This window comes from Somniosus microcephalus, unplaced genomic scaffold, assembly GCF_052327205.1.
Source record: "Somniosus microcephalus isolate GS21.2 unplaced genomic scaffold, FLI_Smic_1.0 scaffold649, whole genome shotgun sequence".
Lineage (NCBI taxonomy): Eukaryota > Metazoa > Chordata > Chondrichthyes > Squaliformes > Somniosidae > Somniosus > Somniosus microcephalus.
The window spans coordinates 69,277-140,352 of record NW_028225836.1 but is presented as its reverse complement, the minus strand read 5'-3'; the positions used below and the strand labels follow the sequence as shown (position 1 = coordinate 140,352).

At 51.0% G+C, this 71,076-nt stretch overlaps 2 protein-coding genes across 3 annotated transcripts; both read right to left on the bottom strand.

Annotated features, from left to right (window-relative positions):
- Positions 1-4,385: 4,385 nt before the first annotated feature.
- Positions 4,386-14,351, bottom strand: LOC147081225 (pseudouridylate synthase RPUSD4, mitochondrial-like). Its single transcript, XM_085980880.1, has 5 exons — positions 14,098-14,351; positions 11,411-11,582; positions 5,673-5,874; positions 5,425-5,518; positions 4,386-4,655 (listed from the first exon to the last, which is right to left on the bottom strand). The coding sequence occupies exons 1-5, from the start codon at positions 14,314-14,316 to the stop codon at positions 4,386-4,388; spliced, it is 957 nt and encodes a 318-aa protein (XP_085837006.1). The 5' UTR covers positions 14,317-14,351.
- A 41,348-nt stretch (positions 14,352-55,699) lies between these two features.
- Positions 55,700-66,712, bottom strand: pus3 (pseudouridylate synthase 3). Of its 2 annotated transcripts, none has more exons than XM_085980875.1 (4): positions 66,585-66,712; positions 64,213-64,796; positions 59,940-60,130; positions 55,700-56,274 (listed from the first exon to the last, which is right to left on the bottom strand). In XM_085980875.1, exons 2-4 carry the CDS (start codon positions 64,731-64,733, stop codon positions 55,979-55,981), a joined length of 1,008 nt encoding a protein of 335 aa, XP_085837001.1. In that variant the 5' UTR covers positions 64,734-64,796; positions 66,585-66,712; the 3' UTR covers positions 55,700-55,978. The 2 variants fall into 2 exon arrangements, with proteins under 2 accessions (XP_085837001.1, XP_085837000.1); XM_085980874.1 differs by lacking the exon at positions 66,585-66,712 and adding an exon at positions 65,702-66,524.
- Between the last annotated feature and the right edge of the window lie 4,364 nt (positions 66,713-71,076).

Sequence of the window (71,076 nt, the reverse complement as noted above, 5' to 3'; positions counted from 1 at the left end):
TGAGGGACAGAGAGAGAGACGGAGGGTCACACAGCAGAAAGGCCCAGGCTCCATCCCTGGCCTGTGCTGTGTTAGCCGAACTACAATCAGAGACAGTGGAGGGGTCGAGAGAGGCGGTGGTGAGGTAGAGCTGGGCATCGTCAGCGTACATGTTCCCGATTAGCCTCGCAGCTCCCTGAAGCTCACTGTTAGATCAGGAGGGGAGTCTGAATGGACTCCTGGTGTGAGAATCCCTGATCTAACAGTGTGTGTGAGGGAGTCTGAATGGACTCCTGGTGTGAGAATCCCTGATCTAACAGTGTGTGTGAGGGAGTCTGAATGGACTCCTGGGTGTGAGAATCCCTGATCTAACAGTGTGTGTGAGGGAGTCTGAATGGACTCCTGGTGTGAGAATCCCTGATCTAACAGTGTGTGTGAGAGAGTCTGAATGGACTCCTGGTGTGAGAATCCCTGATCTAACAGTGTGTGAGAGAGAGTCTGAATGGACTCCTGGTGTGAGAATCCCTGATCTAACAGTGTGAGGGAGTCTGAATGGACTCCTGGTGTGAGAATCCCTGATCTAACAGTGTGTGTGAGGGAGTCTGAATGGACTCCTGGTGTGAGAATCCCTGATCTAACAGTGTGTGTGAGGGAGTCTGAATGGACTCCTGGTGTGAGAATCCCTGATCTAACAGTGTGTGAGAGAGAGTCTGAATGGACTCCTGGTGTGAGAATCCCTGATCTAACAGTGTGTGAGAGAGAGTCTGAATGGACTCCTGGTGTGAGAATCCCTGATCTAACAGTGTGAGGGAGTCTGAATGGACTCCTGGTGTGAGAATCCCTGATCTAACAGTGTGTGAGAGAGAGTCTGAATGGACTCCTGGTGTGAGAATCCCTGATCTAACAGTGTGTGTGAGAGAGTCTGAATGGACTCCTGGTGTGAGAATCCCTGATCTAACAGTGTGTGTGAGGGAGTCTGAATGGACTCCTGGTGTGAGAATCCCTGATCTAACAGTGTGTGTGAGAGAGTCTGAATGGACTCCTGGTGTGAGAATCCCTGATCTAACAGTGTGTGTGAGGGAGTCTGAATGGACTCCTGGTGTGAGAATCCCTGATCTAACAGTGTGTGTGAGGGAGTCTGAATGGACTCCTGGTGTGAGAATCCCTGATCTAACAGTGTGTGTGAGAGACTGAATGGACTCCTGGTGTGAGAATCCCTGATCTAACAGTCTGTGTGAGCGAGTCTGAATGGACTCCTGGTGTGAGAATCCCTGATCTAACAGTGTGTGTGAGAGAGTCTGAATGGACTCCTGGTGTGAGAATCCCTGATCTAACAGTGTGTGTGAGAGACTGAATGGACTCCTGGTGTGAGAATCCCTGATCTAACAGTCTGTGTGAGCGAGTCTGAATGGACTCCTGGTGTGAGAATCCCTGATCTAACAGTGTGTGTGAGAGAGTCTGAATGGACTCCTGGTGTGAGAATCCCTGATCTAACAGTGTGTGTGAGAGCAAAAAATATAAAAACAAATCGTAAGAGTTTTTATAGTTATATAATTCCACATCACGGAAGACCTCTCCTGGTCCCTCAATACCTCCTCTCTGGTGAAGAAGGCCCAGCAGCGCCTATATTTCCTAAGGAGGCTGAAGGGATGTACCCTGCCACCCCTGATCCTCTCTAACTTTTACCGCTGCACAATAGAGAGCATCCTGATGAATTGTATCACAGTATGGTATGGCAGCTGTAGCTACTATGACCGGAAAGCCCTGCAGCGGGTAGTCAAAACTGCCCAACGCATTACCGGCACCCGGCTACCGACCATAGAGAACATCTACCAGAAACGCTGTTTACGGAGGTCACGGTCCATCATCAAAGACCCTACCCACCCCAGCCACAGTTTGTTCGCCCCCCCTGCCATCTGGGAGACGCTACAGATGCATTCGCACCCGTACGACCAGATTTAGGAACAGCTTCTTTCCCAGGGCTGTCATCCTACTGAACTCCACAAATAAACTCTAAAGCCTGCACATCTGCCAATGCACTTTATTATGGTCATATTTATGTTAATATACTACAAGCCAAATGTATGTTGAATGTTTAAATGTCTTAATCTAAATGTACACTCTCGATAGCCACAAGCCTACATTTCATTGTACTGAACTTGTGCACAAACAATGACAATAAAAGTTGATTATTATTATTATATTATATTATTATAAAAAGAAAAAAAGGGTGGCTAAAGTAAATGTTGGTCCCTTAGAGGATGAGACCAGGAAATTAATGGTGGGAAATATGGAGATGGCAAAAACACTGAATGAATATTTTGTATCAGTCTTTACAGTAGAAGACACTAAGAATATCTCAACACTGGACAAGCAGGGGGCTATAGGGGGGGGGAGGGGGGAGCTAAACACGATCAAAATCACTAAGGAAGTGGTACTTGGTAAAATAATGGGACTCAAGGCGGATAAATCACCTGGACCTGATGGCTTACATCCTAGGGTCTTGAGGGAAGTGGCGGTAGGGATTGTGGATGCATTGGTATAATTTTCCAAAACTCCCTGGACTCAGCAAAGGTCCGGCAGACTGGAAAACTGCTAATGTAACACCCTTATTTAAAAAGGGCAGTAGACAGAAGGCTGGAAACTATAGACCGGTTAGCCTAACATCTGTGGTAGGTAAAATTTTGGAGTCCATTATTAAGGAGACAGGAACAGGACATTTGGATAATCATAATTTAATAGGACAAAGTCAGCATAGTTTTATGAAGGGGAAGTCATGTTTGACAAATTTGCTGGAGTTCTTTGAGGAAGTAACATATAGGGTGGATTTAGACTTCCAAAAGGCATTTGACAAGGTGCCACACAAAAGATTATTGCTTAAGATAAAAAAATCACAGGATTGGGGGTAATATTCTGGCATGGATAGAGGATTGGCTATCTAACAGAAGGCAGAGAGTTGGGATAAATGGTTCATTCTCAGACTGGCAATCAGTAACTAGTGGTGTTCCGCAGGGGTCAGTGCTGGGTCCCCAACTCTTTACAATCTATATTAACGATTTGGAGGAGGGGACTGAGTGTAACATATCAAAGTTTGCAGATGATACTAAGATGGGAGGGAAAGTAGTGAGTGAAGAGGACATAAAAAACCTGCAAGGGGACATAGACAGGCTAAGTAAGTGGGCAGAGATTTGGCAGATGGAATACAATACTGGAAAGTGTGAGGTTATGCACTTTGGCAGGAAAAATCGTAGAGCAAGTTATTATCTTAATGGCAAGAAACTGGAAAGTACTGAAGTACAAAGGGATCTGGGGGTCCTGGTGCACGAAACTCAAAAGGTTAGTATGCAGGTGCAGCAAGTGATTAAGAAGGCCAATGGAATGTTGGCTTTCATTGCTAGGGGGATAGAATATAAAAATAGGGAGGTATTGCTTCAGTTGTACAAGGTATTGGTGAGACCGCACCTGGAATACTGCATACAGTTTTGGTGTCCATACTTAAGAAAGGACATACTTGCTCTCGAGTCAGTACAAAGAAGGTTCACTTGGTTAATCCCGGGAATGAGGGGGTGGTCATATGAGGAGAGGTTGAGTAGATTGGGACTCTACTCATTGGCGTTCAGAAGAATGAGAGGCGATCTTATTGAAACATATAAGATTGTGAAAGGGTTGGATCGGGTGGATGCGGGGAGGATGTTCCCGATGATGGGTGAAACTAGAACTAGGGGGCATAGTCTTAGAATAAGGGGCTGCTCTTTCAAAACTGAAATGAGGAGGAACTACTTCACTCAGAGGGTGGTAGGTCCATGGAATATGCTGCCCCAAAAAGCTGTAGAAGCTACATCATTACATAAATTTAAAACAGAAATAGACAGTTTCCTAGAAGTAAAGGGAATTAAGGGTTATGGGGAGCGGGCAGGAATTTGGACATGAGTCTAGGTTCGGATCGGACATGGCCCGGTGGGTAGCGGAGCGGGCCCAGGGGCCGTGTAGCCTGATCCTGCTCCTATTTCGTGTGTCTAATTCTGTTAGATTCAGGAGATGGTTCTGTGATAGTAGATTGGCGGTTAGGATCAGATCAGCCATGATCTTATTGAATGGCGGAGCAGGCTCGAGGGGCCGATTGGCCTACTCCTGCTCCTATTTCTTATGTTCTTATGTTCTTATGAATGGACTCCTGGTGTGAGAATCCCTGATCTAACAGTGTGTGTGAGGGAGTCTGAATGGACTCCTGGTGTGAGAATCCCTGATCTAACGGTGTGTGTGAGGGAGTCTGAATGGACTCCTGGTGTGAGAATCCCTGATCTAACAGTGTGTGTGAGAATCTGAATGGACTCCTGGTGTGAGAATCCCTGATCTAACAGTCTGTGTGAGAATCTGAATGGACTCCTGGTGTGAGAATCCCTGATCTAACAGTCTGTGTGAGAGACTGAATGGACTCCTGGTGTGAGAATCCCTGATCTAACAGTGTGGGTGAGAGACTGAATGGACTCCTTCTCTCGGAATCCCTTACCTCGCACGTTCCTACCTGTGATTGGCTGTAGCTCCACCAACGCCATGGATCCGAAGTTTGCTAGAACTCTGTAGTTTGTCACGGCACTGTGAGCAGCGCGGTTCTGACGAACTCTCACCATCGATCCCTCGACATCTCCAACACGGAACAAAGGAGACAAGGCCATCTGCGAAAGAGAGAGGGAGCTTTACTCTGTATCTAACCCATGCTGTACCTGCCCCGGGAGTGTTTGATGGGACAGTGTAGAGGGAGCTTTACTCTGTATCTAACACGTGCTGTACCTGCCCTGGGAGTGTTTGATGGGGCAGTGTAGAGGGAGCTTTACTCTGTATCTAACCCGTACTGTACCTGCCCTGGGAGTGTTTGATGGGACAGTGTAGAGGGAGCTTTACTCTGTATCTAACCCCGTGCTGTACCTGCCCTGGGAGTGTTTGATGGGACAGTGTAGAGGGAGCTTTACTCTGTATCTAACCCGTGCTGTACCTGCCCTGCGAGTGTTTGATGGGACAGTGTAGAGGGAGCTTTACTCTGTATCTAACCCGTGCTGTACCTGCCCTGGGAGTGTTTGATGGGACAGTGTAGAGGGAGCTTTACTCTGTATCTAACCCCGTGCTGTACCTGCCCTGGGAGTGTTTGATGGGACAGTGTAGAGGGAGCTTTACTCTGTATCTAACACATTCTGTACCTGCCCTGGGAGTGTTTGATGGGACAGTGTAGAGGGAGCTTTACTCTGTATCTAACCCGTGCTGTACCTGCCCTGGGAGTGTTTGATGGGACAGTGTAGAGGGAGCTTTACTCTGTATCTAATCCGTGCTGTACCTGCCCTGGGAGTGTTTGACGGGACAGTGTAGAGGGAGCTTTACTCTGTATCTAACCCATGCTGTACCTGCCCTGTTTGATGGGACAGTGTAGAGGGAGGCGAGTCACTCACTGACCTTAAAATGTTTCCTCGGGCTGCTGACCTCCCTCTCGATGATGGGAATGTCGATGACGCCTTCGGATGGCACAGGAACACCAACAGTAATAGCCCTGTGAGAGAGAGAGACAGGGGATATTACCGTTATAACCCTCACACACGCACACGGACGCCTGCACGCAGGCAGACACTCACGCACACAGACACAGAGAGACGGGGGGGAGGGGGGAGGGGGTTATTTTCAGTTCTATACCTCGTTGCTCCTACCAGTATTTCTTGATGACCTGGTGTGATCTGAACCGATGGTGTAGGGCCTGTGCCGATTTTTCGTCCCGCGTCAGGATCATGGCGCCACTGGTGTCCTTGTCCAGCCGGTGGCAGATGTGCAGAGGCTCTGCCTTCATCCCGTAGAGCATCTTGGCCAGGATGGGCAGCACATCCCGCACACTGGTGCCCGTCCTGGGACCGGCTGCACAGAGAGATGGGGAAACAGACACAAACGTCATTCTGAGACTCACCCGCCACCCCACCACGATAGTTAAGACTCGCCACACACCCCCACGATACTTAGACTCGCCCACCGCCACCCCCGCGATATTTACTCGCCCACCACCCCCCCGTGATAGTTTGACTCGCCCGCCACCCCCCCGCAATAGTTAGAATCGCCCGCCACCCACCCCCGCGATAGTTAGACTCGTCCGCCACCGCCCCGCGATAGCTAGACTCGCCCGCCATCCCCCCCCACGATAACTAGACTCGCCCGGTACCGCCCCCCACCTCCCCAACCCCCCCGCCATAGTTAGACTCGCCCGCCACCCCCTCACCATAGTTAGACTCGCCCACCGCCCCCCACCCCGCAATAGTCAGACTCGCCCGCCACCCCCTCATCCCCCCTCCATAGTTAGACTTGCCCGGCAACTCCCCACCCCTGGCGATAGTTAGACTCGCCCGCCAACTCCTCACCCCACCCCCCACCATAGTTAGATTCGCCCGACCCCCCCCGCCAAGGTTAGACTCGCCCTCCATCCCCCCCGCCATAGTTAGACTCGCCCGCCACCCCCCCGCCAAAGTTAGACTCGCCCGCCAGCCCCCGCCAGTTAGACTCGCCCGCCAGCCCTCCGCCAAAGTTAGACTCGCCCGCCAAAGTTAGACTACCCCGCCAGTTAGACTCGCCCGCCAACACCCCGCCAGTTAGACTCGCCCGCCACCCCCTCAGCCCCGCCATAGTTAGACTCGCCCGCCACCCCCCCCGCCAAAGTTAGACTCACCTGCCGCCCCCTCACCCCCGCCATAGTTTTAGACTTGCCTGCCACCCCCTCACCCCCCCGCCATAGTTAGACTCGCCCGCCACCTCCCCCCCCCCCGCCATAGTTAGACTCGCCCGCCACCCCCTCACCCCCGCCATAGTTAGACTCGCCCGCCACCCCCCTCACCCCCGCCATAGTTAGACTCGTCTGCCACTCTCAGCTCCCTCTACACTGTCCCATGCGCCTGCCTTTTCTGCGGCCTGGAGGATTCTGTGTTCCACATATATAGAATGTGAGAGGTTGCAGCCCCTCTTCCATTTTTGGAAGGGGCTGCTCCTTGATGTTTGGCTGCACTTCAGTCCCCAGTCACCCAGTGCGGAGGGGAGCGTGCAGGTCAGGGGACCTCCTCATTGGGCTGTTCCTGGGCCTGGCCAAAGTGGACATTAACTGGTCCAAGCAGCGGGCGGTCGAGGGGTCGCTCGGCCCGATAGCCTGCCTCTCTTCCACGGCCATGTTCGCGCCCGGGTAGCCCTGGAGATGGAGGCCTTCCACGACCGGTGGGCGCCACGGGGACTGGAGTGCATCATCACCCCGGCCAATCAAATTTTAATTTAATTGAAGTTTTATTAGTTACAGTTGATTCGTTTAAACACCCAAACCAAAAGATTACACTTTCCCATAAAGTTTTATTAGTTACAGTTTATTTGTTTTAAGTGTCCATACAAAAGAGTACACTGACCCATCAAACAATCCCAGGGCAGGTACAGCACGGGTTAGATACAGAGTAAAGATCCCTCTACACTGTCCCATCAAACACTCCCAGGGCAGGTACAGCACGGGTTAGATACAGAGTAAAGCTCCCTCTACACTGTCCCATCAAACACTCCCAGGGCAGGTACAGCACGGGTTAGATAGAGTAAAGCTCCCTCTACACTGTCCCATCAAACACTCCCAGGGCAGGTACAGCACGGGTTAGATAGAGTAAAGCTCCCTCTACACTGTCCCATCAAACACTCCCAGGGCAGGTACAGCACGGGTTAGATACAGAGTAAAGCTCCCTCTACACTGTCCCATCAAACACTCCCAGGGCAGGTACAGCACGGGTTAGATAGAGTAAAGCTCCCTCTACACTGTCCCATCAAACACTCCCAGGGCAGGTACAGCATGGGTTAGATACAGAGTAAAGCTCCCTCTACACTAAGGAAGTGGTACTTGGTAAAATAATGGGACTTAAGCCAGATAAATCACCTGGACCTGATGGCTTACATCCTAGGGTCTTGAGGGAAGTGGCGGTAGGGATTGTGGATGCATTGGTAATAATTTTCCAAAACTCCCTGGACTCAGCAAAGGTCCCGACAGATTGGAAAACTGCTAATGTAACACCCTTATTTAAAAAGGGTAGTAGGCAGAAGGCTGGAAACTATAGACCTGTTAGCCTAACATCTGTGGTTGGTAAAATGTTAGAGTCTATTATTAAGGAGACAGTAACGGGACATTTGGATAAACATAATTTAATAGGACAAACTCAGCATGGTTTCATGAAGGGGAAGTCATGTTTGACAAATTTGCTTGAGTTCTTTGAGGAAGTAACATACAGGGTGGATAAAGGAGAACCAGTGGACGTAGTGTATTTAGACTTCCAAAAGGCATTTGACAAGGTGCCACACAAAAGATTATTGCTCAAGATAAAAGATCATGGGATTGGGGGCAATATTCTGGCGTGGGTGGAGAATTGGCTCTCTAACAGAAAGCAGAGAGTTGGGATAAATGGTTCATTCTCAGACTGGCAATCAGTAACTAGTGGTGTTCCGCAGGGGTCAGTGCTGGGTCCCCAACTCGTTACAATCTATATTAACGATTTGGAGGAGGGGACCGAGTGTAACATATCAAAGTTTGCAGATGATACAAAGATGGGAGGGAAAGTAGTGAGTGAGGAGGACATAAAAAACCTGCAAAGTGACATAGACAGGCTAAGTAAGTGGGCAGAGATTTGGCAGATGGAATACAATACTGGAAAGTGTGAGGTTATGCACTTTGGCAGGAAAAATCAGAGAGCAAGTTATTATCTTAATGGCAAGAAACTGGAAAGTACTGTTGTACAAAGGGATCTGGGGGTCCTGGTGCACGAAATTCAAAAAGTTAGTATGCAGGTGCAGCAAGTGATCAAGAAGGCCAATGGAATGTTGGCTTTTATTGCTAGGGGGATAGACTATAAAAACAGGGAGGTATTGCTGCAGTTATACAAGGTATTGGTTAGACCGCACCTGGAATACTGCATACAGTTTTGGTGTCCATACTTAAGAAAAGACATACTTGCTCTCGAGTCAGTACAAAGAAGGTTCACTCGGTTAATCCCGGGGATGAGGGGGTGGTCATATGAGGAGAGGTTGAGTAGATTGGGACTGTACTCATTGGAGTTCAGAAGAATGAGAGGCGATCTTATTGAAACATATAAGATTGTGAAGGGGCTTGATCGGGTGGATGCGGTGAGGATGTTCCCAATGATGGGTGAAACTAGAACTACGGGGCATAATCTTAAAATAAGGGGCTGCTCTTTCAAAACTGAGATGAGGAGAAACTTCTTCACTCAGAGGGTGGTAGGTTTGTGGAATTTGCTGCCCCAGAAAGCTGTGGAAGCTACATCATTAAATAAATTTAAAACAGAAATAGATAGTTTCCTAGAAGTAAAGGGAATTAAGGGTTACGGGGAGCAGGCAGGAAATTGGACATGAGTCTAGGTTCAGAATGGTCATGGCCCTGTGGGTAGTGGAGCGGGCCCAGGGGCCGTGTAGCCTGGTTCTGCTCCTACTTCTTGTGTTCTAATTCTGTGTTAGATTTCAGGAGATGGTTCTATTCCTGTTCCTGGCTGGGGTGGAGATCGCCTTTACAGAAGGTAAGTACTGTAGAAAATATAGGGACAGAGTGATCTCCTGGAAGAGTTTCGATCGCCTAGATGGGTCGGAGAGGAATTTCCCAGATTTTTTCTCCCAAATTGGCCATTGGGTTTTTTATCTGGTTTTTCGCCTCTCCCGGGAGATCACATGGGTTCAGGAGGGATGGAGAGTGATAGAAGATTTGAGGTTAGGATCAGATCAGCCATGATCTTATTGAATGGTGGAGCAGGCTCGAGGGGCCGATTGGCCTACTCCTGCTCCTATTTCTTATGTTCTTATGTCCCATCAAACACTCCCAGGGCAGGTACAGCACGGGTTAGATACAGAGTAAAGTTCCCTCTACACTGTCCCATCAAACACTCCCAGGGCAGGTACAGCACGGGTTAGATACAGAGTAAAGCTCCCTCTACACTGTCCACACAAACACTCCCAGGGCAGGTACAGCACGGGTTAGATACAGAGTAAAGCTCCCTCGACACTGTCCCATCAAACACTCCCAGGGCAGGGACAGCACGGGATAGATGCAGAGTAAAGCTCTCTCTACACTGTCCCATCAAACACTCCCAGGGCAGGTACAGCACGGGTTAGAAACAGAGTAAAGCTCTCTCTACACTGTCCCATCAAACACTCCCAGGGCAAGTACAGCACGGGTTAGATACAGAGTAAAGCTCCCTCTATATTGTCCCATCAAACACTCCCAGGGCAGGGACAGCACGGGTTAGATACAGAGTAAAGCTCCATCTACACTGTCCCATCAAACACACCCAGGGCAGGTACAGCACGGGTTAGATACAGAGTAAAGCTCCCTCTACACTGTCCCATCAAACACTCCCAGGGCAGGTACAGCACGGGTTAGATACAGAGTAAAGCTCCCTCGACACTGTCCCATCAAACACTCCCAGGGCAGGGACAGCACGGGATAGATGCAGAGTAAAGCTCCCGCTACACTGACCCATCAAACACTCCCAGGGCAGGTACAGCACGGGTTAGAAACAGAGTAAAGCTCTCTCTACACTGTCCCATCAAACACTCCCAGGGCAAGTACAGCACGGGTTAGATACAGAGTAAAGCTCCCTCTATATTGTCCCATCAAACACTCCCAGGGCAGGGACAGCACGGGTTAGATACAGAGTAAAGCTCCATCTACACTGTCCCATCAAACACACCCAGGGCAGGTACAGCACGGGTTAGATACAGAGTAAAGCTCCATCTACACTGTCCCATCAAACACTCCCAGGGCAGGTACAGCACGGGTTAGATACAGAGTAAAGCTCTCTCTACACTGTCCCATCAAACACTCCCAGGGCAGGTACAGCACGGGTTAGATACAGAGTAAAGCTCCCTCTACACTATCCCATCAAACACTCCCAGGGCAGGTACAGCACGGGTTAGATACAGAGTAAAGCTCTCTCTACACTGTCCCATCAAACACTCCCAGGGCAGGTACAGCACGGGTTAGATACAGAGTAAAGCTCCCTCTACACTGTCCCATCAAACACTCCCAGGGCAGGTACAGCACGGGTTAGATACAGAGTAAAGCTCCCTCTACACTGTCCCGTCAAACACTCCCAGGGCAGGTACAGCACGGGTTAGATACAGAGTAAAGCTCCCTCTACACTGTCCCATCAAACATTCCCAGGGCAGGGACAGCACGGGTTAGATACAGAGTAAAGCTCCCTCTACACTGTCCCATCAAACACTCCCAGGGCAGGGACAGCACGGGTTAGATACAGAGTAAAGCTCCCTCTACACTGTCCCATCAAACACTCCCAGGGCAGGGACAGCACGGGTTAGATACAGAGTAAAGCTCCCTCTACACTGTCCCATAAATCACTCCCGGGAACTGATGCCCTCGGCTTCGTACCTTCCATCGGGACCCCGTAGGGCTTGTCGATGACGGCCAGTTCTTCGTTGTGAAGGAGGATCCCTTTCCTCAGGACCTTTGCGAGCACGTTGGGGTGTACCCGCTGCAGGGGCTGGGTCAGGCGTTTCAGCTCCTGGACTCGGCGAGACAAGGGCGTCTGCACTTCCTCGGGCTGGAGGCAAGGGGAACAAAAGCAAGATCTGCTATCAGCAAACACTGGCACGGTATTAAACCTCAACACGGGCGGGAGCGACTGGAGCTCTGGGGCTAGGGGCACTGCCCATTGTGGCACAGAGCAGGAAAGGCCCAGGCTCCATCCCCGGCCTAGTCCCAAGTGAGCAAATCTCACCTGGTGTGGGGCTGAGCCCCGCACACAGAGCATTTATATAGCACTTAAATGTAGAAAAACATCACAAAATGCTTTGCAAGCAATGTGTGGAGGAAAATTTGACCCATAAGGAGATATTAGAACAGGTGACCAAAAGCTTGGTCAATGAGGTAGGTTTTAAGGAGCATCTTAAATGCTCACGGAATTGAGGGCAAATTATTGACCTGGTTCAGAGATTGGCTGAGCGGCAGGAGACAGAGAGTAGGGATAATGGGCAGGTCCTCTAATGGGCAGGATGTGAGTAGTGGTGTCCCGCAGTGTTCTGTGTTGGGGCCTCAACTATTCACCGTATTTATTAACCACTTAGATGATGGGATAGAAAGACACATATCCAAATTTGCCGATGACACAAAGATAGGTGGCATTGTAGGCAGTGTAGATGGAAGTATAAAATTACAAAGAGATATTGATAGATTAAGTGAATGGGCTAAACTGTGGCAAATGGATTTCAATGTAGGCAAATGTGAGGTCATTCACTTTGGACCTAGAAAGGATAGAATAGGTGAAATGGCGAAAAGCTAAAAACAGTGGAGGTCCAAAGAGACTTGGGGGGTGCTGGTACACAGATCATTAAAATGTCATGGACAGATACAGAAAATAATCAAAAAGGCTAATGGAATGCTGGCCTTTATATCTAGAGGACTAGAGTACAGAGGGGTAGAAATTATGCTGCAGCGATACAAAGCCCTGGTTAGACCACACCTGGAGTACTGTGAGCAGTTCTGGGCACCACACCTTAGGAAGGATGTATTGGCCTTGGAGGAGTGCAGCGTAGGTTTACCAGAATGATACCCCGACTCCAAGGGTTAAATTATGAGGAGAGATTACACAAACTAGGATTGTATTCCCTAGAATTTAGAAGGTTAAGGGGTGATCTGATCAAAGTTTTCAAGATATTAAGGGGAACAGATAGGGTAGAGAGAGAAACTATTTCCGCTGGTTGGGGAGTCTAGGACTAGGGGGCATAATCTATAAATTAGAGCCAGAGCTTTCATGAGTGAAATTAGGAAACACTTCTACACACAAGGGGTGGTAGAAGTTTGGAACTCTCTTCCGCAAATGGCAATTGATGCTAGATCAATTGTTAATTTTAAATCTGAAATTAATGGATTTTTGTTAACCAAAGGTATTAAGGGATATGCGGCAAAGGCGGGTATATGGAGTTAGGTCACAGATCAACCATGATCTCATTGAATGGCGGAACAGGCTCGAGGGGCTAAATGGCCCACTCCTGCTTCTACGCTCCTTAAAATTGACTCCGAGCCACATACGGAGATATTAGAGCAGATGACCAAAAGCTTGGTCAAAGAGGTAGATTTTAAGGAGCATCTTGCAGGAGGAAAGCGAGGTAGAGAGGCGGAGAGATTTAGGGAGGAAATTCCAGAGCTTAGGACCTTGGCAGCTGAAGGCATGACCGCCAATGGTGGAGCGATTATAATAAGGGATGCTCAAGAGGGGCCCAGATATCTCGGGGGGGTTGTGGGCTGGAAAATACAGAGATAGGGAGGGGGGGCGAGGCCATGGAGAGATTTGAAAACAAGGATGAGAATTTTGAAATCGAGGCGATGCTTAACCGAGAGCCCATGTAGGTCAGCGAGCAGGACACGGGCAGCCGAGTTTTGGAATGACCTCAAGTTTACGGAGGGTGGAATGTGGGAGGCCGGCCAGGAGTGCGTTGGAATAGTCACGTCTAGAGGTAATAAAGGCATGGATGATGGTTTCAGCAGCGGATGAGCTGAGGCAAGGGCGAAGACGGGCGATGTTACGGAGGTGGAAGGAGGCGGTCTCGGCGCTGGAGCGGGTACAGGGTCGGAAGGTCCTCTCAGGATCGTTATTGGTGTCGTCGGGGGCGACCATGACCCCTGACCCCCGGGGGCAAAGTCCACCAAACCCCCCCCCCAAATCCATCACTTCACCCTCTTGGGGGGCGGGGGGAGGAGAGAGAGGTGTTGGGAATAGGGGCGTCCAGCCATGACGGGATGACCTCATGCCCTCCAGGTTATCAGCCTTTCCAGAATCTTCCAGCACCTTCCCGGCCCCTCTTCCATTGTTAAACATCACGTGGAGCTACCGCCATTTTGAGGGCCCTCTCCATTTTACGTCACGACCCCAGGCACCCGGCCCAATGACGTCACGACGCCAGGTCTTCGCTCGTAGACGTCACGCCCTCAGGTCCCGGCCCGATGACGTCAAGGCCCGGTGACGCCACGATGTCCATACCCAATTACGTCACGACGTCAGAGCCTGCCCCACCCGGCGGTGCGAAAACGTCAGACGCCGCTTGCCCGCCTGCTGCTACCTGTGGCTGCGCCTGCGCCTCCGCTTCCCGCCGGAGCTTCGCCGCCAGTTTAGCGGCCGTCAAGCGGCCCGACCCCGGGTCCCGGCCCTCCGCCGCCTCCCGTTCCCGGCCCGAGCTCCCGCTCTCATTCCGGATCCTGCTCCCCTCGCAACTTTTCATGAGGAGCGACAGCATCCGCCGACAGAAGACAGGCCGCGTCGCCATGGCAGCCGCCGCCATCTTTCTACATCCGCTTTTCCAAGGGGGGGGGGAGTCTTGACTTCCGGTGCGCGTGGCTGACCTTTCACCTCCCGCCCCTGTCCGCGCACGCGCAGCGGCGTCAGAGGAGGGCGGAGCCACGCGAAGGTCCCGCCCCCCTCCGTGGCCTACCGCTGCGCCTGCGCACCACGCGCCTATTGCAGCGTACTCGCCGACCACGTGATGCCTGAAGCAATTTTGCTTCCCAGTGGGGAGAAACAGGAAAGCATTGATAATAAAGTTCAGTCCGTGAGGGTGACCCTGAGCTTCCGGTCGCCTGTCATTTTAATTCACCGCCCCACTCGGACCTCACCGTGCTTGGCCTTTTGCACTGTTCCACGGAAGCTCAGCGTTAGCTCGAGGAACAGCACCTCATCTTCCGATTAGGCACTTTACAGCCTTCCGGACTCAATATCGAGTTCAACAACTTCAGATCATAACCTCGGCCCCTATTACATTTTTATATATATTTTTTATCCACAGCTTTGTTTTGTGCCCTTCCCCCTTTTTCTCTCCCACATGGCAGCTGTCTCCCATTCTGCCAGAACATTTCACACCTAATCTAGAGCTGTCTTTTGTCTCCACTGGTCCTATCACCATCACGTCTGGTTTTGAATACCTCTTAATGTCTCTTCACTTCTCTTCTTTCATCCTCATTTCCCAGCCCCCAAACTGGCCTTTTAATCTGTTTCATTTCCCGTGTTTTTTCAGTCCTGACGAAGGGTTTCGACCTGAAACTCTATTTCTCTCTCCACGGATGTAGCCTGGCCTGCTGAGTTTTTCCAGCATTTTCTGTTGTTATTTCGGATTTCCAGCATCCGCAGTATTTTGCTATCGTACGAAAGCATTTATAAAGCACCTTGCACATCCCCAGCATATCCCAAAGCCCTTCACAGCCAATGAAAGCACTTTTTTCTTTTGGAAGAGCGGTCACTGTTGTGATGTAGGCAAGGCCAAACTTCGCACAGCAAGACCCCACAAACCGGATCATCTTCTAACTTTTTTTCCGTTCCTGCTGAAAGGTCACTGACCTGAAACGTTAACTCTCTCTTTCTCCACAGACGCCACCTGACCCGCTGAGTGTTGCCATTATTTAACCTCAGCCATGGCTCAGTGGGGAGTACCCTCACCTCCGAGTCACAAGGATGCGGGTTCGGGTCCCAATCCAGAAACTTGAACACATCTTCCCAGGCTGACACTCCCAGTGCAGTACTGAGGGAGTGCTGCACTGTCGGAGGAGCAGTACTGAGGGAGTGCTGCCCTGTCGGAGGGGCAGTACTGAGGGAGCACCGCACTGTCGGAGGGGCAGTACTGAGGGAGCGCCGCGCTGTCGGAGGGGCAGTACTGAGGGAGCACCGCACTGTCGGAGGAGCAGTACTGAGGGAGTGCTGCCCTGTCGGAGGGGCAGTACTGAGGGAGCGCCGCACTGTGAGAGGGGCAGTACTGAGGGAGCGCCGCGCTGTCGGAGGGGCAGTACTGAGGGAGTGCTGCACTATCGGAGGGTCAGTACTGAGGGAGTGCCACACTGTGGGACGGGCAGTACTGAGGGAGCGCCGCACTGTGAGAGGGGCAGTACTGAGGGAGCGCCACGCTGTGGGAGGGGCAGTCCTGAGGGAGCGCCGCATTGTCGGAGGGGCTGTACTGAAGGAGCGCCGCACTGTCGGAGGAGCAGTACTGAGGGAGCGCTGCTCTGTCGGAGGGGCAGTACTGAGGGAGCGCTGCACTGTCGGAGGGGCAGTACTGAGGGAGTGCTGAACTATTGGAGGGTCAGTACTGAGGGAGCACCACTCTGTTGGAGTGGCAGTACTGAGGGAGCGCCACAGTGTCGGAGGGGCAGTACTGAGGGAGTGCCGCACTGTCGGAGGGGCAGTACTGAGGGAGCGCCACACTGTCGGAGGGGCAGTACTGAGGGAGTCGGTGGGGCAGTACTGAGGGAGCACTGGAATGTCGGAGGGGCAGTACTGAGCGAACGCTGCACTGTCGGAGGGGCAGTACTGAGAGAGCGCAGCACTGTCGGAGGGGCAGTACTGAGGGAGCGTTGCACCGTTGGAGGAGCTGTACTGAGGGAATGCCGCATTGTCGGGCAGTACTGAGGGAGCACTGCACTGTCGAAGGTGCCATCTTTCGGATGAGACATTAAACCAAGACCCCGTCTGCCCTCTCAGGTGGACGTAAAAGAGCTGGGTCGTTCTCCTCGGTGTCCTGGCTAATATTTATCGCTCAATTATCATAACAAAAACAGATTATCCGGTCATTGTCACATTGCTGTTTGTGGGAGCTTGCTGTGCACAAATTAGCTGCCGCGTTTCCTACATTACAACAGTGACTACACTTAAACAAAAAGTACTTCTTTGGCTGTAAAGTGATTTGGGACGTCCGGTGCTCGTAAAAGCCTCTATATAAATGCCCCAACCCCACCTACCCCGCTTCTCCCCATATCTCTCAACCTCACCTACTCGCCTCCCCATATCCCTCAACCCCACCTACCCACTTTCTCCCCATATCCCTCACCCCACCAACCCACCTTCACCCCATATCCCTCACCCCACCGACCCACCTCCCTCAACCCCACCTACCCACCTTCTCCCCATATTCCTCAACCCCACCTTCTCCCCATATCCCTCAACCCCACCTACCCACCTTCACCCCATATCCCTCAACCCCACCGAACCACCTCCCCATACCCCTCAACCCCACCTACCCACCTTCTCCCCATATTCCTCAACCCCACCTACCCACCTTCTCCCCATATTCCTCAACCCCACCTACCCACCTCCTCCCCATATCCCTCACCCCACCAACCCACCTTCACCCCATATCCCTCAACCCCACCGACCCACCTCCCCATATTCCTCAACCCCACCTACCCACCTTTCTCCATATTCCTCAACCCCACCTACCCACCTTCTCCCCATATCCTTCAATCCCACCTACCCACCTTCTCCCCATATCCCTCAACCTCACCTTCTCCCCATATTCCTCAACCCCACCTACCCACCTTCTCCCCATATTCCTCAACCCCACCTACCCACCTCCTCCCCATGTCCCTCAATCCCACCAACCCACCTTCTCCCCATATCCTTCAATCCCACCTACCCACCTTCTCCCCATATCCCTCAACCCCACCTACCCACCTTCTCCCCATATCCCTCAACCCCACCTACCCACCTTCTCCCCATATCCCTCAATCACACCTACCCACCATCTCCCCATCCCTCAACCCCACCTACCCACCTTCTCCCCAAATCCCTCAATCCCACCTACCCACCTTCTCCCCATATCCCTCAATCCCACCTACCCACCTTCTCCCCATATCCCTCAATCCCACTTACCCACCATCTCCCCATCCCTCAACCCCACCTACCCACCTTCTCCCCATATCCCTCAATCCCACCTACCCACCATCTCCCCATCCCTCAACCCCACCTACCCACCTTCTCCCCATATCCCTCAATCCCACCTACCCACCTTCTCCCCATATCCCTCAATCCCACTTACCCACCATCTCCCCATCCCTCAACCCCACCTACCCACCTTCTCCCCATATCCCTCAATCCCACCTACCCACCATCTCCCCATCCCTCAACCCCACCTACTCACCTTCTCCCCATATCCCTCAATCCCACCTACCCACCATCTCCCCATCCCTCAACCCCACCTACCCACCTTCTCCCCATATCCCTCAATCCCACCCACCCACCTTCTCCCCAAATCCCTCAACCCCACCTACCCACCTTCTCCCCATATTCCTCAATCCCACCTACCCACCTTCTCCCCAAATCCCTCAACCCCACCCACCCACCTTCTCCCCATATCCCTCAACCCCACCCACCCACCTTCTCCCCATATCCGTCAATCCCACCTACCCACCTTCTCCCCATATCCCTCAATCCCACCTACCCACCTTCTCCCCAAATCCCTCAACCCCACCCACCCACCTTCTCCCCATATCCCTCAATCCCACCTACCCACCTTCTCCCCAAATCCCTCAACCCCACCTACCCACCTTCTCCCCATATCCCTCAATCCCACCTACCCACCTTCTCCCCATATCCCTCAACCCCACCCACCCACCTTCTCCCCATATCCCTCAACCCCACCTACCCATCTTCTCCCCATATCCCTCAACCCCACCTACCCACCTTCTCCCCATATCCCTCAACCCCACCTACCCACCTTCTCCCCAAATCCCTCAACCCCACCTACCCACCTTCTCCCCATATCCGTCAATCCCACCTACCCACCATCGCCCCATCCCTCAACCCCACCCACCCACCTTCTCCCCATATCCGTCAATCCCACCTACCCACCATCGCCCCATCCCTCAACCCCACCCACCCACCTTCTCCCCATATCCGTCAATCCCACCTACCCACCATCGCCCCATCCCTCAACCCCACCCACCCACCTTCTCCCCATATCCCTCAATCCCACCTACCCACCATCGCCCCATCCCTCAACCCCACCTACCCACCTTCTCCCCATATCCCTCAACCCCACCTACCCACCTTCTCCCCAAATCCCTCAACCCCACCTACCCACCTTCTCCCCATATCCCTCAATCCCACCTACCCACCATCGCCCCATCCCTCAACCCCACCCACCCACCTTCTCCCCATATCCCTCAATCCCACCTACCCACCATCGCCCCATCCCTCAATCCCACCTACCCACCTTCTCCCCATATCCCTCAATCCCACCTACCCACCATCGCCCCATCCCTCAACCCCACCCACCCACCTTCTCCCCATATCCCTCAATCCCACCTACCCACCATCGCCCCATCCCTCAATCCCACCTACCCACCTTCTCCCCATATCCCTCAATCCCACCTACCCACCATCGCCCCATCCCTCAACCCCACCCACCCACCTTCTCCCCATATCCCTCAACCCCACCCACCCACCTTCTCCCCATATCCGTCAATCCCACCTACCCACCATCGCCCCATCCCTCAATCCCACCTACCCACCTTCTCCCCATCCCTCAATCCCACCTACCCACCTTCTCCCCAAATCCCTCAATCCCACCTACCCACCTTCTCCCCATATCCCTCAATCCCACCTACCCACCTTCTCCCCATATCCGTCAATCCCACCTACCCACCATCGCCCCATCCCTCAATCCCACCTACCCACCATCGCCCCATCCCTCAATCCCACCTACCCACCATCGCCCCATCCCTCAATCCCACCTACCCACCATCGCCCCATCCCTCAATCCCACCTACCCACCATCGCCCCATCCCTCAATCCCACCTACCCACCTTCTCCCCATATCCCTCAACCCCACCCACCCACCTTCTCCCCATATCCCTCAATCCCACCCACCCACCATCGCCCCATCCCTCAATCCCACCCACCCACCTTCTCCCCATATTCCCCAATCCCACCTACCCACCATCGCCCCATCCCTCAATCCCACCTACCCACCATCGCCCCATCCCTCAATCCCACCTACCCACCATCGCCCCATCCCTCAATCCCACCTACCCACCATCGCCCCATCCCTCAATCCCACCTACCCACCATCGCCCCATCCCTCAATCCCACCTACCCACCTTCTCCCCATATCCCTCAACCCCACCCACCCACCTTCTCCCCATATCCCTCAATCCCACCCACCCACCTTCTCCCCATATCCGTCAATTCCACCTACCCACCATCGCCCCATCCCTCAATCCCACCTACCCACCTTCTCCCCATATCTGTCAATCCCACCTACCCACCATCGCCCCATCCCTCAATCCCACCTACCCACCATCGCCCCATCCCTCAATCCCACCTACCCACCTTCTCCCCAAATCCCTCAACCCCACCTACCCACCTTCTCCCCATATCCCTCAACCCCACCTACCCACCTTCTCCCCATATCCCTCAATCCCACCTACCCACCATCGCCCCATCCCTCAATCCCACCTTCTCCCCATATCCCTCAATCCCACCTACCCACCATCGCCCCATCCCTCAATCCCACCCACCCACCATCGCCCCATCCGTCAATCCCACCTACCCACCATCTCCCCATATCCGTCAATCCCACCTACCCACCATCGCCCCATCCCTCAATCCCACCTACCCACCATCGCCCCATCCCTCAATCCCACCTACCCACCATCGCCCCATCCGTCAATCCCACCTACCCACCTTCTCCCCATCCCTCAATCCCACCTACCCACCATCGCCCCATCCGTCAACCCCACCTACCCACCATCGCCCCATCCCTCAATCCCACCTACCCACCATCGCCCCATCCCTCAATCCCACCTACCCACCATCGCCCCATCCCTCAATCCCACCTACCCACCTTCTCCCCATCCCTCAATCCCACCTACCCACCATCGCCCCATCCGTCAACCCCACCATCGCCCCATCCCTCAATCCCACCTACCCACCATCGCCCCATCCCTCAATCCCACCTACCCACCATCGCCCCATCCCTCAATCCCACCTACCCACCATCGCCCCATCCCTCAACCCCACCCACCCACCATCGCCCCATCCCTCAATCCCACCCACCCACCTTCTCCCCATATTCCCCAATCCCACCTACCCACCATCGCCCCATCCCTCAATCCCACCTACCCACCTTCTCCCCATCCCTCAATCCCACCTACCCACCATCGCCCCATCCCTCAATCCCACCTACCCACCATCGCCCCATCCCTCAATCCCACCTACCCACCATCGCCCCATCCCTCAATCCCACCCACCCACCTTCTCCCCATATCCGTCAATCCCACCTACCCACCATCGCCCCATCCCTCAATCCCACCTACCCACCATCGCCCCATCCCTCAACCCCACCCACCCACCATCGCCCCATCCCTCAATCCCACCTACCCACCATCGCCCCATCCCTCAATCCCACCTACCCACCATCGCCCCATCCCTCAATCCCACCTACCCACCATCGCCCCATCCCTCAATCCCACCTACCCACCATCGCCCCATCCCTCAATCCCACCTACCCACCATCGCCCCATCCCTCAATCCCACCCACCCACCATCGCCCCATCCCTCAATCCCACCTACCCACCATCGCCCCATCCCTCAATCCCACCTACCCACCATCGCCCCATCCCTCAATCCCACCTACCCACCATCGCCCCATCCCTCAATCCCACCCACCCACCATCGCCCCATCCCTCAATCCCACCTACCCACCATCGCCCCATCCCTCAATCCCACCCACCCACCTTCTCCCCATATCCGTCAATCCCACCCACCCACCTTCTCCCCATCCCTCAATCCCACCTACCCACCATCGCCCCATCCCTCAATCCCACCTACCCACCATCGCCCCATCCCTCAATCCCACCTACCCACCATCGCCCCATCCCTCAATCCCACCCACCCACCATCGCCCCATCCCTCAATCCCACCCACCCACCATCGCCCCATCCCTCAATCCCACCTACCCACCATCGCCCCATCCCTCAATCCCACCCACCCACCTTCTCCCCATCCCTCAATCCCACCTACCCACCATCGCCCCATCCCTCAACCCCACCTACCCACCATCGCCCCATCCCTCAATCCCACCTACCCACCATCGCCCCATCCCTCAATCCCACCTACCCACCTTCGCCCCATCCCTCAATCCATTTACACTGCCTGTTTTCATGTCCTTCTCTGGGCAGTTGTTGCGCTCCTTGAGCCACGGCTGGCACCCAAGAGTAAACCAGATGCTGGATGTTGTGGTTCCTTTGAATATTTTGTCACTGTCGCTCGGACTCTAAACGCATCTGGCCAATATTTATCATTACTTTAAAAAAAATATTTATCCCTCAATCAACATCACTAAAAAAACACAAAGATGATCTGGTCATTGTCTCATTGCTGTTTGTGGGAGCTTGCTGTGTGCAGATTGACTGCCACGTTTCCTACATTACAACAGAGAGTACACTTCAAAAAAAAAAGTACTTCATTGGCTGTGAAGCGCTTTGGGACGTCCGGTGGCCATGAAAGGCACTATACAAATGCAAGAGTTCTTTTAAAATCTGTTTTAGTGAAGTTGGTTGAGGGATGAATATTGGCCCCAGGACACCGGGGAGAACACATCGGAGGGAGGAGAGAGGAAGTTGATCTCAGAAAGCAGTAGTGTTAGCACTGGGAACTCTGTAACCTGCCTGACAAAGGACTGGATCAAATTACACATTGCAGACAAACTATTGGGCATATCCTCAAGTACAATGAGAAGAACGCATGCATACGTTTAATTGTGCTCCGTATTGTGCATTGGGGGCAGTTCAGAGAAGGTTCATGAGGTTGATTCCTGAGATGAAGGGGTTGTCTTATGAAGAAAGGTTGAGGAAAGGTATGGTTGTGGCAGAGCCACCAAGGGGACTCTGATCTTATGTACATAATTATCTTTAACTAATTGTTAGCTACAGAATGAATCTGTGTCTCTGTTCATATTATCGCATGTACATAGCGCGGTCCCTTTAAGACTGAGACCCAACGCGATGACGTCATCACGTTGATCACATGATCCTCCAGCGGCGGGAAAACGGGATGACATCATGACGTCCAACCAGGGAGGGGCTCTAGTCAGTCCTCGTGGAGCTAGCAACCAGTACAGACCTGTTATCAAGCTTTCCATTGTTTTAGTGTTAAACTCTGTTTCTTAGTATTAAACATCGTTTGTTTGCTAGACTGACTCGATCTCAGTCCTTTAGTTAGGAATCTAGCCGTTCCTACAGTGGTGACCCCAAATTTTCGTGAACAATTTTCGCGAAAGAAGCGTAACGAAACATGGAAGCACACGCCGTGGCTTTGAAGCTCCCACAGTTTTGGGAACAACATGCTGCCTCCTGGTTCGTCCAAGCAGAAGCACAATTCGAACTCCGTAACATCGCTGCGGATGAAACCCGCTACCTCCACGTGGTCTCCGCACTCCACAGCTCCACGGCCGCATGGATCATCAGCCTGCCCGAAAACCCCCCAGAGGCCAGCAAGTATGATGCTCTTAAAGCGCGGTTAATACAGGTCTTCAGACTCACGAAGGCAGAGCGGGCCCGCCGGCTGCTCGCTATGCCCGGCCTGGGCGATTCCAAGCCATCTGAGATAATGAGCCAGATGCTCACGCTCCTGGGCTCCGAACCCCAATGCTTCCTTTTTCGGGAGTTATTCCTGAGTCAACTCCCCAAACAGGTTCAAGCCGCTCTCGCTAGATCGGACACCGCAGATTGCGCAGCACTGGCTGCAGAAGCAGACACGGTTTATGCGGTCACGCAGCAATGCTGCTCCGCCACGAGACAACCCTCCGTGGATGCCGCCCCGATGCCTCCGTCCCCCAGCTTGTGTTTTTACCATGCCCGTTTCGGCGCGAAAGCCAGAAGCTGCCACCCTCCTTGCAGTTTCGCGCCTAAAAAAAAACAGCAACCCCGGCAGCAGCCCCAGAAAAGGAGGATCGAGTTTAAGGTACGGGCCGCGGCCGCGATTTTGATTGGGAATTCCGGGAAGCTCCTCTACATTACCGATTCCCTTTTGGGCCGGCGCTTTTTATGCGACACCGGGGCGCACTGCAGCATCCTTCCTGCCTCAGCACTTGACATCTAGTCTGGGAGGCACGGTCCCGCCCTCGAGGCAGCTAATGGCGGGGCCATTCGTACCTTTGGCAAACGGCAGGTCCGGTTGTGCTTCGGCGGACAACGGTTTCTGTGGGAATTTATCACAGTCAAAGTTTCACAAGCCATCCTCGGCGCGGATTTCTTATGCGCCAACAGCCTCTTGGTAGATGTCCGAAACCGTCGACTGGTCAACGCGGCTACCTTCCATTCCATTCCGTGCTTCCGCAGTTCCGCACTGGCCCATACTGTCTCCTGCGCGTTACCCTCGCCGGACGAATTCACCCGCCTACTAAGTGAATTCCCGGAGCTGACCAAGCCCACTTTCTCCGCCTCGGCAGCTAAGCATGGTGTCCAACACCAAATTACTACGACCGGCTCCCCAGTGTACGCACAAGCTCGGCGACTGGAACCCGGTAAGCTCGCGGCAGCGAAGGCCGAGTTTGCCACGATGGAGCGGCTGGGGATTATTCGCCGGTCGAATAGTCCCTGGTCCTCACCCCTACATATCGTTCCAAAGCCCGGCGACGGATGGCGGCCATGTGGGGACTACCGTCGACTGAATGATGCAACGACGCCCGATCGGTACCCGATCCCGCACATTCAAGACTTTTCCACCCATTTGGCGGGAAACTCAATCTTCTCCAAGGTCAACCTCGTCCGGGGCTACCATCAGGTCCCCGAACACCAGCAGGACATCCAAAAAACTGCGGTTATTACTCCCTTTGGACTGTTCGAGTTCCTCAGAATGCCTTTTGGGCTCAAGAACGTCGCGCAGGCCTTTCAACGACTCATGGACTCGGTCCTGCGGGATCTTCAGTTTTTATTTGTTTATCTGGACGATATCCTGATAGCCAACTCCACCACGTCGACCATCTCCGCACCCTTTTTCGGCGCCTCAGCCAGCATGGCCTCATAATCAACAGTTGACTTCTTGGGCCACCGCATTACCCAGGAGGGTGCAATCCCGCTGCAGTCAAAGGTCGAGGCAATTTCGGCATTCCCGAAGCCACAGTCCACCAAAGCCCTCCAAGAATTCTTGGGCATGGTGAACTTCTATAACTGCTTTGTGCCGAAGGCAGCACAACTCATGCAGCCCCTCTACGAGGCCCTCAAAGGCAAGATGGGAAAGGATGCAATAACCTGGACGGCAGCAATGGACGACGCTTTCGGCAACACAAAAACCGCTCTAGCCAATGCAACTATGTTGGCGCACCCTCTGCCAGGAGCCACCATCGCCCTCACCACGGACGCTTCCGACTATGCCATAGGCGCCGTGCAAGCACAGTGGATCAACGGGTCGTGGCAGCCACTGGCGTTCTTCAGCCGCCAACTCCGGCACAACGAACGCAAATATAGTACTTTCGACAGTGAGTTGCTGGCACTGTTCCTGGCCATTCGCCATTTTCGTTTCCTGTTGGAGGGACGTCCCTTCACCGCGTTTATAGATCACAAACCACTGACTTTTGCAATGGCCAAGACCGCCGAACCGTGGTCGGCCCGACAGCAGAGACAGCTAACTTACATTTCGGAATTCACGACAGACATCCAGCACGTAGCTGGCAAGGACAATTTGGTAGCCGATTGCCTTTCTCGCGTGCCCGTACGGGCAGTCCAGTTGGGCATTGATTATGCCCTCATGGCCACTGACCAAACATCAGACCCTGAAACGCAGTCGTATTGCGCCGACACCTCTAGCCTCCAACTGGCCGATGTGCAATTCCACGCAGCAGGCACCTCGTTGCTCTGCGATGTCTCCATGGGGGACCCTCGCCCGATCATTCCAGCTGCCTGGCGCCGCCAAGTCTTCGATGCCATCCATGGGCTTTCGCACCCGGGTGTGAAAGCAGCCCAAAAATTACTGTCGGCTAAGTTCGTCTGGAGAGGAATGCGTAAGGATATCCGTGACTGGGCTAAGACCTGCGTCGTCTGTCAAAATTCTAAGGTGCAGCGCCACGTCAGGGCCCCATTGGCCATGTTCGCTGTACCAGAACGGCGATTCGACCACGTCAACGTGGATCTCGTCGGACCGCTGCCACCGTCCCAGGGTTTCACACACATTCTAACCATGGTCGATCGTACTACCAGATGGCCCAAGGCAGTACCTTTGGCGTTTACTACGTCTGCCGATGTAGCCAGAGCGTTCCTCTCCTCGTGGGTCGCACGTTCCGGTGGATATTTCTTCAGTTCACAATTTTCGTCCGAGCTCTGGAACGCTGTGGCCCAGGGTCTTGGCACCAAACTCCACCGCACTACGGCCTATCACCCACAGGCAAACGGTTTGTGCGAACGTTTCCACCGATCGTTAAAGGCATCGCTGAGAGCCAGCTTCCAAGGCGCCGGCTGGGTGGATAAGCTTCCATGGGTCATGTTGGGGCTGCGCACGGCACCCAAAGAGGACCTGCAATCATCTGCCGCAGAGCTCGTGTACGGTCAGCCACTCCGCGTACCGGGAGATTTCCTGCCGCTTCCCACCGCGCCATGGTCTGCGGCCGACCAACTCGGCAACCACCGGGAAATGGCCAAGGCTTTTGCGCCCATTCCGACTTCGCATCACGGCCTGCCATCTTCGCACGTTCCAGCAGAGCTAAAAAATGCTGAATTCGTATTCATTCGGCATGATGCCCATAGGGATCCGCTCAAGGCTCCCTACACAGGACCTTTCCACGTAATAGAGCCCAGCGACAAGAGTTTCTCGGTTGACATCGGTGGTAAACCAGACCACATCTCCATTGATCGTCTCAAACCGGCGCATCTGGACATCGACCGGCCAGTAGAGACTGCAAAGCCACCACGCCGTGGCCGCCCTCCAGCTGCACCCGCACCAGTCCGAAGGCTCCCATCTGCCAGCCCGCCCGCTGTTCAACAACGTTCACTCCGTGAATACAGGAGTCGCTCTGACAGGCTTGTCAGACCTCCTAGTCGATTGACTTTTACTGTTAAAGACAATTCTGGGGGGGCGCATGTGGCAGAGCCACCAAGGGGACTCTGATCTTATGTACATAATTATCTTTAACTAATTGTTAGCTACAGAATGAATCTGTGTCTCTGTTCATATTATCGCATGTACATAGCGCGGTCCCTTTAAGACTGAGACCCAACGCGATGACGTCATCACGTTGATCACGTGATCCTCCAGCGGCGGGAAAACGGGATGACGTCATGACGTCCAACCAGGGAGGGGCTCTAGTCAGTCCTCGTGAAGCTAGCAACCAGTACAGACCTGTTATCCAGCTTTCCATTGTTTTAGTGTTAAACTCTGATACATGATCAGTGGTGTACATTTAAGGAGTTATTTTACAACTTCCAAAAAATATATATTCCACTGAGAAGAAAAGGGTGTAAAAGAAAAGACAGCCATCCGTGGCTAAGTAAAGAAATTAAGGATAGTATTCGACTAAAAACAAGGGCATATAATGTAGCCAAATCTAGTGGGAGGATAGAGGATTGGGAAAACTTTAAAAGACAGCAAAAAATAACAAAAAGATTGATTAAGAAAGGGAAGATAGATTATGAAAGTAAATTAGCAAAAAATATAAAAACAGATAGTAAGAGTTTTTATAGTTATATAAAAAGAAAAAGGGTGGCTAAAGTAAATATTGGTCCCTTAGAGGATGAGACCGGGAAATTAATGGTGGGAAACATGGAGATGGCAAAAACATTGAATGAATATTTTATATCAGTCTTTACAGTAGAAGACACTAAGAATATCCCAACACTGGACAAGCAGGGGGCTAAAGGGGGGGAGGAGCTAAACACGATCAAAATCACTAAGGAAGTGGTACTCAGTAAAATAATGGGACTCAAGGCGGATAAATCACCTGGACCTGATGGCTTACATCCTAGGGTCTTGAGGGAAGTGGCGGTAGGGATTGTGGATGCATTGGTAATAATTTTCCAAAACTCCCTGGACTCGGCAAAGGTCCCGGCAGACTGGAAAACTGCTAATGTAACACCCTTATTTAAAAAGGGCAGTAGACAGAAGGCTGGAAACTATAGACCGGTTAGCCTAACATCTGTGGTAGGTAAAATTTTGGAGTCCATTATTAAGGAGACAGGAACAGGACATTTGGATAATCATAATTTAATAGGACAAAGTCAGCATGGTTTTATGAAGGGGAAGTCATGTTTGACAAATTTGCTGGAGTTCTTTGAGGAAGTAACATATAGGGTGGATAAAGGGGAACCAGTGGACATAGTGTATTTAGAATTCCAAAAAGCATTTGACAAGGTGCCACACAAAAGATTATTGCTTAAGATAAAAAATCACGGGATTGGGGGTAATATTCTGGCATGGATAGAGGATTGGCTATCTAACAGAAGGCAGAGAGTTGGGATAAATGGTTCATTCTCAGACTGGCAATCAGTAACTAGTGGTGTTCCGCAGGGGTCAGTGCTGGGTCCCCAACTCTTTACAATCTATATTAACGATTTGGAGGAGGGGACCGAGTGTAACATATCAAAGTTTGCAGATGATACTAAGATGGGAGGGAAAGTAGTGAGTGAGGAGGACATAAAAAACCTGCAAGGGGACATAGACAGGCTAAGTAAGTGGGCAGAGATTTGGCAGATGGAATACAATACTGGAAAGTGTGAGGTTATGCACTTTGGCAGGAAAAATCGTAGAGCAAGTTATTATCTTAATGGCAAGAAACTGGAAAGTACTGAAGTACAAAGGGATCTGGGGGTCCTGGTGCATGAAACTCAAAAGGTTAGTATACAGGTGCAGCAAGTGATTAAGAAGGCCAATGGAATGTTGGCTTTCATTGCTAGGGGGATAGAATATAAAAATAGGGAGGTATTGCTTCAGTTGTACAAGGTATTGGTGAGACCGCACCTGGAATACTGCGTACAGTTTTGGTGTCCATACTTAAGAAAGGACATACTTGCTCTCGAGTCAGTGCAAAGAAGGTTCACTCGGTTAATCCCGGGGATGAGGGGATGGACATATGAGGAGAGGTTGAGTAGATTGGGACTCTACTCATTGGAGTTCAGAAGAATGAGAGGCGATCTTATTGAAACATATAAGATTGTGAAGGGGTTGGATCGGGTGGATGCGGGGAAGATGTTCCCGATGATGGGTGAAACTAGAACTAGGGGGCATAGTCTTAGAATAAGGGGCTGCTCTTTCAAAGCTGAGATGAGGGGGAACTACTTCACTCAGAGGGTGGTAGGTCCATGGAATATGCTGCCCCAAAAAGCTGTAGAAGCTACATCATTACATAAATTTAAAACAGAAATAGACAGTTTCCTAGAAGTAAAGGGAATTAAGGGTTACGGGGAGCGGGCAGGAATTTGGACATGAGTCTAGGTTCGGATCGGTCATGGCCCTGTGGGTAGCGGAGCGGGCCCAGGGGCCGTGTAGCCTGACCCTGCTCCTATTTCGTGTGTCTAATTCTGTTAGATTCAGGAGATGGTTCTGTGATAGTGGATTGGCGGTTAGGATCAGATCAGCCATGATCTTATTGAATGGCGGAGCAGGCTCGAGGGGCCAATTGGCCTACTCCTGCTCCTATTTCTTATGTTCTTATGTTTATTAGTATTATAAACATCGTTTGTTTAATAGACTGACTCGATCTCAGTCCTTTAGTTAGGAATCTAGCCGTTCCTACATGGTAATATATTAGCATGGATAGAGGATTGGCTAACTAACAGAAAACAGAGAGTCGGGATAAATGGATCATTTTCAGGTTGGCTAACTGTAACTAGTGGGGTGCCACAGGGATCAGTGCTGGGGACTCAACTATTTACAATCTATATTGATGACTTGGATGAAGAGACCGAGTGTACTGTAGCCAAATTTGCTGATGATACAAAGATAGGTGGGAAAGCAAGTTGTGAGGAGGACACAAAGAGTCTACAGAGGGATATAGACAGGTTAAGTGAGTGGGGAAAAAATTGGCAGATGGAGTATAATGTGGGAAAGTGTGAGGTTATCCACTTTGGTAGGAAGAATAAAAAAGCAAAATATTATTTAAATGGCGAGAGACTACAGAATGCTGCAGTACAGAGGGATCTGGGGGTCCTCATACATGAAACACAAAAAGGCAAATGGAATATTGGCCTTTATTGCAAGTGGGATGGAGTATAAATGTAGGGAAGTCTTGCTACAACTGTACAGGGTGCTGGTGAGACCACACCTGGAGAACTGCGTACAGTTTTGGTCTCCTTATTTAAGGAGCGATTATACTTGCATTGGAGGCAGTTCAGAGGAGGTTCACTAGGTTGATTCCTGAGATGAGGGGGTGGTGTTATGAGGAAAGGTTGAGCAGGTTGGGCCTGTACTCATTGGAGTCTAGAAGAATGGGAGGTGATCTTATTGAAACATAAGATTCTGAGGGGGTTGGACAGGGTAGATGCAGGGAGGACGTTTCCCCTTGTGGGGGAATCTAGAACTAGGGGGCATAGTTTCAGAATAAGGGGTCGCCCAATTAAGGCGGGGATGAGGAGGAATTTCTTCTCTGAGGGTTGTGAATCTTTGGAATTCTCTACCCCAGAGAGCTGTGGCGGCGGAGTCATTGAGTATATTCAAGGAGGAGATTGACAGATATTTGAACTACAGGGGAGTCAAGGGTTATGGGGAACAGGCAGAAAAGTGGAGTTGAAGCCAAGATCAGATCAGCCATGATCTTAATGAATGGTGGACCAGGCTTGAGGGGCCGAATAGAAACATAGAAAAATAGGAGCAGGAGTAGGCCATTCGGCCCTTCGAGCCTGCTCCGCCATTCAATATGATCATGGCTGATCCTCTATCTCAATACCATATTCCCGCTCTCTCCCCATACCCCTTGACCCCTTTTGTGTCTAGAAACCTATCTATCTCCTTAAATATATTCAGTGACTTGGCTTCCACAGCCTTCTGTGGTAGAGAATTCCACATGTTCACCACCCTCTGAGTGAAGAAATTTCTCATCATCTCAGTCCTAAATGTCCTACCCCGTATCCTGAGACTGTGACCCCTCGTTCTAGACCCCCCAGCCAGGGGAAACGTCCTCCCTGCATCCAGTCTGTCTAGCCTGTCAGAATTTTATACGTTTCAATGAGATCCCCTCATTCTTCTAAACTCTCGTGAATACAGGCCTAGTCGACCCAATCTCTCCTCATACGACAGTCCTGCCATCCCAGGAATCAGTCTGGTGAACCTTCACTGCAGTCCCTCTATGGCAAGTCTATCCTTTCTTAGGTAACTGCACACAGTACTCCAGGTGTGGTCTCACCAAGGCCCTGTATAACTGTTGTAAGCCATCCTTGCTCCTGTACTCAAATCCTCTTGCAATAAAGACCAACATACCATTTGCCTTCCTAACTGCTTGCTGCGCCTGCATGTTTGCTTTCAGTGACTGGTATACAAGGACACCCAGGTCCCTTTGTACATCAACATTTCCCAATCTAGCACCATTTAAGTAATACTGCGCCTTTCTGTTTTTCCTACTGAAGTGGATGGCCTACTCCTGCTCCTATTTCTTATGTTCTTATATCTGCTGCTCATCAAATTGCTTTGTACACTGAAGTAAAGAATAAAGGTGCTGCCAACCACAACCATCGACTGATTTCGTTTCTACTCAAGTGAGCGACGCACGTTTATAGAATTACACTTGGTGAGCCGGCCGGGATGGCCTGAACTTGCGGCTTTTTTTTGCAAAGCTGGGGATGACTGACGCTGGACTGAAGTGAAACCAGAACCATCGAGGGCTCCGATTGCGAAGGGGCCCTGGGACAGGTGGTAGAGCGTTTCCACCGTCGGCGACCCACAGCGACACCTGCACAGCAAGACTCCGGGTCAAGAATGCCTAGAAACATAGGAGATAGGAGCAGGAGTAGGCCATTCGGCCCCTCGAGCCTGCTCCGCCATTCAATGAGATCATGGCTGATCATCCAAATTCAGTACCCTGTCCCTGTCTTCTCCCCATATCCCTTGATCCCTTTGGCCTTAAGAAATATATCTAACTCCTTCTTGAATATATTTAATGAATTGGCCTCAACTGCCTTCTGTGGTAGAGAATTCCACAGGTTCACCACTCTCTGGGTGAAGAAATTCCTCCTCATTTCAGTCCTAAATGTCCTACCCCTTATCCTTAGACTATGACCCAAGGAGATAGTGGGGATCAAGAAATTCAGTAACTTTGCAAAAGGCTGAAGACCGTCACCACTCCCTATCTCTGAAAAACCGGAGGGCCGGCTAAATAATGAGCTGATTAAAAAGCGAAAAGACATCTGTGAGAACTTAGGGTAAAGGTTGTGCTCAGATAAGGATAGCTTGAGATGCAAGAAATGAGGAGCGAGAGGGTGACTAAAATAACAGGTACCAGACAGTTAATGAAGGCCATGTGGGCGCAGGGGAGAAAAAGGTAGAAATGAACAGTTATTGAACACTGAAGGCAGTGCGAAACCAGAGGAAGAGAAACTTCAGTCAACAGAACACAGCAAGACTAAAGAGAAAGAGACGGTGCCGCAGTCACCTGGTGGGCAGGCTACTGGGGTTCCAAGGAACCGATTACGACTATCATCTTGTTAAGCCTGAGGAAGAGAGTGTTTGAAGACCAGGACCTCAAACCCGGCACTAAGCTCATGGCCTACAGAGCAGTAGTGATACCCGCCTTCCTGTATGCTTCAGAGACATGGACCATGTACAGCAGGCACCTCAAAGCACTGGAGAGGTACCACCAACGCTGCCTCCGCAAGATCCTGCAAATCCATTGGTAGGATAGGCGCACCAACGTCCGTGTTCTCAGTCAGGCCAACATCCCCAGCATCGAAGCTTTGACCACGCTCGATCAGCTCCGATGGACGGGTCACATTGTCCGCATGCCCAATACGAGACTCCCAAAACAAGCGCTCTACTTGGAGCTCCGTCACGGCAGGAGAGCCCCAAGTGGGCAGAGGAAACGCTTCAAGGACACCCTCAAAGCCGCCTTAAAAAAGTGCAACATCCCCACCTGTTAGATCCGTGTGTTAATGGAGACACGGAATGCAGGAGTTGATTTAACAAGTGTTTACTGAACAAAGTCTGGAGGTGAACTAACTACACAAGACGCTACACAGGCTTATATACCCGAGTGGTCACTACTGGTACTACAGTGTACAGGGGCTTCAAAAACATAGTTCCTCTTAAAGGTACATACACTACAATTCCTCCCCTTTTAGATAAATAGTACATAACATTTTAAGTAACCATTAAATAACATTTTTACAAGAACAATAATATACACATTTGCTGAAGTTAATCAATTACAAATTCAGTCTCTCTGGAGGCTTCCTGACTCGGTCCGGATAACGCCTCGGTGGTGTAGTAGGTTCTTTTGGCAAGGTCGATTCGGCTTCAATGCCAGTGTCAGGTTCATCTGGTTCCAGTATCACCGGATCGGAGGTAGATACTATGGGTATCTCTGCTTCATCACTAGGCGTATAGAGTTGTGGTGTAGGTTGTCCTTTTTCGGATGACTCTATGATCTGGTCAGCATGGCACCTTATTATGCTTTCTCCAATGTCCACGGTATACATCAGCGGTCCTAGTCGTGTGCAAATAGTTCCAGGCTGCCATTTCTCGGTACGGTAGTCCCGGGCCAAAACTGGTTGACCTATCTGGAAGGTTCTAGTTGGCCTTTCATTCATGCTTTGAAATTGCCGGTTCTCTACATCCCTTCTGATGTTTGGCTTGACCAAATCCAGCCGGCATTTTAGTCTTCTATTGAAAAACATCATGGCGGGGGTTTGGTTTGTAACCACATGTGTTGCATTCCTGTACGCAAACAAGAAGTTATCTACCTTATGTTGTAGATTTATGTCTTCATTACCCATGGCCTTTATGGCCTTCTTGAAGGTCTGGACACACCTTTCAGCCAATCCATTGGTGGCGGGATGGTATGGGGCGGACATGTAGTTTTTTAAGAACTTCCTGAATTCTTCGGATACAAATTGCGGTCCATTATCAGAACAGATCTGTTCAGGCAGCCCATTCCTGGCGAATATGGTCCTTAATACTGTGATGGTTTTTTCCGTGGTGGTGGAGGACATCTTTATTACCTCCGGCCACTTGGAGTATGCATCCACCGCGATTAAGAACATTGAGTCCATAAATGGACCAGCAAAGTCGATATGTACCCTTTGCCATGGAGATGAGGGCCACTCCCATGGATGTAGAGGGGCTTGTGGTGGGGCATTTTGGACCTTCTGGCATCCTAGACAGCTCTTGGTCATTTCTTTGATGTCTCCATCGATACCTGGCCACCACACAAACGCTCTGGCTAAGTTCTTCATTTTCACTCCACCCAGATGCCCCTCGTGAAGCTCCTTTAGCACTCTATCCTTGAGTTTGGGTGGAGTCACCACTCTGGATCCACACATCAAGGTTCCTCAGCACACTGACAGCTGTTCTCTTCTTTGCGAGAATGCTGGCAACAGTGGTTCGCCATGTGCTGGCCATCCCTTCACCGTTAAATCGTAGACTCGTGAGAGAGTCGGGTCATTTCGCGTTTCCTTTTCAATGGTAGAATTTGTCACCGGTAGACATTCCACTATGGTCGAGTGGAACATCTCCACTGGGTCCACTTTAGGTGCCTCTTCCACCATTGGCAACAGTAGGCACGATAACCCGTCAGCATTCCCATGCTGTTTTGTTCCTTTGTACTCTATGTCATATTGGTGTGCCCCTCGGGAAAGGGACCACCTCTGTGGCCTTTGCGCTGTCATAATGGGAACGTCCTTTTTAGGGTTGAATATAGAGACGAGGGGTTGATGGTCAGTCAACAAGGTAAATTTTTGTCCGTGTAGGTAATGGTTGAATTTCTTCACCCCCCACACCAGGCTGAGTGCCTCCCTGTCGATCTGGGCATAGTTACGCTCAGCTGAGTTCAATGAGCATGACGCAAAAGCTATCGGCTGCTCCGAGCCATCAGGGAATCTATGCGATAATACCGCTCCCACGCCGTAAGGGGATGCATCGCACGCCAGTCTGATTGGCAGTGATGGGTTGTAATGAGCCAACACTTCCCTGGACGTGATCAAGCCTTTGCATTTATGGAAGGCACGTTTACAGTCTTTGCTCCGTTTCTAAACTACTCCTGTTTGTAGCAGTTCGTTAAGCGGGTGCAGAACCGTCGACAAGTTTGGTAAAAATTTATGATAGTAATTTACTAATCCCAGGAACGACCTTAATTGTGAGACATTTTCAGGCGCTGGGGCCTTTACGACCGCTTCAATTTTTTCAGGTGATTTATGCAACCCTTCTTCATTTATGACATGGCCACAATATGATATTTGTTTCTGGAAAAATTCGCATTGGGGCGATTTGCTCGTAGGCCCCGTTCTCTCAGCCTCATGAGCACCTGCTCCAAGTTGGCAAGGTGCTCGTTGTCGTTTTCTCCTGTTACAAGGATGTCGTCTAGGTAGCATTGAGTCCCCGGAATCCCTTGCAGGACTTGCTCCATAGCTCTTTGCCAGATAGCCGGAGCTGATGCCACTCTGAAAACCAGTAGATTGTACTGGTACAGGCCTTTGTGTGTGTTTATCGTGAGATACTTTTTAGAGGCCTCCTCAACCTCCATCTGTAGATATGCCTGTGCTAAGTGAATTTTGGTGAAACGTTTCCCTCCGGATAGTGAGGCAAAAATATCTTCTATCCTCGGAAGAGGATACTGTACCGTGTGAAGAACCGGGTTTACAGTCACCTTGAAGTCCCCACAGATGCGAACTTTTCTCTGTTCTTCAGATTTATCATTATTCAACGTTTTCTTCATGACCGGGACGATGGGTGTTGCCCACTCGCTCCAATCTACCTTGGATAACACGCCTGCTTTTTCCAAATTCTCCAGCTCTGCCTCGACGGCTGGACGAATTGCGTATGGCACCGGCCTTGCCTTAAAAAACTTGGGAATTGCCGCATCTTCCACTTTTATTGAGGCGGTGGCGCCTTTCAGGGTTCCTAGTTGCTGTTGAAACACTTCTTTGGCGTTAGCCAAGATTTCTTTTAATCGTCCAGGTATGACGTCATCATCGTTTTTTTTCTTACTGGTCACCGTCAGTGCCTGAATGGAGTGCCAGTCTAAACGTATCTTTCTGATCCATTCACGTCCCAACAACGGTGGACCACCATCTTGCAGAACGTATAAATACAACTTCTGTATTTCCTTGCCGTTGTATACAACAGGCACCCTTATTTTCCCTCTGGGGTATACTTTCTGCCCCGTATATGTCTTCAAGACAATGGATGTGTCTTTCAAAGGTATATGCGGAAATAGCCGCTCGTAATCCCGTCGACTCATGACGGTCAGAGCTGATCCTGTATCTAGCTCCATTTTGACTGGGGACCCCGCTATCATGAGGGTAACCCAAATGGTCTGGTAATCTTCTTTGGCAATTACATTATGTAATTTGAGACAGCTTAGTCTCTTGTTTCCGGAGTCGCTATCGCTCTTCTGGTCTTCGGAGCTACTGTCCATCATCATTTGTACCTTTCTGTACTTTTCCTTATTGACCTTTTTACTGTCAGCGGATTTCTTTCCAGATCTGCATACACGTGCAATGTGTCCCATCTTGCCGCATTGCCTGCATGCTTTGTCCTTGAACCAGCAGTCCTTCTGGTCATGGGTGGATCTGCCGCAGCGATAACATCTCTCAAAACCCCGTGTCATTTCATGGGTGCCGAAGTCCTGTGGCTTTTGCTGTATCTCTGCAGCTCCTCTTGCTGCTGCTTCGTATGATACAGCCACACTGAAAGCCTTGTCCAGTGTTAAATCTTTCTCAGAAAGTAGTCTTTTCTGTGTTCCTTCGCTTAGGAGACCGCAGACGAATTTGTCTCGTAGAGAATCTGCCAGTCCTGCCCCGAATTGGCAGTGCTTTGACAGCTTTCATAATTCGGTGAGGTAATCAGCGTTACTTTCATTCTTGTGCTGATTCCTCCTGAAGAATTTGAATCGTTCCGCTATCAGCAGCGGTGTTGGGTTTAAGTGCTCCTGTAAGGTATCAACAATCTCATTAAAATTCTTGTCCATCGGTTTGGCTGGAGTGATCAAGTTTCGTAACAGCCCGTATGTCCTTGCGCCCATCAGATTTAGAAGTACCGATGCCTTTTTATCATCCGCTACTTCATTCGCCTTGCAATATACCTCCACTCTTTCCACATATGTGGTCCAATCTTCTATATCACTATCGAAAGCAGTAATATTGCCAGTCTTCGGCATCTTGAAAATCTAAAATGGCGCTTCCCGCGCTTTTACTCCATCCCCGATGGATCAAAATGGCGCCTCCCGCGCTTTTCTTTCTTCCCCGCCGAGTTAAGATGGCGCCTCCTGCGCTTTCCCGCCGCTGCCAACGCTGTTCTCCGCGGTTCCCGTTGCGACCTGCAGCTTTTTGCGGTATTTCTATATTTTTTTTAATATATCGCTTCAATAGTTTCTCCGTTACTTGGAGAACCGTTCCCGTCGTGGAGCGGACCCTCTGGGACTTTCCCCTCCCTCTGCTCGGTCCGAACGCCGACCTGCTTTGCAGCACCGGCCGTGCCCTGAGTGCTCCACCCTCTCTCTCTCTTTGCTTCTGCTTCCCGACTCGCTGCCCGGCCCCGTTGCAGAGCCACCCGATCGAGCTCTAGCCCGCCGCAGCCCAGGAAGGATCAGTGCACTACCTGCCACCAGCCCGTTTAGCTGGGGAAACCACAGACTGGAGACCAAGCCTGGCCCTCGTTTTTGAGTTTCTTCGAGTTATTTATTTATTTATTTATTTTTCTGGCTTCGACCTTCGTCTGAGGAATCGATCCCCTTGAGGTGCTGCCGAATTGCAGGTAAGTTCGTTTCTAACTCGTCACCACTGTTAGATCCGTGTGTTAATGGAGACACGGAATGCAGGAGTTGATTTAACAAGTGTTTACTGAACAAAGTCTGGAGGTGAACTAACTACACAAGACGCTACACAGGCTTATATACCCGAGTGGTCACTACTGGTACTACAGTGTACAGGGGCTTCAAAAACATAGTTCCTCTTAAAGGTACATACACTACACCACCGACACCTGGGAATCCCTCGCCCAAGACTGCACAAAGCGGAGAAGCATCCGGGAAGGCGCCGAACACCTCGGGTCTCTTTGCTGGGAGCAAGCAGAAGCCAAGCACAAGCAGCGCAAAGTGCACACGTCAACCCTGTGAAGGAATAAACCATATTCAGAAAAATACACCATTCTATGAAAGAATTCTGATTAAAACATGACATACTGGGCTTGAAAATTTAAAAACCTAACAATGGAAAAGCTGTAAAAGCTGTAAACAGCATACAAGCTATTGAGATAAGATAAGTTGTTGACACTGAATCAATAGCCTTATTGAAGCAGAAGGTTAGAGGTTCCAGAAAGTCTGAAGCCTTGGACAGAACACAATACCATACCCAGTTAAAGTGTCTTAAACCAACACTTCGGAAAGAATCACATAAATTAAAGAAACATATGCCTTTGTAAAAGTAACATAAAATGAAACACGGAGACACGAACCAGTGTTACAAACAGTTGAGGTAACTAAGAAGACAATGGTGCATCCGGTTGAGGTATTTTTAATTTACATGTTGTAAAAAGATACAAACAGAAGACTTTGGTAAGAATGACATCAAATGGATGCACCAGCCATCAAATTGTTTTTATGATGAGCTTCGAACACCTAGGGTAGAGACACGAGTCTGCATTGCTACAAGCTGATCTAACTGTAAAAATAGCAGGGGTCAACAGAAAAATGACTAGAGATAATTAGCTTACATCAGCAGAAAACTTCAAAGGTCATACCACTGAGAAAGGGCATAAAAATTGGACTTTCAAATGAGAAGGCAGATTCGTTTGAAGGGGCAAAGCGATTCTCGGCTTCAGAGGCAAGCTCTGTAAGTCTACAACTCTTTGAGTCTCGGGAATCAAAGGTATTTGATTTTGGTGGATATCCTGGAATAAGACTAAGAAATGTAAAAATGTAACGAAGTTAAGATTTGAGAATAAGGATCTCTGATAATAAGATTGTAAAAGCTTTTGTATTTGGAACTGTTAATGTTGCGATTGAAATACTTACTGAAATTACATGTCGGTTCTTTAATAAATCTATATATTTTTAGAATTGTCTCACATAGTACTTCTGTATCAAACTCGTGAACTCAATCTCTGTACACTCTTTGGTGAGGAGTTGTAGAATTCTGGGGGAGTTTTCCGGATCCTCATAATATCCGGAAGGTTACAGTCCAGCTAAACTTATTGAAAGTGCTATCTGGAGGACAGTAACATCTTCATGCTGTTCCTTTCCTTTAAGGAGAGATAGTCTGGACCTTTAGACCCAATTAAGCGTCTTTAGGATTCGGCTACCTCTAACTTTAGTTGAAAGTGAACGTCTGGGGAATATGCCTGATCTGGGGTAGCCCTAAAGGGGCTAGGACTAGTAATAATCCCTTCAAACCCAAGCACCCCACCCACCCGCCCCTTCAACCACTGTCTGCCCACCTGTGACAGAGACTGTAGGTCCCGCATTGGACTCATCAGTCACCTGAGAACTCATCTTTAATGTGGAAGCAAGTCATCCTCGGTTCCGAGGGACTACCTAAGAAGAAGTTAAGTATTACTTCTTTGTACTGAATGTAAAGTGCTTAATAAATCTGTTATACTTATACACAATATACCTGTAGCAGGAATGGTTTGTTATAGTCACGGACAATTTAAATGTAAATTACGGATCTTACAAATCCTGCAGGGAGGTTGTGTTAAGGGAGGAAATATTGGAGACTGGTCACCTCCAATATAGGCTGTGTCCACGAAGCAGAGGGCCAAACATGGAACAGATGTAAAAATAAAGCAATAAAAGTAAAAAATGGATAAGGATGATAAGGATGTGGGCAGAAAACTATGCCCAGAAACACTGCAATGAAGGAACTTTTGAGGATGGCAAAACTTATGGAGAATTCACGATGAAGTGTGATCGTCTTAATGTAAATGAAAAAGATGAGACAACAAAATAACAACAGCTTGCATTTATACAGCGCCTTTAACGTAGTAAAATGTCCCAAGGCGCTTCACAGGAGCGATTGTCAAACAAAATTTGACACCCAGACACATGAGATATTAGGGCAGGTGACCAAAAGTTTGGTCAAAAAGGTAGGTTTTAAGGAGCGTCTTAAAGGAGGAAAGAGAGGTAGAGAGGCGGAGAGGTTTGGGGAGGAAATCTCAGAACTTAGGGCCCAGGCAGCTGAAGGCACGGCCGCCAATGGTGGAGCGATGGAAATTGGGGATGCTCAAGAAGCCAGAATTGGAGGAGCGCAGAGATCTTGGGGGGTGGTAGGGCTGGAGGACATTACAGAGATTGAGAGGAGGGGCAAGGCCCTGGAGGGGTCTGAAAACAAGGATGAGAATTTTGAAATCGAGGTGTTGCTTAACCTGTACAATGTAGGTCAGCGAGCACAGGGGGTGATGGGTGAACGGGACTTGGTGCGAGTTAGGACACGGGCAGCCGAGTTTTGGATGACCTCAAGTTTACGTAGGGTAGAACATGGGAGGCCAACACTGTGGTGGCAATGGTGCAAATAGCAGCTAATTTGAACGTACGATATACTAAATGTAGAGTTCTAAACAGAGTGGGCAGGCTCAGACTCTTCCGGCAGAAATGGAGAGCTTGAGAAATGAATTGGGAGCCGTACAGGCAGAGCGTAAATCAGCCGCCACCCAACAGTAGGAGATGCGCCAAGAAATAACTCAATGGCTGTATAATTCTACTGAGGCGTTAGTTAAGCCACCAGGGGAAATTGGACGATGTTAATGTCGCTTATCGAGAATTATGGACTTTGTCGCAGGAGAACAAGGATGGAGAAGTGGCGAGACAATGGAGAGAGGAGATTTGGGGAAGGGAAAAGAGGACAAGAGAAAAATTGAGGAACTAAGGGTCAGAGTGGCAGCTGTGTCCCTGGGCAATGGCGAGGTGGGATCCAGTAGTGACGAGGACGATCCAGTCCTGCCATCGGCACCCCCAACACCCAACACCCCGTAAGGTGTTCAGTTCCCTTGTGCCTTACAAGGATTCTTGGACTCTGGATATACAGGATCAAAATATACACGACACAAAGGTTTAGGCTCAACCCAAAACCATCAAAGATTATTAAAACCAACAAACCGCAGACAAAAAAACCCCTTAGAGATTTGGCTGGAACTTACAATCACCCATGTGGGCTGGTCGTTACCGATGTTGATCGTAGGCCTTGGATCTGGAGGTGACCGGTCCCCCGTCCTCCTGCACCTGACTGCAGCAGTGTCCACAAGTCGATGTCGCTCCTTCTTCTAGTGTAGGATAGAGTGTACCTGTAGGATTTAGTAAACATTATTAAGATTCTATAACCATTTTTATATCACTATAATATGTGAAATTGTATGTTAAAAACCTAAAAAGCCTGTATAAAGTGGCGAATGGCTGAGACCAAAGCAGGATGGGAAAATTATGCCAACCTGACTAAAAACCTCTGTTTTAAATTACTGAAGTAACGGAATGTAGTGCGAAGTAAATACGGAGACTGTCAGGGACATGGAGTTTGGTAATATTATGGAAGAGAGATAGGAGTTGGAGCCTTCATTTTAGAAACAGCAGAATAGACAAACTGTTTCGGAAACACCTCAAGGATGTCCTGTGAAGTGAAGTTCTTAGATAAGGGTATTTTGTTATGCACAGAAATAGGCTTAGCGGAACTAACGAGGTCATACGATGATTGACAAGAAAAGGGGAGGGAATCATAGATGGTCAAAATGGTGAGGTGCAAGTTGCTATGTATTTTGAAGGGAAAATAAAGGTATAAAGGAACAGCTATTGAACACTGAAAGCAGCATGAAACCAGAGGATGAGAAGCTTCAGTCAACAGGACACAGCACTTACACACAACTTATACTTATACACAATATACCTGTACCTGTATGTAGTCACGGACAAATTATTATAGGGAGCTTTTAAAAGCTACAATAGTTCTTTAGTCACCTGGCCCCATGGCTGGGCTTCCCCCAACCAGTTTCGGTTGTCGGTTTGCTGAACTGTCCGACATTCACACCTCGTCAACCTGTAATTCAATCACCGGAGGTATACAGGGCTGTGAGATCGAAGATAACTCCTTATCTCCTCTCCCGCTCTCTGTAGCGCATAGACAATGTGATTTCTATTACTGTTGATGGGCGGTTGGCTGATTGTCTGCTCGGGACTTGTGTGTCTTCCATTCATGTCAGGAAGTCAATTGTGACCCCCGTTGTTTCAGTTAAACTCAGAGCATTGCCCAGAGGTTAATTTTTCCCATCGAAACCAATCACGATTCAAGGCCTCACAGTTCAAAATCAATGTCTTTGTCCGAGTTAATCATGACTCAAAGCTTTCATTGTCCAGTATCAGTGTGTTTGATGACTGGCACCTTTTCTGTGCCTCGAAGTTTAACCGTTTCATGGCCTTGTGCTGGGGCCAAACTGTTCCATGAAACTTATAACCCCACCTAGGGCGCGTGCGTACAAAGACAAAGAAGTAAGTCGGGATCTACCCATTTGGGCAGCAGGCCAAATATGATGGCCAACTGTGATCCCTGAAAGCAGCAGTGTTAGCCTATAGAAACATAGAAGATAGGAGCAGGAGTAGTCCATTCGGCCCCTCGAGCCTGCTCCGCCATTCAATGCGATCATGGCTGATCATCCAAATTCAGTACCCTGTCCCTGTCTTCTCCCCATATCCCTTGATCCCTTTAGCCTTAAGAAATATATCCAACTCCTTCTTGAATATATTTAATGAATTGGCCTCTACTGCCTTGTGTGGTAGAGAATTCCACAGGTTCACCACTCTCTGGGTGAAGAAATTCCTCCTCATCTCAGCCCTAAATGGCCTACCCCTTATCCTTAGACTGTGACCCCTGGTTCTGGACTCGCGACCATCGGGAACAGCCTTCCAGCATCTAGTCTGTCCAGTCCTGTTAGAATTTAGAATTCATCTGCCCTCACCACACAGTACTGCCCCCCCAATTATCAAAATCCACGTGGACCACTTTCCATACTGTCAACAAAGGCAGACGTCAATGACGAAGTCCAACACTGCCTTCAGTGTGCCAGTGCAGCCTTCAGTCGCCTGAGGAAGAGAGTGTTTGAAGACCAGGACCTCAAACCCAGCACTAAGCTCATGGTCTACAGAGCAGCAGTGATACCCGCCCTCCTGTATGCCTCAGAGACATGGACCATGTACAGTAGGCACCTCAAAGCACTGGAGAGGTACCACCAATGCTGCCTCCGCAAGATCTTGCAAATCCATTGGCAGGATAGGCGCACCAACGTCAGTGTTCTCGCTCAGGCCAACATCCCCAGCATCGAAGCTTTGACCACGCTCAATCAGCTCCGATGGACGGGTCACATCATCCGCATGCCCGATACGAGACTCCCAAAACAAGCGCTCTACTCGGAGCTCCGGCACGGCAAGAGAGCCCCAGGTGGGCAGAGGAAATGCTTCAAGGACACCCTCAAAGCCTCCTTGAAAAAGCGCAACATCCCCACTGACACCTGGGATTCCCTGGCCCAAGACCGCACAAAGTGGAGGAGAAGCATCCGGGAAGGCGCCGAACACCTCGAGGCTCGGAGCAAGCGGAAGCCAAGCGCAGGCAGCGCAAAGAGCGCACGTCAACCCAAGCACCCCACCCACCCGCCCCTTCAACCACCATCTGCCCCACCTGTGACAGAGACTGTAGGTCCCGCATTGGACTCATCAGTCGCCTGAGAACTCATTTTTAATGTGGAAGCAAGTCATCCTCGGTTCCAAGGGACTGCCTAAGAAGGAAAAGGAGTGTTAGCACTGTGAACCCTGTGACCTGACAAATGACGGGGTCAAACTACACATTGCAGACAAACTATTGGGCGTATCCTCACGTACAATGAGAAGAATGCATGAATATGTTTAATTGTGCTCCGTCTGCTGCTCATACTCTGCTCGTAAAATTACTTTGAATGCTGAAGTAAAGAATAAAGGTGATGTAACCACAACCATCGACTGATGTCGTTAGTAATCAAGTTAACAACGCACGGTTTTCACAATGACATTTGGCGAGCCAGTCCCAGGCCTTATAAGAAATAGCTATTAGATTCATAGATGAAGTTTGACTCTTAGAACAGAAATTAAAATGCAGTCAGGAACAAATGGTTGAAGTGTCAGCGAGGTCAAATAACAAACACCAAAAGACAAATGGAAATGATAAGAGGATCGTAAAATGCAAGAAATCATAGGATGATGATACCGTAGCTAGACAATAAGGAGCCACAAAGTCATAAAACGTCCTTAAAGAAATACAAAACATTCCTCAGAAAGAAATTCCTCGTCAGCCAGGCAGAAAGGGGCAGTGAGAAATGTCTTCCCGCACCACACTTGGATTATAGATGATTGACACTAGATAGATCACAGCCCACCGAAATAACTATAAATATAGAGGGCTGAGAGAGGGCATCAGACAGCAAGGAGCGAAGTGAAAATCAGTGCTGGCTCAGGCCTAACACCTTGACTAAGTTTAGCCTCTGAGGTGGATCAATGCTGGCTTATGCCCAACACCTCCAACAGCTCGGGGGACGAATCAACAGAAGTGACCGCTGTTACTGACTGCAGATACCCACTGACCTGAAACCTCCATGTTGTCTCATCGGGCATCTAACCAACCGTCCATCCAGTCGTGGCGTTCCGCTTCAGGATTCGTAGATCGCTCTCTGCTGTCACGGGTTGTATGTCTATTATTAGCTTAAACCATATGTAATATCTGATTATGCTTTAAAACTGTAGCTCTTTAATAAAAAGCCTTGCAACTCCTAAGACCCTTTGGGTAATCTGTGTGTGGCCTGTGATCCTAATCTTAGAGCCTGAACCAATAAAGTACAATTGCTACAGCAGGTGCACACCTGGACAGACAAGGAAGCTTCATAGAATCATAGAAATTTACGGCACAGAAGGAGGCCATTCGGCCCATCGTGTCTGTGCCGGCCGACAAAGAGCGATCCAGCCTAATCCCACTTTCCAGCTCTTGGTCCGTAGCTCTGTAGGTTGCGGCACTTCAAGTGCACATCCAAGTGCTTTTTAAATGCGATGAGGGTTTCTGCCTCGACCATCCTTTCAGGCAGTGAGATTTTTTTTATTCGTTCCTGTGATGTGGGCGTCGCTGGCAAAGACCAGCATTTATTGCCCATCCCTAGTTGCCCTGGAGAAGGTGGTGGTGAGCCGCCTTCTTGAGCCGCTGCAGTCCGTGTGGTGAAGGTGCTCCCACAGTGCTGTTAGGGAGGGAGTTCCAGGATTTTGACCCAGTGACGATGAAGGATCGGCGATATACTTCCAAGTCAGGCTGGTGTGTAACTTGGAGGGGAACTTGGAAGTGGTGGTGTTCCCATGCACTTGCTGCCCTTGTCCTTCTAGGTGGTAGAGGTCGCAGATTTGGGAGGTGCTGTCGAAGAAGCCTTGGCGAGTTGCTGCAGTGCATCTTGTAGATGGTACACACTGCAGCCACGGTGTGCCGGTGGTGGAGGGAGTGAATGTTTAAGGTGGTGGAGGGAGTGAATGTTTAAGGTGGTGGATGGGGTGTCAATCAAACACGAATGTTACCTGCCACTTATCAGCCCAAGCCTGGAAGTCGTCCAGGTCTTACTGCATGTGGGCATGGACTGCTTCATTGTCTGAGGAGTTGTGAATGGTGCTGAACACTGTGCAGTCATCAGCAAACATCCCCATTTCTGACCTTATGTTGGAAGGAAGGTCATTGATGAAGCAACTGAAGGGCCTAGGACACTGCCCTGAGGAACTCCTGCAGCGATGTCCTGGGCCTGTGATGATTGACTTCAACAACCTTTGATAAAGTCCCACATAAGAGGTTAGTGTGCAAAATTAAAGCACAATGGATTGGGGGTAATATACTGGCATGGATTGAAAATTGGTTAACAGACAGGAAACAGAGAGTAGGAATAAATGTGTCTTTTTCGGGGTGGCAGGCGGTGACTAGTGGGGTACCGCAGGGATCAGTGCTTGGGCCCCAGCTATTCACAATATATATCAATGATTTGGACGAGGGAACCAAATGTAATATTTCCAAGTTTGCTGACGACACGAAACTAGGTGGGATGTGAGTTGTGAGGAGGATGCAGAGGCTTCAAGGCGATTTAGACAAGTTGATTGAGTGGGCAAATACATGGCAGATGCAGTATAACGTGGATAAATGTGAAGTTATCCACTTCAGTAGGAAAAACAGAAAGGCAAAGTATTATTTAAATGGTGAGAGATTGGGAAATGTTGATGTACAAAGGGACCTGGGTGTCCTTGTACACCAGTCACTGAAAGCAAACATGCAGGTGCAGCAAGCAGTTAGGAAGGCAAATGGTATGTTGGCCTTCATTGCAAGAGGATTTGAGTACAGGAGCAAGGATGTCTTACTGCAGTTATACAGGGCCTTGGTGAGACCACACCTGGAGTACTGTGTGCAGTTTTGGTCTCCTTACCTAAGAAAGGATATACTTGCCATGGAGGGAGTGCAGCGAAGGTTCACCAGACTGGTTCCTGGGATGGCAGGACTGTCGTATGAGGAGAGATTGGGTCGACTAGGCCTGTATTCACTAGAGTTTAGAAGAATGAGAGGGGAATCTCATTGGAACGTATAAAATTCTGACAGGGCTAGACAAACTGGATGCAGGGAGGATGTTTCCCCTGGCTGGGGGTCTAGAACGAGGGGTCAGTCTCAGGATACGGGGTAGGACACTTAGGACTGAGATGAGGAGAAATGTCTTCACTCAGAGGGTGGTGAACCTGTGGAATTCTCTACCACAGAAGGCTGTGGAGGCCAAGTCACTGAATATGTTTAAGAAGGAGATAGATAGGTTTCTAGACACAAAAGGGGTCAAGGGGTATGGGGAGAGAGCGGGAATATGGTATTGAGATAGAGGATCAGCCATGATCATATTGAATGGTGGAGCAGGCTCAAAGGGACGAATGGCCTATTCCTGCTCCTATGTTTCGAACCACAAACATCTTCCTTTGTGCTCGGTATGACTCCAGCCAGTGGAGCATTTCCCCCCCTGATTCCCATTGACTTCAATTTTACTAGGGCTCCTTCATGCCACACTTGGTCAAATGCTGCCTTGATGTCAAGGGCAGTCTCAGCAGGAGATGACCGTTCCCCTCCAATTGGAAACTGGCAACATTAAATTGGAATTGCCATTGTGTCTGCCCTCCACACACAAGGGGTCAATTTTAGGATCGGACGGGATCAGAAAAGGATGATTATCGATGTTGCCAACCATATGATTTGGCAGGGGGCCGATTCACTCCATGACACGCATGTGCCAACCGTAACACATGATGTACACTCAGTGTATACCGTAAAAGGGATAGGGACTTACGATGTTCCCTTACTATTACAGACGTCCGATCAATGTCTCACAGATACTCTTTGGAAACCCGGAAAGAAGCTTCACACCATCCCGGACAAAGCCACAGTATTTATGTGGCTGGTCCAGTTAAGTTTCTGGTCAATGGTGACCCCCCAGAATGTTGATGGTGGGGGATTCGGCGATGGTAATGCCTTTGAATGTCAAGGGGTGGTGGTTAGACTCTCGCTCCTTGGAGAGAGTCATTGCCCGGCACTTGTGGGGCAGCCTGCTTGATGAGCACCCCATTCACATCTCTAGGATAGAGTGTACCTGTAGGATTTAGTAAACATTGTTAAGATTTTGTAATCATTATTAAATAACTTATAATATGTGAAATTGTATGTTAAAAACCTAAAAAGTCTGTATAAAATGGTGAATGGCTGAGACCAAAGCAGGATGGTAAAATTAAGCCAACATTATGTTAACTGCGAGAATAGTGCTGAGGTAGTGTAGATTTTCTGTTATATTGTATTAAAAACAAGAAGCCAGTGAAGGACAAAACATGAATTAAGTCTCAAAGTAAGATCGAGGGTTTTCAATACCTAACATCCCGTATCGCTGAAGTTTCAAACCAGTCCAGATAATGGGCTATGGGAAAGGCAAAAGACTTCTGTCGTAATTCATGGGAAGTCTGGCTACATAAACGTTCTCATACTCAAAGCTCACAGCGGAAAAGGGGAGGGAATCATAGACCGTACTACTGAAGGTCAGGATGGTGAGATAGCCCAAGCAGCTGCAAGTTGCTATGTATTTTAATGGGGGAAAAAAAGGTATAAAGGAACAGCTATTGAACACTGAAGGCAGCGAAAACCAGCGGATGAGAAGCTTCTGTCAACAGAACACAGCAAGAGAATAAAGAGACGGCGCCACAGTCACTCGGAAGGAACGCCGGGGTTCAATGAACAGACTGCGACTCTCTTCTTGTTGAGTATTACTTCTTTGTAGTGGATGTTTATTGCTTAATAAACCTGTTTTATTATACACAAAGTATTGTACCCAGAGTGGTTTGTGTAGTCACGGACAAATTATTCTAAAGAGCTTTTAAAAGCTACACCGCCTTAAACATTCACTCGCTCCATCCTGCTCACAACCTGACGATGTGATCCAGTATGTCGATGATCTGCTGTTGCAGTTGGAATCATAGTATCAGAGAATAGTACAGCACAGAAGGAGGCCATTTGGCCCATCGAGTCTGCGCCGGCTCTTTCGAAGAGCAATCCAGTTAGTCCCACTCCCTCACTCTGTCCACATATCCCTGCAATTTTTTCTTCTTCCAGTATTTATCCAATTCCCTCTTGAAGGCTACTATTGAATCTGTGTCCACCGCCCCATCAGGCAGAGCATTCCCAATCCTAACCACTCGTTGCATGAAAAGGTTTTTCCTCGTGTCGCCTCTGGTTCTTTTGCCAATCACCTTCAATCTTGTGCTCTCTGGTTACCGACCCTTCAGCCACTGGAAACAGTTCCTCTTTATTTACTCTATCTGAACCCTTCATGATTTTAAACACCTCGATCAAATCTCCTCTTCGCCTGCTCTGCTCTAAGGAGAACAATCTCAGCTTCTCCAGTCTATCCACGTAAGTGTAATCCCTCATCCCTGGAACATTACCCCACTCCTGGAGGAAGTTCTGAGCCTCTAATAAGAGGCTGGATTTAAGATCGATCCAAAGAAAGCTGCACTTGCGTGGAAAACGGTAATTTTTGGGGGGGCGTTAACATTGAACAGGGAAGAGAAACCCCAGAGCCAGCCGGAGTACGATTGGTGGCGGAGCCACTAAGCCCACACGTGGTTCCAGCTTTGCGGTGGTTCCTTGGTATTGTGGAACTTTTGGAGGGAATTTATTGACGGGTTCAGTGAGATGGCAGACCCTTTGTATCGCCATCTACAGGGCAAACCCAGTAAAGAGGACGCCCTTGAAGATTGGGACGAGGAATCGCATTCGGCATTCGAAAACCTCAGAGGCACTCAGACGAGTTCCAGCCTTGCGGAGTTCCGATCCCTCTAAGCCCTTCAATATGGAGGTTGCAGTATCGGAATAATGTATATCTGCCGTGTTAGTGCAAGAGTAATATAGGGTAATATATTAGCACAGTTAGAGGATTGGCTAACGAACAGAAAACAGAGAGTTGGGATAAACGGGTCATTTTCAGGTTGGCAAACTGTAACCAGTGGGGTGCCACAGGGATCAGTGCTGGGGCCTCAACTATTTACAATCTATATTGATGACTTGGATGAAGGGACCGAGTGTACTGTAGCCAAATTTGCTGATGATACAAAGATAGGTGGGAAAGCAAGTTGTGAGGAGGACACAAAGAGTCTGCAAAGGGATAAAATGTGAGGTTATCCACTTTGGTAGGAAGAATAAAAAAGCACATTTTATTTAAATGGCGAGAGACTACAGAATGCTGCGGTACAGAGGGATCTGGGGGTCCTCGTACATGAAACACAAAAAGTTAGCATGTAGGTACAGCAAGTAATTAGGAAGGCAAATGGAATGTTGGCCTTTATTGCAAGTGGGATGGAGTATAAAAGTAGGGAAGTCTTGCTGCAACTGTACAGGGCGCTGGTGAGACCACACCTGGAGAACTGCGTACAGTTTTGATCTCCTTATTTAAGGAGGGATATACTTGCATTGGAGGCAGTTCAGAGAAGGTTCACGAGGTTAATTCCTGAGATGAAGGGGTTGTCTTATGAGGAAAGATTGAGCAGGTTGGGCCTCTCCTCACTGGAGTTTAGAAGAATGAGGGGATCTTATTGAAACATTTCAGATTCTGAGGGGGCTTGACAGGGTAGATGCTGAGATGTTTCCCCTCGTGGGGGAGTCTAGAACGAGGGGGCATAGTTTCAGAATAAGGGGTCGCCCATTTAAAACGGAGATGAGCAGGAATTTCTTCTCTCTGAGGGTCGGGAATCTTTGGAATTCTCTGCCCCAGAGAGCTGTGGAGTCCGAGTCAGTTAATATGATTCAAGGTGGAGATTGACAGATATTTGAGGTACAGAGGAGTCAAGGGTTATGGGTGTGGGGTATATCAGTGTTACAGTGAGGGTTGTGGGGTATATCAGTGTTACAGTGAGGGTTGTGGGGTATATCAGTGTTACAGTGAGGGTTGTGGGGTATATCAGTGTTACAGTGAAGGTTGTGGGGTATATCAGTGTTACAGTGAGGGTTGTGGGGTATATCAGTGTTACAGTGAGGGTTGTGGGGTATATCAGTGTTACAGTGAAGGTTGTGGGGTATATCAGTGTTACAGTGAGGGTTGTGGGGTATATCAGTGTTACAGTGAGGGTTGTGGGGTATATCAGTGTTACAGTGAAGGTTGTGGGGTATATCAGTGTTACAGTGAGGGTTGTGGGGTATATCAGTGTTACAGTGAGGGTTGTGGGGTATATCAGTGTTACAGTGAGGGTTGTGGGGTATATCAGTGTTACAGTGAGGGTTGTGGGGTATATCAGTGTTACAGTGAGGGTTGTGGGGTATATCAGTGTTACAGTGAGGGTTGTGGGGTATATCAGTGTTACAGTGAGGGTTGTGGGGTATATCAGTGTTACAGTGAGGGTTGTGGGGTATATCAGTGTTACAGTGAGGGTTGTGGGGTATATCAGCGTTACAGTGAGGGTTGTGGGGTATATCAGTGTTATAGTCAGGGGTGTGGGGTATATCAGTGTTACAGTGAGGGTTGTGGGGTATATCAGTGTGTTACACGGAGGGGTGTGGGATATATCAGTGTGTTACAGTGAGGGGTGTGGGGTATATCAGTGTGTTACACGGAGGGGTGTGGGATATATCAGTGTGTTACAGTGAGGGGTGTGGGGTATATCAGTGTGTTACAGTGAGGGGTGTGGGGTATATCAGTGTGTTACACGGAGGGGTGTGGGGTATATCAGTGTGTTACACGGAGGGGTGTGGGATATATCAGTGTGTTACAGTGAGGGGTGTGGGGTATATCAGTGTGTTACAGTGAGGGGTATATCAGTGTGTTACAGTGAGGGGTATATCAGTGTGTTACAGTGAGAGGTGTGGGGTATATCAGTGTGTTACAGTGAGGGGTGTGGGGTATATCAGTGTGTTACACGGAGGGGTGTGGGGTATATCAGTGTGTTACAGTGAGGGGTATATCAGTGTGTTACAGTGAGGGGTGTGGGGTATATCAGTGTGTTAGTGAGGGGTATATCAGCGTTACAGTGAGGGTTGTGGGGTATATCAGTGTTATAGTCAGGGGTGTGGGGTATATCAGTGTGTTACAGTGAGGGTTGTGGGGTATATCAGCGTTACAGTGAGGGTTGTGGGGTATATCAGTGTTATAGTCAGGGGTGTGGGGTATATCAGTGTGTTACACGGAGGGGTGTGGGATATATCAGTGTGTTACAGTGAGGGGTGTGGGGTATATCAGTGTGTTACAGTGAGGGTTGTGGGGTATATCAGCGTTACAGTGAGGGGTGTGGGGTATATCAGTGTTATAGTCAGGGGTGTGGGGTATATCAGTGTGTTACACGGAGGGGTGTGGGATATATCAGTGTGTTACAGTGAGGGGTGTGGGGTATATCAGTGTGTTACAGTGAGGGGTGTGGGGTATATCAGTGTGTTACAGTGGGGGGTATATCAGTGTGTTACAGTGAGAGGTGTGGGCTATATCAGTGTGTTACAGTGAGGGGTGTGGGGTATATCAGTGTGTTACACGGAGGGGTGTGGGGTATATCAGTGTGTTACAGTGAGGGGTATATCAGTGTATTACAGTGAGGGGTGTGGGGTATATCAGTGTGTTACACGGAGGGGTGTGGGGTATATCAGTGTGTTACAGTGAGGGGTATATCAGTGTGTTACAGTGAGGGGTGTGGGGTATATCAGTGTGTTAGTGAGGGGTATATCAGCGTTACAGTGAGGGTTGTGGGGTATATCAGTGTTATAGTCAGAGGTGTGGGGTATATCAGTGTGTTACACGGAGGGGTGTGGGGTATATCAGTGTGTTACACGGAGGGGTGTGGGATATATCAGTGTGTTACAGTGAGGGGTGTGGGGTATATCAGTGTGTTACAGTGAGGGGTATATCAGTGTGTTACAGTGAGGGGTATATCAGTGTTACAGTGAGGGTTGTGGGGTATATCAGTGTATTACAGTCAGGGGTGTTACACAGAGGGGTATGGGATATATCAGTGAGTTACACGGAGGGGTGTGGGGTGTATCAGTGTGTTACATGGAGGGGTGTGGGATATATCAGTGTGTTACAGTGAGGGGTGTGGGGTATATCAGTGTGTTACACGGAGGGGTGTGGGATATATCAGTGTGTTACAGTGAGGGGTGTGGGGTATATCAGTGTGTTACACGGAGGGGTGTGGGATATATCAGTGAGTTACACGGAGGGGTGTGGGATATATCAGTGTGTTACAGTGAGGGGTGTGGGGTATATCAGTGTGTTACACGGAGGGGTGTGGGATATATCAGTGTGTTACAGTGAGGGGTGTGGGGTATATCAGTGTGTTACAGTGAGGGGTGTGGGGTATATCAGTGTGTTACACGGAGGGGTGTGGGATATATCAGTGTGTTACATGGAGGGGTGTGGGATATATCAGTGTGTTACAGTGAGGGGTGTGGGATATATCAGTGTGTTACAGTGAGGGGTGTGGGGTATATCAGTGTGTTACACGGAGGGGTGTGGGATATATCAGTGTGTTACATGGAGGGGTGTGGGATATATCAGTGTGTTACAGTGAGGGGTGTGGGGTATATCAGTGTGTTACACGGAGGGGTGTGGGATATATCAGTGTGTTACAGTGAGGGGTGTGGGGTATATCAGTGTGTTACACGGAGGGGTGTGGGATATATCAGTGAGTTACACGGAGGGGTGTGGGGTGTATCAGTGTGTTACATGGAGGGGTGTGGGATATATCAGTGTGTTACAGTGAGGGGTGTGGGGTATATCAGTGTGTTACACGGAGGGGTGTGGGATATATCAGTGTGTTACAGTGAGGGGTGTGGGGTATATCAGTGTGTTACACGGAGGGGTGTGGGATATATCAGTGTGTTAGAGTGAGGGGTGTGGGGTATATCAGTGTGTTACACGGAGGGGTGTGGGGTATATCAGTGTGTTACACGGAGGGGTGTGGGATATATCAGTGTGTTACAGTGAGGGGTGTGGGGTATATCAGTGTGTTACAGTGAGGGGTATATCAGTGTGTTACAGTGAGAGGTGTGGGGTATATCAGTGTGTTACACGGAGGGGTGTGGGGTATATCAGTGTGTTACAGTGAGGGGTATATCAGTGTGTTACAGTGAGGGGTGTGGGGTATATCAGTGTGTTAGTGAGGGGTATATCAGCGTTACAGTGAGGGTTGTGGGGTATATCAGTGTTATAGTCAGGGGTGTGGGGTATATCAGTGTGTTACAGTGAGGGTTGTGGGGTATATCAGCGTTACAGTGAGGGTTGTGGGGTATATCAGTGTTATAGTCGGGTGTGGGGTATATCAGTGTTACAGTGAGGGTTGTGGGGTATATCAGTGTTACAGTCAGGGGTGTGGGGTAAATCAGAGTGTTACACAGAGGGGTATGGGAGATATCAGTGTGTTACAGTGAGGGGTGTGGGGTATATCAGTGTTACAGTGAGGGGTGTGGGGTATATCAGTGTTACAGTCAGGGGTGTGGGGTAAATCAGTGTGTTACACAGAGCGGTATGGGATATATCAGTGTGTTACAGTGAGGGGTGTGGGGTATATCAGTGTTAGTCAGGGGTGTGGTGTATATCAGTGTTACAGTGAGGGGTGTGGGGTATATCAGTGTTACAGTCAGGGGTGTGGGGTATATCAGTGTGTTACACAGAGGGGTATGGGATATATCAGTGTGTTACAGTGAGGGGTGTGGGGTATATCAGAGAGTGTTACAGTGAGCGGTGTGGGGTATATCAGCGTGTTACAGTGAGGGGTGTGGGGTATATCAGAGAGTGTTACAGTGAGGGATGTGGGGTATATCAGAGTGTTACAGTGAGGGATGTGGGGTATATCAGAGTGTTACAGTGAGGAGTGTGGGGTATATCAGAGAGTGTTACAGTGAGCGGTGTGGGGTATATCAGAGCGTGTTACAGTGAGGGATGTGGGGTATATCAGAGTGTTACAGTGAGGGATGTGCGGTATATCAGAGCGTGTTACAGTGAGGGATGTGGGGTATATCAGAGTGTTACAGTGAGGGATGTGGGGTATATCAGAGTGTTACAGTGAGGGATGTGCGGTATATCAGAGTGTTACAGTGAGGGATGTGCGGTATATCAGAGCGTGTTACAGTGAGGGATGTGGGGTATATCAGAGTGTTACAGTGAGGGATGTGGGGTATATCAGAGTGTTACAGTGAGAGATGTGGGGTATATCAGAGTGTTACAGTGAGGGATGTGCGGTATATCAGAGCGTGTTACAGTGAGGGATGTGGGGTATATCAGAGTGTTACAGTGAGGGATGTGGGGTATATCAGAGAGTGTTGCAGTGAGGGATGTGTGGTATATCAGAGTGTTACAGTGAGAGATGTGGGGTATATCAGAGCGTGTTACAGTGAGGGATGTGGGGTATATCAGAGCGTGTTACAGTGAGGGATGTGGGGTATATCAGAGTGTTACAGTGAGAGATGTGGGGTATATCAGAGTGTTACAGTGAGGGATGTGTGGTATATCAGAGTGTTACAGTGAGGGATGTGTGGTATATCAGAGTGTTACAGTGAGGGATGTGTGGTATATCAGAGTGTTACAGTGAGGGATGTGTGGTATATCAGAGTGTTACAGTGAGGGATGTGTGGTATATCAGAGTGTTACAGTGAGAGATGTGCGGTATATCAGAGAGTGTTACAGTGAGGGATGTGGGGTATATCAGAGTGTTACAGTGAGGGATGTGTGGTATATCAGAGTGTTACAGTGAGGGATGTGGGGTATATCAGAGTGTTACAGTGAGAGATGTGGGGTATATCAGAGTGTTACAGTGAGGGATGTGGGGTATATCAGAGTGTTACAGTGAGGGATGTGTGGTATATCAGAGAGTGTTGCAGTGAGGGATGTGAGGTATATCAGAGAGTGTTACAGTGAGGGATGTGGGGTATATCAGAGTGTTACAGTGAGGGATGTGTGGTATATCAGAGTGTTACAGTGAGGGATGTGGGGTATATCAGAGTGTTACAGTGAGAGATGTGGGGTATATCAGAGTGTTACAGTGAGAGATGTGGGGTATATCAGAGTGTTACAGTGAGGGATGTGGGGTATATCAGAGTGTTACAGTGAGGGATGTGTGGTATATCAGAGAGTGTTGCAGTGAGGGATGTGAGGTATATCAGAGAGTGTTGCAGTGAGGGATGTGAGGTATATCAGAGAGTGTTACAGTGAGGGGTGTGGGGTACCTCAGAGGTTATCCCACAGAATGTCAGACTGAGGTACAAGACTCCTTTTAGAAAGTGTTGTTTATTAAACCTTCAATTATAAAAAGCTTCGCTGACTATTTGTCCCACAGCTCCGGTTCAGAGGGATATTAAAACATTCGGCCCAGTCATTGGTTGCTCAGCCCTCTTTCTTCGGCACATCCCTCCGCACGCAGTCCCTCTGGCCCGTCCTGCCCTTCGATCTGCGCTGGGGGAACCCTTGCACCTGGTAGGAACCTGGTCAGGGCCTCGCGCCCTCTTCAGTGTCTTATTCGGCGTCGCTGCGCCGGCTGCTCTTTGGCATCACGCCGAATCTGGTCCCCCGCTGGTACTTCCTGTCCCTTTCTCTTCCTCTTCCTCCTCTCGTCCGGGCTCCTCGGGGTCCCGCCACTCCTCCCGCTCCTCTCGCAGGGCCTCGGGCAGCTCGATGCGCCCCCGCTTGGCGTAATGGCGGATGCGCGACTCCAGCCCCTCGCACTTCTGCCGCTCCATCAGTCGCTTGTAGGTCCGGGGCCTCACGCCCTCCAGCAGGGCATCCGCTTGGCTGGCCATCGGGGGCTGGGTCCTGCCCCAGGCAAGCAGAGGGTCTGCCTCGTCCTCTGAAAAAGGAAACACGGGATTGGACCTTCACAGACTCTGCCCCTCTCCTCCTGGACTACGGCCCTCCTCCTCACGGGCCCCACCCACTGCTCCTTGGAGCCCACCCAGGTCCGGTCCAGTCCCGCCTCTACCCCTTTACCCAGCCCCCCCACCCCACTGGCTCTGCCCCCACTCCCCCTTGGCTCCGCCCCTACTCCCCCTCTTGGCTCCGCCCCTACTGACCCCCCTCTTGGCTCTGCCCCCACTCCCCCCTCTTGGCTCCGCCCCTACTGACCCGCTCTTGGCTCCGCCCCTACTCCCTCTTGGTTCCGCCCCCACTCCCCCCCCTTGGCTCCGCCCCTACTCCCCCCTCTTGGCTCCGCCCCTACTCCCCCTCTTGGCTCCGCCCCCACTCCCCCCTCCTGGCTCCGCCCCCACTCTCTCTCGACTCCCTCCTGGCTCCGCCCCCACTCTCTCTCGGCTCCCCCCTACTCCCCCCCTTGGCTCCGCCCCCACTTCCCTCTTGGCTCCGCCCCCACTTTCCTCTTGGCTCCGCCCCCCACTTCCCTCTTGGCTCCGCCCCCACTTCCCTCTTGGCTCCGCCCCCACTTCCCTCTTGGCTCCGCCCCCACTTCCCTCTTGGCTCCGCCCCCACTTCCCTCTTGGCTCCGCCCCATCTCTCCCCTGGCTCCACCCCTACTCCCCCTTGGTTCCACCCCCTACTCCCCCTCTCGGCTCCGCCCCACCCCCTCCGCCCCTAACCCCCCAACCCCACCCCAACATCACTGAAACTGATGATCTGGTCATTACCACCTGCTGTTTGTGGGATCTTGCTGTGCACAAATTGGCTACAAAGAGTACTTTGAAGCGTTCTGTGACATTCCAAGGCTGTGAAGAGCGCTACAGAAATGCAAGTCCCTCTTTCCCCGCGTTAAACCAAGACTCTTGCTCATAACTCCAAAAACCCATCAGGCTCCTCAGCCTCCCCGTTCACCTACAAATCGCAAGGCTTCCAACTCATCCGACCTTACTCGGGCTTTCTCTCCGACTCGTACAGCACGGAAGGAGGCCATTCGGCCCAGCGTGCCTGTGCCGCCTCTCTGAAAGCTCCACTCCCCGGCTCTTTCCCCGTAACCCTGCAAACTTTTCCTCTTTCAAGTATTTATCCGATTCCCTTTTTAAATTACCATTGAATCTGCTTCCACCGCCCTTTCAGGGAGCGCAGTCCAGATCTTGGCCTTTATTACAAGAGGATTTGAGTATAAAAGTAAAGATATCTTACTGCAATTATATAGGGCCCTGGTGAGACCACACCTGGAGTATGGTGTACAGTTTTGGTCTCCTTACATAGAAACATAGAAAAATAGGAGCAGGAGTAGGCCATTTGGCCCTTCGAGCCTGCTCCACCATTCAATACGATCATGGCTGATCCTCTATCTCAATACCATATTCCTGCTCTCTTCCCATACCCCTTGACGCATTTTGTGTCTAGAAATCTATCTATCTCCTTCTTAAATATATTCAGTGACTTGGCCTCCATAGCCTTCTGTGGTAGAGAATTCCACAGGTTCACCACCCTCTGAGTGAAGAAATTCCTCCTCATCGCAGTCCTAAATGTCCTACCCCGTATCCTGAGACTGTGACCCCTCGTTCTAGAGCCCCCAGCCAGGGGAAACGTCCTCCCTGCATCCAGTCTGTCTATCCCTGTCAGAATTTTATACGTTTCAATGAGATCCCCTCTCATTCTTCTAAACTCTAGTGAATACAGGCCTAGTCGACCCAATCTCGCCTCATACGACAGTCCTGCCATCCCAGGAATCAGTCTGGTGAACCTTCGCTGCACTCCCTCTATGGCAAGTACAGGAAACTCTCTTTTTAACAGCACCTAAATAACCGGAAATCTCTCTTAACCGGCAAAATTCAGGAGTAGGTTCAGGTAAGTTTTACTTCATATTAGTGGCCATGTAACTGGGGTTCCTGGATCTGTGGCCGTGTAACCGGGGTTCCTGCACCTGTTGCCATGCAACAGGGACACCTGGATCTGTGGCCGTGTACGGGGCTCTCGTACCTTAGTAAATATACCTCTCCGTAATCCGGACTTTTTGATCAACCGGCACCACGCCGGTCCCGGATAAAAAAGAGTTTCCTGTATATCCTTTCTTAGGTAAGGAGACCAAAACTGCACACAGTACTTAAGGAAGGATATACTTGCCATAGAGGGAGTGCAACAAAGGTTCACCAGACGGATTCCTGGGATGGGGGGATTGTCCGATGAGGAGAGATTGAGTAGACTAGGCCTGTATTCTCTAGAGTTTAGAAGAATGAGAGGTGATCTCATTGAAACATACAAAATTCTTGACAGGGTAGATGCAGGGAGGATGTTTCCCCTGGCTGGGGAGTCTAGAACCAGGGGTCACAGTCTCAGAATAAGGGGTCACAGTCTCAGAATAAGGGGTCAGCCATTTAGGACTGAGATGAGGAGAAATTTCTTCACTCAGAGGGTGGTGAATCTTTGGAATTCTCTCCCCCAGAGGGCTGTGGAGGCTCAGTCGTTGAGTATATTCACGACAGAGATCGATAGATTTTTGAATATTAAGGGAATCAAGGGATCTGGGGATAGTGCAGGAAAGTGGAGAGGAGGTAGAAGATCAGCCATGATCATATTGAAACTCGCCAAGGCTTCTTCGGCAGCACTTCCCAAACCCGCGACCTCTTCCACCTAGAAGGACAAGGGCAGCAGGCGTATGGGAACACCACCACCTCCAAGTTCCACACCATCCTGACTTGGAAGTATATCGCCGATCCTTCATCGTCGTTGGGTCAAAATCCTGGAACTCCCTCCCCAACAGCACTGTGGGAGTAGCTTCAGCACACGGACTGCAGCGGTTCAAGGCGGCTCACCACCACCTTCTCGAGGGCAATTAGGGATGGGCAATAAATGCTGGCCTCGCCAGCGACGCCTACATCCCATGAATGAATTTTTTTTAATGGCGGAGCAGGCGCAAAGGGTCAAATGGCCTACTCCTGCTCATATTTCTTATGTTCTTATGATCACAATAACTCGCTGCGTAAAAAATAAATCTTCATCTCCCCCTCTGGTTCTTTTGCCAATTATCTTCAATCTGTGTCCTCTGGTTACCGACCCTCCAGCCACTGGAAACAGTTTCTCCTTATTTACTCCATCAAAACCCCTTGTAAGTATGAGCACCTCTAGTAAATCTCCCCTTAACCTTCTCTGCTCTAAAGGGGACAATCCCAGCTTCTCCACATAACTGAAGTCCCTCATCCCTGGTACCATTCTGGTCAATCTCCCCTTAACCTTCTCTGCTCTAAGGAGAACAACCCCAGCTTCTCCACATCACTGAAGTCCCTCATCCCTGGTACCATTCTGGTCAACCTCCCCCTTAACCTTCTCTGCTCTAAGGAGAACAATCCCAGCTTCTCCAGTCTCTCCACATAACTAAAGTCCCTCATCCCTGCTACCATTCTGGTCAATCTCCTCTGCACCTTCTCCCAGGCCTCGACATCCTTCCTAAAGCGTCACAATTCTTGGCCACCACACAATACTCCAGCTGGGGCCTAATCTAGTGGTTTTGAAACTCCTTCTCAACCTTGGCTCGGAGGTATGGCCTCGGACTCTCCCCCATGAACACTCCACCCCCTCCCCTCCCCGGCGATATGGTACCTGGTCTCTGGTCACTTGGCGCCTGGCCCAGTCCCTGGAGCATGCTGTACAGGATCCGGGTCTTGATGGCCTGGCTCATCCACATGGCCTGCAGGTGAGTCACGTTGAAGGCCTGAACCTCTGGGTCGAAGATCCACTCCAAGTTTTCATAGGCGCAGTCGTACAGCACGAGGGGATAATCGACAGCCATACTGGGAGGAGAAAGAGAGACACGAGGAGAAATCTAAACAATGTTGCATAAACATTGCATCCGTGAGCAGTTCCTTCTGTCACACATACACAGAGATTACATAGTATTTACAGGCCATTCAGCCCAACAGGCCCATGCCGGTGTTTATGCTCCACACCAGCCTCCATCCACCTTACTTCACCTCACCCTATCATCATATCCTTCTATTCCTTTCTCCCTCATGTACTTATCTAGCTTCCCCTTAAAGACACTCTGCTATTCACCTCAACTACTCCCTGTGCCAGCAAGCTCGACATTCTGACCACTCTCTGGCTAAAGAGGTTTCTCCTGAGTTCCTCATTGAATTTATTAGTGACTATTTTATATTGATGACCCCTAGTTTCGGAATCCCCACAAGTGGCAACATCTTCTCTACATCTAACCCGATCAAGCCCCATCATATTTTTTAAGATTTCCATTACGTCACTACACAGCCTTCTCCTTTCTCGAGCAAGGAGCCCCAGCATGTTCAGTCATTCTGGATACTCGGAACCTCTCAGTTCTGGTACCGTGCTCGTAGATTTTTGTTGCACCTTCTCCAGTGCCTCGATGTCCTTTTCGTAACATGGATGCAGTTTTTATACAACTGAGGCATCACTTCATCCCCACTTCATCCCCTTTGTATTCCAGCCCCCGAGATAAAGGCCAACGTTCCATTAGACGTTTTGATCACATTTTGTACCTGGCACTAGCTTTCAGTGATCTATCGATCTCAGTCTTGACAGATTCAATTGACCCCCCCCAGCATTCAGTTCTGGGCTTCAGGAAGGATATACTGGCCTTGGAGTGGGTGCAGCGCACATTCACCAGAATGACACCGGAGCTAAAAGGGCTCAATTATGAGGACAGGTTGCAGAGACTAGGCTTGGATTCCCTTGAGTGCAGAAGCTTAAGGGGTGATCTAATCGAGGCATTTAAAGTGTCAAAAGGATTTGATAGGATAGATGGAGAGAACAGAAACTATTTCCTCTGGTGGGCGAGTCCAGAACAAGGGGGCAGAACCTTAAAATTAGAGCCAGGCCGTTCAGGGGTGATGTCAGGAAGCACTTCTTCACACACGGTAGTGGAAATCTGGAAAACTCTTCCCCCAAAGAGCTGTGGATGCTGGGGGCCAATTGTAGCTTTCAAGACGGAGATGGATAGATTTTTGTTGTTAAGGCTATTAAGGGTTACGGAACCAAGGCGGGTAGATGGAGTTAAGATACAGATCAGCTGTGATCTGATTGAATGGGGTAACAGTCTCGAGGGGCTGAACGGCCTCTTCCTGTTCCTGTGCAACAGGCTCAAGGGGGCTGAACGGCCTCCTCCTGTTCCTATGTAACAGGCTCAAGGGGGCTGAATGGCCTGCTCCTATGTAACAGGCTCAAGGGGGCTGAATGGCCTCCTCCTGTTCCTATGTAACAGGCTCCAGGGTGGGCTGAACGGCCTCCTCCTGTTCCTATGTAACAGGCTCCCGGGGGGCTGAATGGCCTCCTCCTGTTCCTATGTAACAGGCTCAAGGGGGCTGAATGGCCTGCTCCTGTTCCTATGTAACAGGCTCCAGGGTGGGCTGAACGGCCTCCTCCTGTTCCTATGTAACAGGCTCCCGGGGGGCTGAATGGCCTCCTCCTGTTCCTATGTAACAGGCTCAAGGGGGCTGAATGGCCTGCTCCTATGTAACAGGCTCAAGGGGGCTGAATGGCCTCCTCCTGTTCCTATGTAACAGGCTCAAGGGGGCTGAATGGCCTGCTCCTATGTAACAGGCTCAAGGGGGCTGAATGGCCTCCTCCTGTTCCTATGTAACAGGCTCAAGGGATGAACGGCCTCCTCCTGTTCCTATGTAACAGGCTCCCGGGGGGCTGAACGGCCTCCTCCTGTTCCTATGTAACAGGCTCCAGGGGGGGGCTGAACGGCCTCCTCCTGTTCCTATGTAACAGGCTCCAGGGGGGGGCTGAACGGCCTCCTCCTGTTCCTATGTAACAGGCTCCAGGGGGGGGGGGCTGAACGGCCTCCTCCTGTTCCTATGTAACAGGCTCCAGGGGGGCTGAACGGCCTCCTCCTGTTCCTATGTAACAGGCTCCAGGGGGGGCTGAACGGCCTCCTCCTGTTCCTATGTAACAGGCTCCAGGGGGGGGCTGAACGGCCTCCTCCTGTTCCTATGTAACAGGCTCCAGGGGGGGGCTGAACGGCCTCCTCCTGTTCCTATGTAACAGGCTCCAGGGGGGGGGCTGAACGGCCTCCTCCTGTTCCTATGTAACAGGCTCCAGGGGGGCTGAACGGCCTCCTCCTGTTCCTATGTAACAGGCTCCAGGGGGGCTGAACGCTGAACGGCCTCCTCCTGTTCCTATGTAACAGGCTCCCGGGGGGCTGAACGGCCTCCTCCTGTTCCTATGTAACAGGCTCCAGGGGGGGCTGAACGGCCTCCTCCTGTTCCTATGTAACAGGCTCCCGGGGGGCTGAACGGCCTCCTCCTGTTCCTATGCAACAGGCTCCAGGGGGGCTGAACGGTCTCCTCCTGTTCCTATGCAACAAGCTCGAGGGGGGCTGAACGGCCTCCTCCTGTTGCTGTGTAACAGGCTTGTGGGGGGCTGAACGGCCTCCTCCTGTTCCTGTATAACAGGCTTGTGGGGGGCTAAACAGCCTCCTCCTGTTGCCGTGTAACAGGCTCCAGGGGGGCTGAACGGCCTCCTCCTGTCCCTGTGTAACAGGCTCCAGGGGGGGCTGAACGGCCTCCTACTGTTTTTAATGTAACAGGCTCGAGGGGGGCTGAACGGCCTCCTCCTGTTCCTATGTAACAGGCTCCAGGGGGGCTGAACGGCCTCCTCCTGTTCCTATGCAACAGGCTCCAGGGGGGCTGAACGGCCTCCTCCTGTTCCTATGTAACAGGCTCGAGGGATGAACGGCCTCCTCCTGTTCCTATGTAACAGGCTCCAGGGGGGGCTGAACGGCCTCCTCCTGTTCCTATGTAACAGGCTCCAGGGGGGCTGAACGGCCTCCTCCTGTTCCTATGCAACAAGCTCGAGGGGGGCTGAATGGCCTCCTCCTGTTCCTTTGCAACAAGCTCGAGGGGAGCTGAACGGCCTCCTCCTGTTCCTATGTAACAGGCTCGAGGGGCTGAATGGCCTCCTCCTGTTCCTGTGTAACAGGTTCGAGGGGCTGAATGGCCTCCTCCTGTTCCTATGTAACAGGTTCGAGGGGCTGAATGGCCTCCTCCTGTTCCTATGTAACAGGTTCGAGGGGCTGAATGGCCTCCTCCTGTTCCTATGTAACAGGCTCCAGGGGGGCTGAACAGCCTCCTCCTGTTCCTATGCAACAAGCTCGAAGGGAGCTGAACGGCCTCCTCCTGTTCCTATGTAACAGGCTCGAGGGGCTGAATGGCCTCCTCCTGTTCCTATGTAACAGGCTCAAGGGGTTGAATGGCCTCTTCCTGTTCCTATGTAACAGGCTCGAGCGGCTGGACAGCCTCCTCCTGTTCCTATGCAACAAGCTCGAGGGGCTGAACAGCCTCCTCCTGTTCCTGTGTAACAGGCTACTGGGGGGCTGAATGGCCTCCTCCTGTTCCTGTGTAACAGGCTCCTGGGGGGCTGAATGGCCTCGCCTTGCCACATGTAACAGGCTCGAGGAGGGCTGAACGGTCTCTTCCTGTTCCTGTGTAACAGGCTCCTGGGGGCTGAATGGCCTCCTCCTGTTCCTGTGTAACAGGCTCCAGGGGGGCTGAACGGCCTCGCCTTGCCCCATGTAACAGGTTCGAGGGGGGGCTGAACGGCCTCCTTCAGTTCCTGCGTAACAGGTTCAAGGGGGGGCTGAATGGCCTCCGTCTGTTCTTAATGTTACAGGCTCGAGGGGGGCTGAATGGCCTCCCCTTGCCCCATGTAACAGGCTCGAGGAGGGCTGAACAGTCTCCTCCTGTTCCTATGTAACAGGCTGCAGGGGGTGCTAACGGCCTCCTCATGTTACAGGCTCGGGGGTGCTGAACGGCCTCCTCCTGCCCCTAGAACGCTGGACCTGGGAACCAGACCTCAAGGGGGGAGGAGGAGGTGGAGGCGGGGGGTGGAGGACACAGACCTGTACTGCGGTTTCCGGGGGTTCTTCTCCACGTTCAGCAGCTCGTCGATGACGTCCGGCTCCTCCAGGTGCTGGCCAATCAGCAGCAAGACGGCGGCCATGCAGCGCACCTGGTGGTAGAGGAATGCCTGGCCTCTCACCTCCAGCTGGCACATCCCGTAGGGGGAGGAGTGCCCGCCCCGGCCGCCCTCCCCCTCCTCCTCCCGCACCGGCCCCACCCTGGCCAGCAGGACCGTGCGGCGGAAGCTGACCACCCCGTTGGCCACGTCCATCTTGCAGAGGTTGCGGAAGTCATGCGAGCCCACAAAGCGGCGGGCGGCGGCGTCCATGCGACCCAGGTCCAGGCCCGAGCAAGGGAAGTAGTAGCGGTAGGTGCGGTGGAGGCAGTGGAAGCGGGCACTGAAGCCCTCGGTGGCCGGCGCCCAGGCCAGGGCCCGGATGTCGGGTGGCAGCACCCGGTTCAGGATGTGGGTGTAGCGCAGCTCCTCGCCGGGCTCCTCTGCCCTCCCCGCCGGGGTCATTGCCGAGGTCGTCGTCGCCTCTTGCCCCGCCCTCAGCTTCGATCGCAGGTCGAGAGAGATCACCTGCAGGGAAAGAAGAAACTCAGCAGACAGTCGGGTGCCTCCCATCACCACTACCCGCCCCCCCATGAGACATGCGTCAGAGGCCCGTTAGTCGCTTGCAGGACAGCAAGCAATAATGGCAAGTTGGCCTTTATTGCAAGAGGGTTGCAGTTTAAGAGTAAGGAAGTCTTGATACAATTCTACAGGGCATTGGTGAGACCACACCTGGAATACTGTGCACAGTTTTGGTCTCCTTATTCATACTTGCCTTAGAGGCAGTGCAACAAAGGTTCACTTGATTGATCCCTGGGATAAGAGGGCTGTCCTATGAGGAGAGATTGAGTAGACTAGGCCTATACTCTCTGGAGTTTAGACTGAGAGGTGATCTCATTGAAACATACAAGATTCTGAGGGGAATTGACAGGGTAGATGTTGAGAGGTTGTTTCCCCTGGCTGGAGAGTGTAGAACGAGGGTGCATAGTCTCTGGATAAGGGGGCAGCCTTTTAAGACTGAGATGAGGAGGAAATTCTTCACTCAGAGGGTTGTGAATCTTTGGAGATCTCTGCCCCAGAGGGCTGTGAATGCCGAGTCTTTGAGTATATTCAAGGCCGAGATATAGATTTTTGGACTCTAGGGGAATCAAGGGATATGGAGATCGGGCAGGAAAGTGGAGTTGAGGTCAATGATCAGCCATGATCTTATTGAATGGTGGAGCAGGCTCGAAGGGCCGTATGGCCTACTCCTGTTCTTATTTCTTGTTATGAATGGCGGAGCAGGCTCGAGGGGCTGTATGGCCTGCTCCTGCTCCGTGTCGATGGGATGTTCAACTGTGGAAGGCAGCATTACAGCCCAGTTAGTTACACAGAGCAAGGAGAGCCCAGGCACCATCCTCCTGCCTGTTGCTGGGTTGTCCGCTCTGTCTCACCTGTCCAAAGGCGCTGACCCCCTTGTCGGTGCGGCCACACCGGTGGTAGTTGGCCGTTTGCCTGCTTTCCACCAGCCGGGTCTTGCTGAGGGCCTCGAACAGCTTCTCCTCCACGGTGTTGCCGGTGTTCTCCTGGCTGGCGAAGCCCTGGTAGCCCCAACCCAGGTAGGCTAGCCTTAGCGCCACGTGGCGCCGGCTGTGCAGGCTGAAGTCGAAGGGTCGCTGCCGTCGAGCGGGCTTTGCATGTGGCTTGGCGGGCGCAGAGCCGGCAGGGGGGCAAGGGCTGGGCTCCCCTGCACCAGTGGGACACTGCTTGGCTCCGCGTGGGGGACACTGAGTGCCGCTGCCCTGGGGACACTGACTGGCTCCGTCAACATGACCACTGCCAGGGGAACACAGAGCGGCTCCCCCAGGTGGACACTGAATGGCTCTGCCCTGGGGACGTCCGCCAGGGGGACACTGAAGAGCTCCGCCCTGGGGATCTCCGCCAGGGGAACACTGAAGCGCTCCTCCCTGAGGATCTCCGCCAAGGGGACACTGAAGGGCTCCGCCCTGGGGACCTCCGCCAGACGGGCGCTGAAGGGCTCCGCCCTGGGGACCTCCGCCAGGGGGACACCGCGCGGTTCCGCCCTGGGGACAGAGAGTTGATTCCTCCTGCGCCGCCATTTAAGTCCGGTGAGGAAGCTCAGACCCGGCGGCGAACTTCATTCCAAATTCCCACAATCGGCCAACCAACGGTGCGGCCTCACACTACATCCGGGCATCCAGAGCCGCGGAAGTGACATCGGGCCAGCGAGCCCGGGGCCTGCGAGGAGTTGTAGTCCTTTCTTATTTTCTAATTATTATTAATAACTATCGCCTTTTCCCAGATCACTGAAATTACTTCTCTCCGATGTTTCGAAGTTTGCTGAATCCTGAAGCTTCTCCAACAAAAAAGAAAGAAAATTAACTGAATATTTAATGAGGGCGCTGCTCCGTCATCAAGGCTGGCCGGCGCACACACTGCGCCTGCGCGGCGCCAGCAACTGCGCCACCATTGGTGGGAGGCCCAAACAACAGCCCCAGTCCACTGCACCCCATCACTGACTCTCCCATTTAATCTCCTCCCACAGCCCATGTACACTCTCCCCGATCACTGACTCTCCCCACCTATTTAATCTCCTCCCACAGCCCATGTAAACTCTCCCCTATCACTGACTCTATCCACCCATTTAATCTCCTCCCACAGCCCATGTACACTCTGCCCCTATCACTGACTCTCCCCACCTATTTAATCTCCTCCCACAGCCCATGTACACTCTCCCCTATCACTGACTCTATCCACCCATTTAAACCTCTCCCACAGCCAATGTACACTCTCCCCTATCACTGACTCTCCCCACCCATTTAATCTCCTCCCACAGCCCATGTACACTCTCCCCTATCACTGACTCTATCCACCCATTTAATCTCCTCCCACAGCCCATGTACACTCTCCCCTATCACTGACTCTCCCCACCCATTTAATCTCCTCCCACAGCCCATGTACACTCTCCCCTATCACTGACTCTCCCCACCCATTTAATCTCCTCCCACAGCCCATGTACACCCTCCCCTATCATTGACTCTCCCCACCCATTTAATCTCCTCCCACAGCCCATGTACACTCTCCCCTATCCCTGACTCTCCCCACCCATTGAATCTCCTCCCACAGCCCATGTACACTCTCCCCTATCACTGACTCTCCCCACCCATTTAATCTTCTCCCACAGCCCGTGTACACTCTCCCCTATCACTGACTCTCCCCACCCATTTAATCTCCTCCCACAGCCCATGTACACTCTCCCCATCACTGACTCTCCCCACCCATTTAATCTCCTCCCACAGCCCATGTACACTCTCCCCTATCACTGACTCTCCCCACCCATTTAATCTCCTCCCACAGCCCATGTACACTCTCCCCTATCACTGACTCTACCCACCCATTTAATCTCCTCCCACAGCCCATGTACACTCTCCCTATCACTGACTCTCCCCACCCATTTAATCTCCTCCCACAGACCATGTACACTCTCCCCTATCACTGACTCTACCCACCCATTTAATCTCCTCCCACAGCCCATGTACACTCTCCCCTATCACTGACTCTCCCCACCCATTTAATCTCCTCCCACAGCCCATGTACACTCTCCCCTATCATTGACTCTCCCCACCCATTTAATCTCCTCCCACACCCCATGTACACTCTCCCCTATCACTGACTCTCCCCACCCATTTAATCTCCTCCCACAGCCCATGTACACTTTCCCCTATCACTGACTCTCCCCACCCATTTAATCTCCTCCCACAGCCCATGTACACTCTCCCCCATCACTGACTCTCCCCACCCATTTAATCTCCTCCCACAGCCCATGTACACTTTCCCCTATCACTGACTCTCCCCACCCATTTAATCTCCTCCCACAGCCCATGTACACTCTCCCCTATCACTGACTCTCCCCACCCATTTATCTCCTCCCACAGCCCATGTACACTCTCCCCTATCACTGACTCTACCCACTGATGTGCCTCAATAATTCCGAGATTCGATGTTAGCGAAACAAAACAAGGCTTTTATTAACTTAGAAGGTAACACACAGTGGAGCGAGGTATCTTCCATCCGGAGGTCTGCAGTACTGGATATGAGGCAGGCTGAGCTTGCTTACATAGGGGCCAGGTATGGGCGGAGCCCTACACACAATACATTACAATATACAATACAATGGTGAGGAAACGGAACTGGGGTAAGGGAAATGAAACCGAAACTAAACCACAGTCACAGGCAGAGAAATACTGATTGAGTGATGAATGGCATATTTCATCACATTCACCCCTTCTATAGATTTAGTCTGTTCGGGGGTTTGATAGTCCTTTGTGACCGACGTGGCTGTTGCGGTGCCGCGGGTGTCGGCTGGGTGTCCCCGGTGGCCTCCTGGGTCTCTGCCGGGGGTGCTGCCAGGGTTGTTGAAGGGGTAGTTGGTGGGGGTACCATCGGTCGATGTTCTTCCGGGGGTGATGAAAGAGTAGTGGGTGGGTAAGAGTAGCCGTGATCGTTGTTGCTGCTGTTGTCGTGGCTGTTGTCGTTACCGGCTGGGGCGACATCTGTTATGGACACGGTGTCCTCCCTACCGTCGGCGTGCCGGACATACGCGTATTGGGGGTTGGCGTAGAGTAGGTGCACTGACTCCACGAGAGGGTCCGTCTTGTGGCCCCTCACATGCCTTCGCACGAATACCGGACCTGGGGTGGAGAGCCATGACGGCATGGATATGCCTGAGGTGGATTTCCGGGGAAAAACAAACATTCGTTCATGAGGCGTGGCATTAGTGGCAGTACACAATAGCGACCGTATCGAATGGAGCACATCTGGGAGGACTTCCTGCCAGCGGGAGATAGGGAGGCCTTTGGTCCTTAGAGCTAGAGTGACTGCTTTCCATACTGTCCCGTTCTCTCGCTCCACTTGACCGTTACCCCGGGAGTTGTAGCTGGTGGTACGGCTCGTGGCGATCCCCCTGGACAGCATGTACTGGCGTAGCTCTTCACTCATGAAGGACGCCCCCCTATCCGTATGGATGTAGCTCAGCATACCGAACAGGCAGAACAGGCTGTTGAGTCATTTAATGACCGTGGCGCTGGTCACGTCTGGGCAGGGGAAGGCGAATGGGAACCGGGAGTATTCGTCCACAATGTTCAGGAAGTAAACATTGCGGTCGACGGACGGGAGGGGGCCCTTGAAATCTAAGCTGAGCCGCTCAAAGGGCCGTGTAGCTTTGATTAAGTGGGCTCTATCTGGGCGGTAGAACCGAGGCTTGCACTCAGCGCAAGTGCGGCAGTTCCTGGTCAGAGACCGAACTTCCTCAATCGAGTAGGGTAAGTTGCGGGACTTTATGAAGTGGAACAGCCGCGTGACCCCTGGGTGGCAGAGGTCGTTGTGGAGGGTCTGTAGCCGATCCCCGGTGGCGCTGGCACACATCCCTCATGAGAGGGCGTCGGGGGATTCGTTAAGGGCCCCTGGCCGGTAAATGATGTCATAATTGAAGGTGGAGAGTTCGATCCGCCACCTAAGAATCTTATCATTTTTAATCTTCCCCCTCTGTTTATTATTGAACATAAACGCTACCGACCGCTGGTCGGTAAGTAGGGTGAAGCATTTGCCGGCTAGGTAGTGGCGCCAGTGGCGCACTGCCTCCACGATGGCTTGGGCCTCCTTTTCCACGGAGGAGTGTCTGATCTCGGGCCCTTGGAGGGTCCTCGAGAAGAAAGCTACGGGCCGCCCCGCCTGGTTGAGGGTGGCCGCCAAGGCAAAGTCAGACGCATCACTTTCCACTTGAAATGGGGTGTTCTCGTCCACTGCCTGTAGCGTGGCCTGCTCAATATCCTGCTTAATGCTTTTGAAGGCGGCGTGGGCCTCAGCAGAGAGCGGAAAAGAGGATGCTTTCAAGAGGGGGCGGGCTTTGTCGGAGTAGTTGGGGACCCATTGGGAGTAATAAGAAAATAACCCCAGGCACCTTTTCAGGGCTTTGGGAGTGTTGGGCAGGGGCAGCTCCCGTAGGGGGCGCAATCAGTCGGGGTCTGGTCCGATTTCCCCATTCTCCACCGCGCTGCCTAGTATGCAGAGGCGCATGGTGTTGAAAACGCACTTGTCCTCGTTGTAGGTGAGGTTGAGTTTTTGTGCGGTTTTCAGGAACCTCTCGAGGTTGGAGTCGTGATCCTGCTGGTTGTGACCGCAGATGGTGACGTTGTCGAGGTAGGGGAAGGTTGCCTGCAAGTGGTGGTCATCGACCATGCGGTCCATCTCCCTCTGGAAGACCGAGACCCCATTCGTCACCCCAAAGGGGACTCTGAGGAATTGGTAGAGGCATCCGTTCGCCTCAAAGGCGGTGTACGGGCGGTCCTCTGGTCTGATAGGGAGCTGGTGGTACGCTGACTTGAGGTCGATGGTGGAGAACACCCGGTATTGGGCGATTTGGTTCACCATTTCTGATATGCGGGGTAGCGGGTAGGCGTCTAGTTGGGTGTACCTGTTGATCGTTTGGCTATAGTCGATCACCATCCGTTTCTTCTCGCTACCCCTTACCACTACCACTTGGGCGCGCCACGGGCTGTTGCTGCGTTCAATAATGCGCTCTTTCAGGAGCCTGTCTACCTCGGTCGCGATAAACCGCCTGTCCTCCCAGCTGTACCTCCTGCTTTTGGTCGCTATTGGCCGGCAGTTAGGGGTAAGGTTCGCGAATAGCGAAGGCGGCTTTACCTTCAGGGTAGCCAGACCGCACACTGTGAGGGGCGGCTGGGACCCACCGTACTTGAGCGTGATGCTTTGGTGGTTGCACTGGAAATCTAGGCCCAAGATCACGCTC

What these genes read in the sequence shown, in the direction of transcription:
- LOC147081225 (XM_085980880.1), bottom strand. Translation starts at nt 14,316, where the DNA reads ATGGCGGCGGCTGCCATGGCGACGCGGCCTGTCTTCTGTCGGCGGATG. An exon ending in AGGCGCAGGCGCAGCCACAG is followed by an intron (nt 11,583 to 14,097) that starts GTAGCAGCAGGC and finishes CCTTGCCTCCAG; the next exon opens with CCCGAGGAAGTGCAGACGCC. An exon ending in CTACGGGGTCCCGATGGAAG is followed by an intron (nt 5,875 to 11,410) that starts GTACGAAGCCGA and finishes CTCTCTGTGCAG; the next exon opens with CCGGTCCCAGGACGGGCACC.
- pus3 (XM_085980874.1), bottom strand. Translation starts at nt 66,367, where the DNA reads ATGGCGGCGCAGGAGGAATCAACTCTCTGTCCCCAGGGCGGAACCGCG. An exon ending in CCCCGGAAACCGCAGTACAG is followed by an intron (nt 60,131 to 64,212) that starts GTCTGTGTCCTC and finishes TTCTCCTCCCAG; the next exon opens with TATGGCTGTCGATTATCCCC. An exon ending in GCCAAGTGACCAGAGACCAG is followed by an intron (nt 56,275 to 59,939) that starts GTACCATATCGC and finishes TTCCTTTTTCAG; the next exon opens with AGGACGAGGCAGACCCTCTG.